At 33.0% G+C, this 71,904-nt stretch overlaps 8 protein-coding genes across 8 annotated transcripts in view; 1 reads left to right on the top strand and 7 right to left on the bottom strand.

Moving 5' to 3' along the window:
- The window catches only part of LOC107029428 (short-chain dehydrogenase TIC 32, chloroplastic), a 5,128-nt gene extending 3,484 nt beyond the window's left edge, over window positions 1-1,644 (top strand). Inside the window, exons 3-8 of the mRNA XM_015230840.2 lie at window positions 1-15; window positions 289-442; window positions 628-706; window positions 815-899; window positions 1,037-1,083; window positions 1,288-1,644. The exon at window positions 1-15 is cut by the window's left edge and continues 65 nt beyond it. Of these exons, the coding sequence (XP_015086326.1) occupies window positions 1-15; window positions 289-442; window positions 628-706; window positions 815-899; window positions 1,037-1,083; window positions 1,288-1,461 (554 nt within the window). The 3' untranslated portion in view covers window positions 1,462-1,644. The remainder of the gene's footprint in view (window positions 16-288; window positions 443-627; window positions 707-814; window positions 900-1,036; window positions 1,084-1,287) is intronic.
- A 496-nt stretch (window positions 1,645-2,140) lies between these two features.
- LOC107029241 (DNA-directed RNA polymerases II and V subunit 6B-like) lies at window positions 2,141-4,991 on the bottom strand. The gene is made up of 6 exons (XM_015230613.2): window positions 4,845-4,991; window positions 3,269-3,302; window positions 2,992-3,170; window positions 2,822-2,873; window positions 2,653-2,720; window positions 2,141-2,541 (listed from the first exon to the last, which is right to left on the bottom strand). The coding sequence occupies exons 1-6, from the start codon at window positions 4,874-4,876 to the stop codon at window positions 2,472-2,474; spliced, it is 435 nt and encodes a 144-aa protein (XP_015086099.1). The 5' UTR covers window positions 4,877-4,991; the 3' UTR covers window positions 2,141-2,471.
- A 13,926-nt stretch (window positions 4,992-18,917) lies between these two features.
- LOC107030986 (LOB domain-containing protein 24-like) lies at window positions 18,918-22,527 on the bottom strand. The gene is made up of 3 exons (XM_027911723.1): window positions 22,156-22,527; window positions 19,125-19,183; window positions 18,918-18,948 (listed from the first exon to the last, which is right to left on the bottom strand). The coding sequence occupies exons 1-3, from the start codon at window positions 22,525-22,527 to the stop codon at window positions 18,918-18,920; spliced, it is 462 nt and encodes a 153-aa protein (XP_027767524.1).
- Window positions 22,528-37,851: 15,324 nt separating this feature from the next.
- On the bottom strand, window positions 37,852-38,272 carry LOC107030824. Its single transcript, XM_015232062.2, has one exon. The coding sequence runs from the start codon at window positions 38,256-38,258 to the stop codon at window positions 37,866-37,868; it is 393 nt and encodes a 130-aa protein (XP_015087548.1). The 5' UTR covers window positions 38,259-38,272; the 3' UTR covers window positions 37,852-37,865.
- Window positions 38,273-40,155: 1,883 nt separating this feature from the next.
- LOC107030959 (UNC93-like protein 3) lies at window positions 40,156-47,538 on the bottom strand. The gene is made up of 10 exons (XM_015232173.2): window positions 47,101-47,538; window positions 46,608-46,771; window positions 44,065-44,128; window positions 43,877-43,990; window positions 43,741-43,785; window positions 43,405-43,655; window positions 43,236-43,326; window positions 40,799-40,911; window positions 40,588-40,711; window positions 40,156-40,494 (listed from the first exon to the last, which is right to left on the bottom strand). Exons 1-10 carry the CDS (start codon window positions 47,257-47,259, stop codon window positions 40,318-40,320), a joined length of 1,302 nt encoding a protein of 433 aa, XP_015087659.1. The 5' UTR covers window positions 47,260-47,538; the 3' UTR covers window positions 40,156-40,317.
- Window positions 47,539-50,955: 3,417 nt separating this feature from the next.
- On the bottom strand, window positions 50,956-58,079 carry LOC107030958 (eukaryotic translation initiation factor 3 subunit A). Its single transcript, XM_015232172.2, has 14 exons — window positions 57,943-58,079; window positions 57,131-57,192; window positions 56,367-56,848; window positions 55,633-55,848; window positions 55,178-55,546; window positions 55,024-55,053; window positions 54,579-54,806; window positions 54,311-54,472; window positions 53,495-53,716; window positions 53,213-53,416; window positions 52,932-53,138; window positions 52,700-52,780; window positions 51,978-52,179; window positions 50,956-51,745 (listed from the first exon to the last, which is right to left on the bottom strand). Exons 2-14 carry the CDS (start codon window positions 57,174-57,176, stop codon window positions 51,324-51,326), a joined length of 2,871 nt encoding a protein of 956 aa, XP_015087658.1. The 5' UTR covers window positions 57,177-57,192; window positions 57,943-58,079; the 3' UTR covers window positions 50,956-51,323.
- A 5,057-nt stretch (window positions 58,080-63,136) lies between these two features.
- LOC107031304 (pentatricopeptide repeat-containing protein At3g53700, chloroplastic) lies at window positions 63,137-66,035 on the bottom strand. The gene has a single exon (XM_015232626.2). It carries the CDS (start codon window positions 65,878-65,880, stop codon window positions 63,580-63,582), a length of 2,301 nt encoding a protein of 766 aa, XP_015088112.1. The 5' UTR covers window positions 65,881-66,035; the 3' UTR covers window positions 63,137-63,579.
- Window positions 66,036-66,900: 865 nt separating this feature from the next.
- LOC107031499 (actin-depolymerizing factor 1) lies at window positions 66,901-70,143 on the bottom strand. Its single transcript, XM_015232900.2, has 3 exons — window positions 69,991-70,143; window positions 67,432-67,697; window positions 66,901-67,339 (listed from the first exon to the last, which is right to left on the bottom strand). The coding sequence occupies exons 1-3, from the start codon at window positions 69,991-69,993 to the stop codon at window positions 67,189-67,191; spliced, it is 420 nt and encodes a 139-aa protein (XP_015088386.1). The 5' UTR covers window positions 69,994-70,143; the 3' UTR covers window positions 66,901-67,188.
- Window positions 70,144-71,904: the final 1,761 nt, after the last annotated feature.

The following is a 71,904-nucleotide window of genomic DNA, read 5'->3' as shown; positions in this document are numbered from 1 at the left end:
CGACAAATCATCTAGGTATATATATGCTCTGTCTAACTCTGTTACTTTATAGATTAGAAGTGTATGTACGTAGAGTTGAACATAGTAAAATAGTAATGTCTCGAAAAGCTTATCACACTCCTTCAGAACAATAGGGTTGTTATGCTCATTACATCAGAGGTTGAATCGATCATCAGAATATGAAAAAACTCAAAATTCTATCGAAGAGAAGCAAATGAAAGACTTTCATAAACGTTATCGTAATTCTCAAACCTCTAAAAAAAACTCATTTTTTAATGGATTTTTCAGGTCATTTCTACTTGACTAATCTTCTACTAGACAAAATGAAGGAAACATCAAAATCTAGTGGTGTTGAGGGTAGAATTGTGAACTTATCATCAGTAGCTCACATTTGCCCTTACAAAGGAGGAATAAGATTTCAAAAGATCAACAAAAAAAACAGGTATATAACCGTCCTACGTTGCTCAGACTCTACAAAAATGTTGTCGTTCCAGTATCAAAATCCACCAAAAATGACTACTTTTAAGAGGATCTGATACACACCTGCACGATTTTTGAAGAGTCAAAGCAACGCAGATACTAACCTAATATATTCACTTACTATCTATTATTTTTTTTTTGAACTAGTTATCAAAACAAACTAGCATATGCTCAATCCAAATTAGCAAACATATTACATGCCAATGAACTTTCGCGTCGTTTACAGGTAATTAACTAAACTCGATGTTTATCAGACTCTCTGTGAACTGTCTCGTCTAAAAGTTTAAATTGTTCGAGATTAGACAGTATAATTATTTCATATCATCAAATACAGGAAGAGGGAGCAAATATAACTGTCAATTCAGTGCATCCAGGACTAATTATGACTCCCCTCATGAGGCATTCTGCTCTTTTGATGAGTATGTATTAAACATTCACAATATTTTTTTTTTGGATTCCCCATTCGGATCGCGCTCTGTAGGGCCCATTAAGGGGAGGCGCTCCCAACATGATATATTACGATCTTTTTTTTAATCACTTGGATTTTGTTTGACAGGAATTTTTAGGGCTTTCACTTGTATCCTATGGAAGAATGTCCCACAGGTAAAAAATGAATTTCCTTCTTTGCAAACATTTTAACCTTTTCGTGAACTGTGACGGTCAGTGGCTGAGCCAGGATTTTCACTAATCGTATTCAAAACATTAAAAAAAAAGAGTAATACGTGAAGGTGTTAAGGGATTCAATATCTAATATATGTGAATTCATGACATTATATACAATATAATTTTCCGTTTCGAATTTTTCAGGGGGCAGCTACAACATGTTATGTTGCACTTCATCCAAGTTTAAAAGGGGTGACTGGAAAGTACTACTATGACTGCAACGAGTACAAGCCAAGCAAGCTAGCGCGAAACGAAGCTTTAGCTAAAAACCTTTGGGATTTTAGCAGCAATTTGGTGAATGCATCTCTAAAAACTTGATAGATAACAAAATGCAGTTGTTGAGAAAGAAAATATTACTACTATGTCATTCACATTTTTATGAAATTTGATAGGTTTTTGTTTGAGTTTTAAGCTTTGTTAGTTATGCTTCAAATTTGAGGGATTGTCTATCTATTAATTATTCTCTTTGTCTCAATTAATGTAATATACTTTTCTTTTTAATTCGTTCAAAAACAATTAAATGCTCCTCCATGACGTTTTATATGATAATACATGTGAGATACACTCAAACTAATTTGTATGTACGTAGGACACATGTGTGCTCAACTTTAAATAAGCTTAAATATTTAAAGGGTGTATATATTAACTGAGGACAAGATAAAATGTATTGTTTAAATAAATTAGTGACCGAGTCAGAATTTTCACTCTGGTGTGTTCTATTCTAGTAGTAGTATTTTGAATATGCACAAGCCAGCATGAACACCATAGTAATAAAGACATCTACATGAACAATTAGACTTAAAAATGGAATAAATTATGTTAAACTGTGACTAACAGTGACTCTAATTTTTGAGGGGGCAGCTACAACATGTTATGTTGCATTTCATCCAAGTTTTAAAGGGGTGACAGGAAAGTACTACTATGACTGCAATGAGCACAAGCCAAGCAAGCTAGCGCGATACGAAGCTTTAGCAAAAAAAATAAAAAACCTTTGGGATTTCAGCAACAACCTGATTAATGCATCTCTAAAGACTTGAGAAAGAAACTACTAAAACAGAAGAACTGCTTAAAAGGTGTTTAACAAACTTGTGGAGTCTTAGGACCCAACTGGCAATCATCTCCGTTGCGTTTGCAAGGCGTGCCAAACTCGGTGCCCATACTTGTACTAAAAGAAACAGCCCATACGACTAATCACTTGAGTTTTCCAAAATATATTCATAGTATTGGTAATATTAAGTCAGCAACAATTCAGCAGAGTACGACAATCAGAAACGACGGATAACATTCCTAATAAGTCTGCAGCAACAAGCAAAGAGGCACTTCCGCTATCAAGTTCCTCCGACTTGTCTCTTCCATGAATCCTCAACAATCAATTCATCAACTCCCCAATCTTCATAACTAATAGAACACAAGATGAAATTAATTTTAAGCGAGAAACGACAAGAATAGGATGAGGGAAGGAAAGAGGAAGATATAGTAACAGATGCTTAAAGACAAAGATAGTCTTGCCTTCCATCAGGCAAGTAACGGCGAATTGTGAATGGTATCTTCCTCTCTCGGAGCTCTTTCATTGCAATCTTTTAGCACAAATGAATTTCGAACAAAAAGACATCAGTCAATCTAGAAACTTCACCAAATAGACATGTTGCACAATCTGCATTTTAAAAAAAAGGCTTACCTCAAGTGGGTCAGTTTCTCCTTCCAGCTCAACCATCACAGGTGCATTCATGCTGCTCGAGAAAAAACAACTCACCAGGTCAGAGAACATATCTATTGCATCTCTTACGAGTTATCAAACTATACACTAAGGCCTTGGCAGAAGCAGAATTGAGGAAAAAGCAAAATGACCTGATCTGGAGTGCACGAGTGCCCAGGATTCTCGCACGTTCATATTTTGTCATAAACTTTGATGTTTTACGAGGTCGTTCCACAGGCTCTTGCTGCTCTGTTTTTTCCTCACCTTCACCCATCAGGGGATCTGGTATGTCGTCATTGTTGCCATTATCTTCTTCAATCTCTGCTCCTTCCTGTCAGTTAAGCACAATAATGAAAAATACTTCATCACATACTTATCCTGCATAAACATACTAATAATGAGGATTACAAATAAGAGAAATCATCTTACATCAGGTTCAGGATCCATTGGCTCGTCCACGTATCTGCACAAATGTAACAGATAAGATGCCTAATAGGTACAATATCCAATGACATTTACCAAAATCAAATGTAAATTATATTCATAAACACCAAGTGAAAAAAACACAAAAAGATAAACCAAGTCACAAACGAGTTTAACCACAAAAATAGCTACTAGGAAAGGTCAATACCCTACCCAATGCATATAGTGATCTAGGGAAAGCTTGAAACCAAAAAAGTAAAAAGCTGCTGAGTTTATACAAGCATGCACTTCAGAAAGCAATATATACACTGAGAAGGTTTGCTGCAATTTTGAAATACTCAGATGTTTAAATATATTTGAACACTCTGTCGTATTAGTAATACAAAGCATTTCATGAGCAAAAAAAGGACACTAGTAACATCAGTGCTAAATGACCTTCAAGCACAGCTGATCATCCTCTCCAATTCTTGCTTTTTTCAGGTAGCTTTTCTTTACACCTATTTAGCGAGTGGGGCATTGGTCATAGACGAAATTCGTAGAAGGGATAAAACAAGAATAAAGAAGAGAAAGAAAGAGATGCAAGGTTCTTCATGTGAAATACCTCCAATATGCAGCTAGTTAAATAACTAACTAGCTAAGGTTCACAATAATCTCTATATCAATGCAAGTGATCTACTAAAAGCAGCAAACCACACAAGTTGAACTCGACAGCGAAGCCGTTATTGAGCAACCTCAGTCTACCTAATGCTTAAAGGGTATTTCTCCACCATATTCTACAAGGTCATGCTAAGAATACTTTTCCAACTATACATAGATCATTGTCGTTAGATAGTTTGAATCGCATCATTTAAAATCTTAAAATGGTGGAGAAGTTTCAACTTGTTTATTCTGGATATGGAATATGCTCCTCACATGTGGGTCTAACTTCTTTTCTTTTGCACCATGCAAACGGAAGTACAAAAACTACACCTCAATCCCAAACAAGTTGAGGTCCGCTACATGAATCTTCACTGACCATTTTTCCAGTTTAAGCTTAACTCATGTCAACACGATTTTGTTAGTTTGTGACGATAAAACCCAAACTAGAACTTCTTCCACCCCTGTTACCATTTTGAGTTGTCTGAACTGCCTTGTTTCTCTAAAAGCTTAAACTTTCATAAAAGGGACACCTTTACTTGTTTACTTTAGGTCCTCACCACTTCAAACAGAAAAATCAACAATCATAGACTAAGAATAAGCCCGAAAGTTCTCCCATGCTTAAAGGAAACATCAAAATCTACCGAAGAGCCAAAACAATCATTCATCAAAAACAACTATTTAGCCAGATACAGTAGGAAAAACTCCCAAAAAAAAAAAAACTAACTAAAAGGCTAAAACACAAATTAGCAAAACCCTAGCCTAGACCACAAGCTAAACAACGAATCAGTAAAATCAAACAAACCACAAAATAAGTTTTTCCATAAACCCTAACCCTAAACCCTAAGTTCATACTCAATAGCAAATCAATTGATATTACACATAATAAAACCAAATAAACATCAAGTATCAACAAGATAAAGCAGTTAAGGACGGCGGCACTAACCCTCCGTCCATATCATAGTCATCGTCCGCCATTGTTGCGCCGGCGTCAAAGCTTTCTTTTCAGTTTGTGTAATACGGAGAGAACGCAGCTTTGAAACCAAATAGAACTGAAAATATTTTGCCCTTTCTGCGCCTTTAATAGCATATATTATATTGTGGGGTTATTTTTATTATTTTACACATATACTGTTATATAAAAGGGAAAATTGTATATAACAATAAACTATTAATTTAAATTAAATATTATAAATATATAATTTTAATTTAATTGTATACTATAGCAAACGGATAAAGATCCGGTCAAGTATACTTAAGTCAAGTAATGTTCAATGACCTTACAGATTTATGCCGTGTGTACTATATAGTAATTTATGGTTGAGATTTATTTAAATTATACACTCATTAATTATAATAATAAAAACAAAAAAGTTATTACCTTTTTTATTTTCCAAAAGTATCAAATAAAGCAATTATGTGTACCCAAGCCAATATTTTCAAGAAAAAAAAGTTAAGATTGATGGGAATATAACAAACTTTCTGACTTTTTACGCGACAAACTTGATCATGAGTAATTTCACACATGTTTTCTCCAAATTCTGAAGTAATCTCCAAGAATAGATCAAATTTTAAAAATATAATTGAGTTCTAAATAATAATTTAACTAAAGAACATGATATCACATTTTTTTTAAAAAAAATACTTAACTGGAGGTTTTCAAATAGTTATAAAAATATATTTATTTAGATTTTTTAAAAATGTCGGATTCTTTAAAATTAGTATAACATAAAAAATCCAATACAAGTACGAGGTTTGGCAGATAAAAAAGTTGGGAAGTCCACATATTTCCGTCAGTCTTATTTTTTTTCTTGAAAATATTAATTAGGGTACACTTAATTGTTTTATTTGATAGTATTAAAAATTAAAAATAATTGTCATTTTTGTTATTTTTATTATTAAAATGAATATATAATTTAAATGAATCTCAACCATAAATTATTATACAATACACATGGCATGAATCTATAAGGCCATTGAACATTACTTGACCTAATTATACTTGACCGGATCTTTATCCATACCAAACTATAGTTATTTTCGCCACTCTCCTTGGAGGAATCTCGCTCGCCACTCTCGTTTGGTGGCAGTCTTGCTCGCCTTTCGAGTTTTGTTTTTATATAAACACAAATGTATAAATGAGTTTGTGTTTGTATAAAGCGAGAGAAAATTGTATAAATACATATATTTTCGTTCCCCTTTCTCCCCTCTGCCAGATCTCACTTGCCACTCTCCCTAATCTCGCTCACCACCCTCGCCTCTCTCCCTTATACAAACAGAAACGAAATGTATAAATTGTGTTTCTCTTTGTATAAAGAGAGAAAAAATTGTATATACACATGCAGATACATATATTTTCTTCCTATATGCTTATAATTATACAATAAAAATACTCCTTTGCCCAGTTTCTTTTGCCTTTCTCTCTTTCTCATTTTATACAAATTGAAATTATATATAATTTCTTTCTTTCTCATTTTATACAATTTGATTCAATTGTATATTCCCTGTTCAAGTCTCTTTTGCCTTTCTCTATTTCTCATTTTATACAAATTCAAATTGTACATAATCGTCCTATATATATAATACAAATATTTCCCTGCCCAAGTTTCTTTTGCCTTTCTCTCTTTCTCGTTTTATACAAATTCAAATTGTATATAATTTCTCTCTTTCTCGTTTTATACAATTCATTTTATACAATTCGCTTAAATTGTATATGCATAGCGGATTATACATATATATGTTTGCTATGAAGCGCAATTATGTAAATTTTGTTATATCATACAAATATGAATTTTGTGTTTGTTATATGTGAAAGTTGCCCCTATATAAAATGTATCTACTCAACACATTGAAAAAACTATTATGCTTTTTCATGAATCTATTAGATAGTTAAGTATCACTTCATTGAATTTATAATCAACCTCAATAAACAATAGAACTCCATTTCTTAAATCGAGGTCGAATTTCAGGTTCCAGTTGGTTGGACCGGGATTGGGATTGGGTCCAAGGTCTCAAGTTTGTATCAGGGTTAGGCCTTGGATTCGGGGCTCTAGCCTTGGGTCGGAGTTGGGTCTTGCATCTAAAGTTAGGTTTTGGGTTGTGGCCTGGGCCTGAATCAGGATCGGTGTTTGATCTTGAACAATTTACTTGTCTAGTGGGTGAAAAATACCATCAACTATAAGAAATGATAATTTATAGTGCAAGACGATAACACAAACCCTACACAAAATATTACGTTATATGATTTAAAGAGTGTTAAACAGGCGGTGCAGAATCAAATTTAAGAGGTTAGAATCAGATAAAATAAAAATTGATTTGGGTCATGATCCGTTCAAATTTACTTTTAACCAAGCCAGACTAAGAAATGAGTAGGTTATAATGGAACTATTTTGATCCATTTAACCTAAAACAATATTGACATGCATACTAATGTAATTAATAAAAAAGAAAAATGACCAAATACGCTAACAGATGAAAAGCCAAAAGAATTAAAGACTCAAACCCAACTCGGAACTTTAAGATCTAGGACCCAAAGCCAAAATATTTGACCTCGACCTAAAAATTGAAAACCAAGACCCCGCCCCTACACGAGACCCTACATAAGATCCAGATCTAAAGCCAAATGATCCGCCTAATAATTTTGATCTACGAATTACATCTACTTTTGGGTAAGGGTGTTCACAGTTTGGATAAAAGCCGATCCAAACCAAAAAATTGAACCAAATCGATTAACTAAATAGATTTTTATTTGGGTTAGGTGTGGTTTGGTTTTTAAAAATCGATATTATATGGGTTGATTATGGTTTTGTTTGAAAAAATCAAATAAATAACCAAATCAGACTGACAAATTATATACATATATTTTATTAATATACATACATCATATATTATTTTTATAAATAATTTTAAAGATCTTATATGTGTTTTTATCAAAATTTATTTATAATTTATGAAAGAAAAAATGTCCAAGGTGAGAATATTTATCTTATTGGTTTTATGTATATGAGTGTGCCTATGAGAATTCTTTATGAGATTGAAAATATCACTTTCTCATTCTTCTAGGCCAAAATAATTACTTTTAAAGCTTTAGTAAGAGTAAATTCAATGATTGAAAGTTTTATAATATCAGCTATTCTAACTATTGTTGTCACTTTTTTCATGTTTTGAATGAGTTGTTTCTTTTATTTTTTCTATGGTTAATAACCGAATAACCAAACCAAACCGAACCAAAACCGATAAATATATACTATATTTGGTTTGGTTTGATTTTGATAATTTTAAAACCTACTAAGTTAGTTTGATTTTGGTTTTGACCAATAATCGATCCAAACCAACCCGTGAAAACCCCTACTCTTGAGTAACAAATAGAGTTGTGTTTATACGGTCCAACTACTTAAAATTTCATTTTTTAGTAGTTATTTAAGTTTAAAGTAAATAAGGAACCAGAAATATTATTCAATCGCCATAAATATGAATATACTTGATATAATTAACTTGCATCGTTACAACTCCAAAATTATACGTAGATGCTCTTGCTCACCCCATTGGTAAGAAGCAATGAGGGAAGAGATATAAACACTAATGTAGTCTGTTCAAAATGGATTTATCGAGTCAAATTTGTAAGACCTAAAAAACTTTTTAGTTAAGCCCTGAGTTATTCTTGATTTGTCTATAAGATCGTATCAGGTGATATTTCAATTATGATTAGGTGTTAAGGTCAATTGTTTAGTGTGACAATAAACTTGAAGATGAATTAAGGTTACAAGAAACCTCTAGCACAAAGTTGAATTGAAAACTTCCTTATTGATTAAGTTTTGAGATAAGATTATACTTATGTCAACTTCAAATAATCATATCTCACGACATATAAGGAATTAGGTAGCTCATTATCTATCAAAATAAAAGTCAGTCATTTTCATTGCCATCAAGTTTTCCTCAATCCAAATTCTGAGTAAAAAGTTATGACTGATTTACTAGAGACATTGTAACCTAGCAGTAGCTCAGCGATGTCTCCGCAATACAGAGTGAATACATACCTCACTGTCCGCTAGAATAAAATTCTGACTTACAACTCTTTTTTTAAATTATTTTTTAAAGGTATTTTTGTCCTATAAACCTTCAGGTAGTCATATAATTCACCCTAAACGTGTAGAAAATGAGTTTTCACAATCAAACCTCTCATGCACTCCTAAATTTTCTACGCGTAAGAACTTCAAGAAACATTAAGACTATGGTTCATCTTCTAAAATTTACTGTTAAGATTCTTCAAAATTTTTGTTTTTTCAGGTATGTAAGGCTATCATAATGTTGAACTAGTTCGTCCTCACGCCTTATATCTACTTTTTATCAGTAAGGGAGTAATCTAAAGTTCTATCCTTAGTTTTGAATATTCTTAAGATGAGTTTGGAATTGAGTTTCGAGTTCTTAAATTTCTGATTTTTAGTTTCCATTCCTTATTATTGAGTTGTATTATATTGTGCATTGAGATTGTTCAGTTGATTATTCATGTCTATTTTTCAGCATGAACTCTATCTCTGAGTATTCATTGAATTCTTGTTAAGGATATTTCAGATAAACATAATCATTTTAAATTTATTTATCTGAGAAAGCAAAGAGGAATTTTGAGAAAGTTTAAAACATGATTTGAATAAGAGGAACTAAGTATTCCCAAAGGTATCACCTTTTACGGTGAGAAAAGAGAAACCTTATTTTCTAAATGAGAACTTTAGAGCCTTACCTATTTTAAGAGGATATTTGAGCAAGTGCCTCAAATATAGAGAAATACTACTTTTTGTAGATTTGAGCGTAAGTGTATATTGTTAGGAGTAGTATGAGAACGAGTTCAAACAACTTAACATTCTCATAAATCATGTCGCCAACATTTGTATAAACTTTTTTAGATGAATTCTTATTGCTTAGTGGATTCACTTAGTTGAGAGGTTCTATACTTCGGCAATATATATGACAGTTCTGACAATGTGAGTAAGACGTATTATCACTTAGCTCATAATAATAGTTGTCGATTAGAGAATCTCCCAAATAAAGTTAAAAGTGTATTTTAATCGTATCACTTAATATGTTGAGTTCATAGATGAGTAAGCATTTTCACTTTGGCTATATAAGATACTTATAAATTTAATGTACTAATGTCATTCAACCAACATCTTTTAATGATGTATATACATTCACTTAAAATCCTCAACAAAATTTCGTTCAGATCATTTCATCCGCTCATTAACTTTTGTGTAACAACCCTAAAAATGGATATGCTAAGTAATGCTTAATGTGTTTAGAATTCCTACGATTAGACCGGGTTCACACGGAATTGATGCGCGTAGAACCAGACCTCTGAACCCTTGTGACATTCAAGCCAACTAACTTGGGGAGTTATTTGAGCTAGGAAAGGTTGGGTCCAGCCAGGTAGGGCTTCCGAATATGAATATTCACTCGGATGAGTCTTTACCGGACTTAAAAAGGGGAAATCTTAAGTTTGGAGGGTCTAAGAATAAAATGGTCTTTTTCCAGGATAAGAGTAGTATCGTAATTATCCTAAATATGTAATTAATTATTTAATTAATAAGGTGGAGGGGTATTTTGGGGAGAGAGGGCCGAAATTGCCTTTTAGCAAAATCTTGCTTCACTCGAGTTCGAACCTAGGTAGGAGCAATGATTTAAATTGTTTTATTTAAATTGGTAGATTAATTTAATGAATTAATATTTATTAACTGATTTAAGAAAAATTAAAGTCAGATTTTTAAAGGTTTGAAAGAGTCCTAGTTGACTAAGTCTAAACTACTCCACCTAATCCTAAACTACCTTTCACGTTTTAACTCTGTCTCTCTCTCTCACATCAATATCTCTCTTTTATTTTCACGTTCTCTCTGCCTAAACACAAGAACTGATTAGCAACCAAAAGTTCTTCACACCTGAATAACTTTCACGATAAAAACATATACAAAACATAACAAAAAACGTTAGGAAAAATGGAGGGTTTTTTTTCCGTCGAGTTGGTGTTGAAGCTTTAGGACTTGGACGTGATTTTGGAGAGGGTCTTTGGACAGCAAGTTTAAGGTTTGAACGTCAAAATAAGGTATGAGTGTTCTTAATTCTGGTCCCTTTCCCAAGAGACCCTTAGGACTCAGATGAATCTATTCCGAAAACTAGGGTTATTCCCCGTTGCATGTCCCTGTCATTAGCTCCCATCAATTTGCAGGATGTGTATGTTTTCTGGTAGAAATTGAGGATGTAATGTGTTTTTGTGATGATTACGTTCATGTATGTATGTATGTTCGGATTTATGTGAATATTAAGCATGCTGTCCGAAACTATGTGATTATGTGTGTGCAATGTGTAGCCATGACATATACTCTTGGTTGAAGTTCGAAAATGACATGTTATGGTTGTATTCTTACGTGCACAAACTTGTATAAATCGTGATGTTCATATGAAGTATAATGCGACTGATTTGAAAGGAAATTATTAGCTAAATGAATTCATGAAAATGCACCTAAAGATGTACTAAATGATCCATGAATTACCCTAAAAAACTAACATGTAAACGTTGATGAAAATGAGCTGAAAAACATACATAATTTCCAGCATCTTGTTGATGAGTTTCGGCCAACCTAAGTTGTGTATCATGCTATGTAAAATGAATTAAAAATAAGTGAGGTCATTGAGAATCGAACCTGTGACCTCACCATGTTAAAAATCTTAGAAATAAAGTGATAGAAAAAGATGTGGCATGTGGGATTCGAACCCGTGTGCCTTGACCAAAACATGGAAAAGATAATGAAAAATAAAAATGAGAGGTGTGGGTTTCGAACCCACAACCTCTCGGTCAGACTTAAGGAAGAATTAAAAGAAAAATAAAAGTTAAGGCATGAGGAAATCGAACCCACAACATCTCGGCTGAATAAAGGAAATTAAGTAGAAAAATAAAGTAGGGCTGTGGGGGTTCGATCCCACACCCTCTCGGTCAAAAAAAAATGGTTTAAGGAAAAAGAGAACAAAAGAAAATGAGGTTGACGGAGTTCGATCCCACATCCTCTTGGTCCCAAACGAACGAAAAATAAAGAAATCAAGGGAAAATGAAGAGAAGGCGTTGGGGCTCGATCTTGGGTCCCCAAGCCGAGTGGATCAAACTAAAATAAATAAAAATGTAAGTGTTATCCAAGGGATTCGAAATCGGATTCCCTCGCCCAAATTCCGTATTAATACATAAGTCATACGTGAATAAATGTTCAAAAGAATACTGCCTACATAGATCGAAATCGATGATCTTGGCATACGTACAAGATGCATAAGTCTTGTACCACAAAATCTTAGAAAGATACGGATCACTTAAACGAACTATGAATGAAGCCTCGTGGCTTGTATGTATAGTCCCATAAGTCTAGCATACGTTTAAAAGTAAGTGAACCTAAGATGTATGTAATGAAAGGATGTAACCCTAGAAGGGTTAAGTAAGAGTGTGAAACACACTAAATGGCCAAGTGCATTGGCATATGATGAAATGAACATTCACGAAAAAAAGGGTGAGTAATTATGAAAAACAAATGGGCTAAAGTTAATGAATGTGGTGACAACATGATAAGAGGCTAATGTGAATGTTCCCAAAACATACTCACCTATGAGAGTGTAAATTTAATGAAAAGACCAGTATCTACGAACACTCTAATGAAAGTATTGAGATTAATGTATACTTAATACTGATGATGATATGAGAAATCATCTAATGAGCTATGACGTATGAGTTGAATGTAATGAAACTTTATACTGAGCACCAATAAGCTAGTTATGGGCGGTGATGCCTTATTTCGGGAAGGGCGGACGTTTACGTAACTCTCATGAGATGAGATGTCCGGCATGCCGGGTATGAGTCTCCTTATATCTCCTAGTCTTTGAACCTATACTACCAATATAGGGATCTAGCAGGGTTCAATTCCCTATATACGCTAGCATGTTTTGTTTACATCCTAGGTATGACTAGTGGTTGCACTACTATTATGAATGAAATAAATGGTGTACATACGAATGAATGAAGCAGACTCTGTGTTTGCTAAAAGAAGGCTCCATAGTTGAGGTCCCATATGTTGAGCCCTCATTTTGGAAAGTCTTAATATCAAGTCCATGATTCCAAGGTCTCATGGCATATGATCGAATGATATGAAATATGTTATGTGTTATATGTATTATGTTATGTGCTGTGTGCAATATGATACGTATGATAATGCATGTTACTCTCATGGCATGACTTTCCTAATCAAAATTTGGCAAGTCCACTGACTTGACTTTCCATAAACCATGTTGTTAGAAAAAGTTTTTCTTATTCATGCATGTCCTTGGTGTGTGCTTGCATATATTCATACTTAGTACAAGTGTGTACGAATCCCATACAATATCTAATTTTAGGTGCAGGCAATGGTAGACGTTAAAGCTTACAGTACGACTTTGCAGCTATCCGGATGTGGAGCTTTCATCCGGATTTTGTAGGCCCTCATGCTTTCGAGGATGTATGCTATTATTTTCTAGCTTAGATGTAGGCTTTAGCTAGTGGAGCATGTTCCACTAGTATTTCATTTCCACTTTCATTTCAGACTTTGTATTGGTGTCGTTTTGGCAAAAATACGTTTAATGCAATTATGAACTATTTCTTTCATTTGATGATCTTAATACTAGATGGTTGATTGTGAACGTTTATGAGTTTAAGTAGAATGACTTACATGAATGTTAAGTAACAAAAAGTTTAAATTTTCCACTAAAATTAACCTAGATGACGTAACAATGACGTATGTAGGCTTGTCTGCAACCTCTGAGAGGTCAACGACGCCGGTCTCGTCCGGGGTCTAGATTCCGATCGTGACATTTTGAGTGGGACCTTGGTGCTTCCAGAGTACTCCAATTTTTTAAGTTATTAGTATTAGTCTTTGAGAAGTCATGAGTCTTGTCCCGATACTCATATTTATACAATAGAAGATTCATAGATAAACAATTTTGAAGAGTCTCAGAGGTTATCTTTAAAACTTATGTTTCATACTCAATATATTCATAGAGTTTTGAAATTTTGATACAATATGATTTAGCATTTCTTTCAATTTAGCGTTTCAAGACCAATAATGATTCTCGAGTTTCGTCCATGTCCAGGATATACACTCAGATCGTGACAAAATTCAAGGAAGATGAATCTATAAAATGATATAAAGCCCGTTTGATTGCACAATGGTACACACAAGTGGAAGACATAGAATATGAAGAGTCTAGTTGTATGCACTACTACCATAAAATTTGTCCTAACTATTGCACTTCCATTAAATTAGAAATTAAGGCAATTGGATATAAAATATGTCTTCCACCATCATATTTTAAAATAAATTTTCCAATATCTATTTATTCAGGTTTTGAATAGTTAAAGAGCCTATTTGTGCATTGACAATGTTAAAGATAATAGTATTCAGTTGAAATCAAGTTAATGGTCATATATTATGACTTATGCCTTTAACAAATATATTTTTTACAAATATTTACAATTCTATGGCCAAACACCTGCTTTTTGTTAAACTTAAAAAAGTCATTATGGGAAAAGATATTTTTAGTGACCTAGATATCTCCATTGCTATGATTGATGCATAATATATGTACAATTATTATCAAACAAGTCATTAAATGATGATCCATATTTATGAAAGTCGCAAGAACGTATATGATATTCTTATGTTTTTCATATAAGCATTATAAACTCAAAGACTTGATTTAATAATGTTGATAATCTGTTCTAAAATAGTGCGCCAATAGCTTAACATATACGTGCAAAGCACGTGATGAGAAACTAATAAAAGAAAAACAAAATATACTGTAATGTTCAATACTTAGACATGAGCGTCAATAAAATTTATAAGATATAGTTTTACGTCACCATAACTAACTTTTTTAAAATCATAATCTTCAGCAATTATGATCCTCATCTCATCTTCATTGTAAATTCATGTGCTTCCTAAGTCTCATCATTATCATTGGAATCAACCCTACAATAAAAACAAAATACAAATGTTAGGCAAAATAATAATATAAATTTTTTACTAGCTTTTAAAATAAATAAAAAGTTCATAGAAATAGATATTGAGTTTCCTTCAAGAATTTTTTTCAAAATTGTCTTACAAGTACTTTTATTAAAAATTGAAACATTTATATACGACATGACCTGGCCTTTTTGACATCTTGAAGGTTTTGTATGCCGCTTGTAGAGATTTCTTCATTTTTCTGCACAAAATGAAATAATTGCATAATCAACATATTAATCTTTTACCAAAGAATTGATTCTTCTATGTCAAATATTTAATTTAATTCTTTTATGTATAAAAATACATAAATTTATATATGACTTTGTATATGTGAATGTATGCATTTATGAGATTGCTGCATTGTATTGTAGGCGAAGAAAAAAATGTGATATATTGATAAGTAAGTATTTAACTTAACGAGATAAAATCGTTTGTACTTGCCATAAAAATTCTCCTTAATTATCAAACTCATGGGGGGGAAAAATTCCATATCATATACTAAAAAGTGAACTTCTCCAAATGTGGAAAGTTACTGAACCATTCCCCCTAAAGATCTAGGATCAGATTACTACATAGCAAAATTCACAAAAGAGGAAAATCTGAGAGAGTACTCAGCGAGGGCCCTTGGTTTATAAATGGGAACTTTCTCACAGTTCAAAGATGGCCCCCAAATTTTGTAGCCTCGGATGCGGCGGAGGAGAAATCAACAATTTGGATTAGACTACCTCAACTTCCCCCTGAGTTCTATGGTGCTATAATACTAAAAAAATTTGGATATTCCATTGGGAAACTACTAGAGATTGATGCATGCACAATCGCCATCTTGCGAGGGAGATATGCTCGACTATGCGTAGAAGTTTCACTTAACAAGCCAGTTAAATCACACATAAATATGGGGAATTATAAACAACAAATCAAATATGAAGGAAATGATCAACTCTGCCACGGGTGTAGAAGATTTGGGAACCCACAAAGATGTTGTTCACCAATCTCGGCTAAGGAAATTAACAAAAAAATTCAACTACTATCTAGTAATGAATTGAAGACGGTAGCTTTGAAAAACTACAAACATAGGAAAGGAACCTATCTTAGAGAAAGGCAAGGATAATGATCATAGAAATAATCATTTGAAATTGCAAACAAGTATGCTTTCTTTTCCAATAATTATGAAGGTACAAGCGAAAGGATTGCTAGCAAAATTAATATTCTCCCTCAATTATACAACCTAGAGGATTTCTACAGTAACAATAAATTCAACTCCTTAGCAAATAAGAGATCCAACCCTTCAGAGAGAATTGAACTCAAACATACCCCTCCCCTCCTTCGATAATTCCAAAGTTGAATTTCTCTTTTGGAGCTATTCTTACTAGAAATAGTAACAAACCCTCAAGAGTAAAAAGTATTTCCTAAGCTATTCCCACTAGAAATAGTGACATCTTTCATACAAAAAAGTCAGCCAATGAAATTATATGCATGAAACACTTGGAGAAAGCCTCTTGCCAAGTGTTGAATGAAAATATGATGCAAATCCTTAGACCTAATTCTACTAGCAATATTAATAGCCCCACCAATCCATTTTAGATTACTTCAAAATCTACAGATATCCAATCATTACCCTGTATTTTTCAACCAATCACTCTTAGTCCCTCTCATATTAATATAAAATCCCCTCAATACAGTCCAAAATAAAATGGTGAAAATTCCACTGGACAGTAATGGTGTTACTATTACTGATCATAAGGAGATCTAGTCTCACACTCTAAATTATTTTCGGCAAATTTACACTACTCACTATACAAACTCTAAAACACCCTGCCCTACTTTTTAAACTTCCTCTCATAAACTAGATCTGTCCAGTCTAGATAGACCCCTCAAAGATCTTGAAACCTATAATGCGATCAGCTCTTTCAAACCCTTCAAGTCCCCTGACCTGGATGGCCTCCACCTGTTTTTCTACCAGAATTTTAACAATATAGTGGGGGATTCAATTAGACGCTTTTGTCATAGACCAATAGCCAAGCATTTTTGGGAAAGTTATCACATACACTTTGTCATAGACTTTAATACTAATGATAATTGTCTGCTGAAGATCAAGCACAAAAATCCTTCAATGCAAAATCCTTTATTCAAATGGGAAATTTTCTTCCCCTTTGCAATCTGCTACATTTGGACCAATCATGACCACTATGTGTTTGACAAATCCAAGCACCCTACAAATATCCAAAATCTAGAGCACAAAGTTATTCAATTCACTTTATTCTCTAACTCCCTATTTCATCCTTTTAGGGCTAGCCTCACGATGCACATCTAATGGCATCCTCCCGCTGAAGGTTTCTTGAAGCTTAACATTGACGACTCCTATAATAGAGCTACAAATATTGGGGGCATAGGAGGGATTTTGAGATATGAAAAGGGCATATGGGTGATAGGTTTCTAAGAAAAAGTTCATCACCATCAACCAAACTTTCATGGAGCTCATGGCCCTTTTCCACAACCGTAACCTTGTCAACGATCGCCAAATTTACAAATCTAGAAATTGAAACAGACTCCTCTGAGGTAAGAAAGTTAATCAAACACAAAATTGTTTAAGTTTATAACAATCTCCTTCAAAATGCATGTCATCACTGAAGAATTTGGGGAATTCGCTGATTCGCCACAGTTTTCGAGGAGGGAATAAACTCACACATCTATTGGCAACACAAGAAAGGTTTCAAGAAGGATAAGATGATGGTACTCTTTTGCTTTACTCACCCTAGTAGGTGTTNACAGAATTCAGCATATCTTTGAGAAAATCGATGCTGAAAAGTCGAATGACTTTATCAAATTCATCAACTTTGTTGGAAGGAAAAAACGGAGCAAATGGACAATTCTCATCACATCTTTTGTTTTGGTACTTACATGCTGCACATTTACCCCTCGCATCTGCATCATTCATCTTTGTCACAAATATTGAGAACTCCTAAGCAATTACTTAACAAAGAGAAGTTTTCCTTATATTTGTCTCTCTTAACACGAATTTGAAGAATATTGAGTTGACTAATAAGATTGTATAAGAAATAATTTGATTTGAATAATAATAATTTAATAGACTTGACTGTTTTTATTTAAAAGTAAGTGATATATTTTAGTTTTTTGGAAAGAAATCCTTCATGCTAGTAAATATATTCACATTTGGCTTACTAGATATCACGCCTCGAGCCTACACCCTGGATGTAGCTGGCGCTCGAGAACCGTTTTTGATCCTCAATTGAATTCTTGGTTTGACTGACTACGTAGTGGAATAATCATTCACGCGGTAACACTACCAAAAAAAGGCTAATTGGCAGAGGTTTATTTTTGGCGTTTTTAAAATAATCCACTATAAATCATTTTGTAACGCTTATTTTAACCCATGCGATATAATTTATTTTTTTATTGTTTTATTAAGGAGGCGTGTGATAACCTCCACAAATTGCACCAATTTGTGAGGTTTGTGATAACCTCTGCAAATTACAATAAATTGTGATGCTTTGTAAATATAGAAAATACTTCAGAAAACAAAGTAATCATGGAAAGTAGAAATACAACTGATTATCTGCATTGCATGTTTAATTAGCATGAGAAGAGTAAAATAAATTTTAATTGAATTGCGGTATCAAAGTACATACAATTTAGATATTTAGGTTTATTCTTTCAAGAGAATGAAATAATAGTTGAAAATGTATATATATATATGCACACACTAATATTGATGATCTTTTTTAAAATAGTGCGCCAATAGCTTAACATATACGTGCAAAGCACGTGATGAGAAACTAATAAAAGAAAAACAAAATATACTGTAATGTTCAATACTTAGACATGAGCGTCAATAAAATTTATAAGATATAGTTTTACGTCACCATAACTAACTTTTTTAAAATCATAATCTTCAGCAATTATGATCCTCATCTCATCTTCATTGTAAATTCATGTGCTTCCTAAGTCTCATCATTATCATTGGAATCAACCCTACAATAAAAACAAAATACAAATGTTAGGCAAAATAATAATATAAATTTTTTACTAGCTTTTAAAATAAATAAAAAGTTCATAGAAATAGATATTGAGTTTCCTTCAAGAATTTTTTTCAAAATTGTCTTACAAGTACTTTTATTAAAAATTGAAACATTTATATACGACATGACCTGGCCTTTTTGACATCTTGAAGGCTTTGTTTGCCGCTTGTAGAGATTTCTTCATTTTTCTGCACAAAATGAAATAATTGCATAATCAACATATTAATCTTTTACCAAAGAATTTATTCTTCTATGTCAAATATTTAATTTAATTCTTTTATGTATAAAAATACATAAATTTATATATGACTTTGCATATGTGAATGTGTGCATTTATGAGATTGCTGCATTGTATTGTAGGCGAAGAAAAATTGTGATATAGTGATATGTAAGTATTTAACTTAACGAGATAAAATCGTTTGTACTTGCCATAAAAATTCTCCTTAATTATCAAACTCATGGGGGAAAAATTCCATATCATATACTAAAAAGTGAACTTCTCCAAATGTGGAAAGTTACTGAACCATTCCCCCTAAAGATCTAGGATCAGATTACTACATAGCAAAATTCACAAAAGAGGAAAATCTGAGAGAGTACTCAGCGAGGGCCCTTGGTTTATAAATGGGAACTTTCTCACAGTTCAAAGATGGCCCCCAAATTTTGTAGCCTCGGATGCGGCGGAGGAGAAATCAACAATTTGGATTAGACTACCTCAACTTCCCCCTGAGTTCTATGGTGCTATAATACTAAAAAAATTTGGATATTCCATTGGGAAACTACTAGAGATTGATGCATGCACAATCGCCATCTTGCGAGGGAGATATGCTCGACTATGCGTAGAAGTTTCACTTAACAAGCCAGTTAAATCACACATAAATATGGGGAATTATAAACAACAAATCAAATATGAAGGAAATGATCAACTCTGCCACGGGTGTAGAAGATTTGGGAACCCACAAAGATGTTGTTCACCAATCTCGGCTAAGGAAATTAACAACAAAATTCAACTACTATCTAGTAATAAATTGAAGACGGTAGCTTTGAAAAACTACCAACATAGGAAAGGAACCTATCTTAGAGAAAGGCAAGGATAATGATCATAGAAATAATCATTTGAAATTGCAAACAAGTATGCTTTCTTTTCCAATAATTATGAAGGTACAAGCGAAAGGATTGCTAGCAAAATTAATATTCTCCCTCAATTATACAACCTAGAGGATTTCTACAGTAACAATAAATTCAACTCCTTAGCAAATAAGAGATCCAACCCTTCAGAGAGAATTGAACTCAAACATACCCCTCCCCTCCTTCGATAATTCCAAAGTTGAATTTCTCTTTTGGAGCTATTCCCACTAGAAATAGTAACAAACCCTCAAGAGTAAAAAGTATTTCCTAAGCTATTCCCACTAGAAATAGTGACATCTTTCATACAAAAAAGTCAGCCAATGAAATTATATGCATGAAACACTTGGAGAAAGCTTCTTGCCAAGTGTTGAATGAAAATATGATACAAATCCTTAGACCGAATTCTACTAGCAATATTAATAGCCCCACCAATCCATTTTAAATTACTTCAAAATCTACAGATATCCAATCATTACCCGGTATTTTTCAACCAACCACTCTTAGTCCCTCTCCTATTAATATAAAATCCCCTCAATACAGTCCAAAATAGAAGGGTGATAATTCCATTGGACAGTAATGGTGTTACTATTACTGATCATAAAGAGATCTAGTCTCACACTCTAAATTATTTTCGGCAAATTTACACTACTCACCATACAAACTCTAAAACACCCTGCACTACTTTTTAAACTTCCTCTCATAAACTAGGTCTGTCCAGTCTAGATAGACCCCTCAAAGATCTTGATACCTATAATGCGATCAACTCTTTCAAACCCTTCAAGTCCCCTGACCTGGATGGCCTCCACCTGTTTTTCTACCAGAATTTTAACAATATAATGGGGGATTCAATTAGACGATTTTGTCATAGACCAATAGCCAAGCATTTTTGGGAAAGTTATCACATACACTTTGTCATAGACTTTAATACTAATGATAATTGTCTGCTGAAGATCAAGCACAAAAATCCTTCAATGCAAAATCCTTTATTCAAATGGGAAATTTTCTTCCCCTATGCAATCTGGTACATTTGGACCAATCATGACCACTATGTGTTTAACAAATCCAAGCACCCTACAAATATCCAAAATCTAGAGCACAAAGTTATTCAATTCACTTTATTCTCTAACTCCCTATTCCATTCTTTTAGGGCTAGCCTCACGATGCACATCTAATGGCATCCTCCCGCTGAAGGTTTCTTGAAGCTTAACATTGACGACTCCTATAATAGAGCTACAAATATTGGGGGCATAGGAGGGATTTTGAGATATGAAAAGGGCATATGGGTGATAGGTTTCTAAGAAAAAGTTCATCACCATCAACCAAACTTTCATGGAGCTCATGGCCCTTTTCCACAACCGTAACCTTGTCAACGATCGCCAAATTTACAAATCTAGAAATTGAAACAGACTCCTCTGAGGTAAGAAAGTTAATCAAACACAAAATTGTTTAAGTTTATAACAATCTCCTTCAAAATGCATGTCATCACTGAAGAATTTGGGGAATTCGCTGATTCGCCACAGTTTTCGAGGAGGGAATAAACTCACACATCTATTGGCAACACAAGAAAGGTTTCAAGAAGGATAAGATGATGGTACTCTTTTGCTTTACCCACCCTAGTAGGTGTTAATAACTATTAACTATGATAGAGGTGGACAATCATAAAAAAGAAGTCCCTCTTAGTACTAGTACCAACTTAGCTGCTATGAGAAATATATGTATTAAAAATGCAATGCTTAGTAATTTGGCTATGACCACTGTAATGCTTACTTATGTGCCTAGGACCAATGTAATGGCTTTCTAGTATTAAATAAATATATATGTTGTTCCAAAAAAAATGTGAGAACACATATCATTCAATCATGATTAGACAAACTAATTAATAAACCTAAAGACAAAAGATCTCAATTGGTAAGTCAAAGAGCAAGTGATGTATAATATACTTTAATTGAAAATTTAGTTTGAATACAATAGGACGAAAGCATCGAAAAAATAAAAATTATAAAGAATACCAAATTAAAATTGAAGAAAAACATACCTTGTTCAAGGATGATCTTCCACCCAATTCTTTGTAAAAAGCAATTGTTTTTTGTATTAAATCAAGCTCCTTTTGAGTTTTTTCAATTTCTAGATTCAATTTTTCTGTAACGGCAATGCTCCCGTACACAGGATTTTCAGACCTAATCTTAGCCTCTAAAATTAGGGTTTCAACCATTTTTGCCTTTTCCTCGTTAGCAGTGACAGAATTCAGCATATCTTTGAGAAAATCGATGCTGAAAAGTCGAATGACTTTATCAAATTCATCAACTTTGTTGGAAGGAAAAAACGGAGCAAATGGACAATTCTCATCACATCTTTTGTTTTGGTACTTACATGCTGCACATTTACCCCTCGCATCTGCATCATTCATCTTTGTCACAAATATTGAGAACTCCTAAGCAATTACTTAACAAAGAGAAGTTTTCCTTATATTTGTCTCTCTTAACACGAATTTGAGGAATATTGAGTTGACTAATAAGATTGTATAAGAAATAATTTGATTTGAATAATAATAATTTAATAGACTTGACTGTTTTTATTTAAAAGTAAGTGATATATTTTAGTTTTTTGGAAAGAAATCCTTCATGCTAGTAAATATATTCACATTTGGCTGACTAGATATCACACCTCGAGCCTACACCCTGGATGTAGCTGGCGCTCGAGAACCGTTTTTGATCCTCAATTGAATTCTTGGTTTGACTGACTACGTAGTGGAATAATCATTCACGCGGTAACACTACCAAAAAAAGGCTAATTGGCAGAGGTTTATTTGTGGCGTTTTTAAAATAATCCACTATAAATCATTTCGTTACGCTTATTTTAACCCATGCGGTATAATTTATTTTTTTATTGTTTTATTATGGAAGCGTGTGATAACCTCCACAAATTGCACCAATTTGTGAGGTTTGTGATAACCTCTGCAAATTACAATAAATTGTGAAGCTTTGTAAATATCGAAAACATTTCAGAAAACAAAGTAATCATGGAAAGTAGAAATACAACTGATTATCTGCATTGCATGTTTAATTAGCATGAGAAGAGTAAAATAAATTGTAATTGACTTGCGGTATCAAAGTACATACAATTTAGATATTTAGGTTTATTCTTTCAAGAGAATGAAATAATAGTTGAAAATGTATATATATATATGCACACACTAAAGTAAAAGGTAAATTTATATATGACAATTATATGATAATAAGCAATAGGCCGGTAAAGTTTAATATACTTCCATGAGATGAATATTTCAAAGAAGTGGATGTTGGATGTGTAGTCATACAAGATTAGGTAAGATTAAAAAATAACAACCTTCTTCATTAGGTACTAGTAGCACGTTTTGACTTTAAAATGAGAAATCATTTGAGATGATTAGGTATCGTTTATTTTTAATAAGATAAAGATGTCAAAATCTGTGCATTTAAATTTTAATATTTGACTTTAGATACAAGTTTTAAATATTCGGAAGTTCTATTAAGACCCATTGACCATATAGTTAAGATTATTTTTACATATGAATGTAGAAAATTATCTTTATCTAAAAAATAATGAATATAAACTTATCAAAATGTGAAATTTATCTAAAAATATATAAACAAAATATTATTTTGTTATAAGAATATATGGTGTTGTTGTGATGAAAGAAAATATAAAACAATAATAGTAAACACAAATCACTATAATTAAATTATTATATTACCTTTTTTAAATTTGTTTGATGTGAAATATCACTTGTTAAAGTTTTAACTTTAAGTTATCAAACATAGTTACTAATTGTGTCAATTTGTCATGAATTAAGATTTATGTTATTTTGTAACTTGATTATTTTAAATGTAGAGTATGTTATAAATGACAGAACTCAAGTTTTTTAATGAAGAAAGGGAGTTGGTTGGATGGTAAGCACCCCTCACTTCCAACTCAAAGGTTGCGAGTTTGAGTCACCAAGGGAGCAAAAGGAGTAGAAGTTGGGTTGCAAGTTCGAGTCACCAAGGGAGCAAAAGGGGTGGGAGCTCCTAGGGAGGGTAAAAATGAAAAGATAAAGACCTTTTCAAAAAAATTAAATAAGATATTGAGACTATATTAATTGTGAGTTATAAACCCTTGTAGAGTGTATTTATTAAAGTTCTAAAATCATATTTAAGGGGTAAGGAATTACCACAAATTGCAAAATCATTTTGTGGCGGATGTAATGAAGGTTCTATTAAACTGTCACAATTATGCTCGTGACATAGGTAATTGTGACAGTTTCTAAAACCGCCTCAACTAATTTTGTGTGGGTCAAAAACTCCCGCAAATCGATTAAAACCCCTCCATAAAAATGACCCCCCTTTTTTGTAGTGTAATGGGCTTAAAATATGATTTTTAATATTTAAACTCAAATTAAATACTCAACTCAAATTGTAGTTGTAAAATACTCAATGACATAAGAATAAAAGTTTGCAAAGACATCTCAAGGAAAAGTAAATTGTGAATGACTCCTTAACTCATTCTATCTATGAAGCCTCTAATGTTTAAGATATGTGCCGGGACAAGACTCATGACGCCTTAAAAATACCAAACTTAAAGTAATGTGAAGTCATCTAGAATACAAGAAGCTCACCAAAAGCTACCCGGAGTGTAGAGTGATCGTAACAAAGCGCATGTTGATAATTATGAACACTCGTTTCATCATCATAAAAAGATGAAGGTCAAATGACATCAATATAATTAAATTTACGAGTATGTAATATAGCCAAAGTTAAATAACTAATGTGATAAAACTATACTTAATTTGAATGTAAAGAAATATAGGAGTTAAATCATTTTAAGCTTTACAAAATACGTACTAATTTATGAACTGAACATAATAAGTGATATATAAAAATACACATTAACTCTATTGGAAGATTCTCTAACTAACAATCATCACTATGAGCTACGTGATGATAGAATGTGTTGTCCACATTGTTAGAACCGTCCTACATTATGTTGGGATATAAAACATCTCAACTAAGTTGATCTACTAAGTTTTACCCGAAGACACTAAAGATTCATCTAAAAAGTATGATCATGTACCAGTTGGCAAGACATGGTTTATGGTGGCTATGAGTTTTCTGAACTTTGCCCTATATCGGTTCTCAATACTACTTCTAATAATATATGCTCTTGCCCAAATGTATAAAAACAATTCTGTCTCTGATTGGAGATAATTGCTCAAATTATCCTCTTAAAATAGGTAACTACTTTGAAATATCTCTTAACATCATTGCTCATTAGAAAACAAGATTTCTCTTTGTTCTGTGTAAAACTACATTTTAGATTGGGATAATTACTCAAAAAGGGTCTCTTAACAAGATTTCATTGTATATCTGTTAGTATAAAGGGTATATACATTCTAACTTTTAGGCGGTAGGGGCATTAATGTCCCAAAAGTATGATGGAAGGTATTTGCATACCATTTACCATTGTTCGGGGGGTATATTTGTCTTTTTCTCCTATTTATAGTTCTATGGTCAAACACAAGCTTTTTGTTAAGCTTGAAAAAGTAATTATGTGATTCAAATAGTGATTTTAAATTTGGTGGCACCTGACAAGATATTGATAGTGCCATAGATATCTCCCTTGCTATGATTGATGCATAATATATGCACAATCATCATCAAACAAGTCATTTTTTGATGATCCATATTGATAACAGTCACTAAGAACATATATGTTATTCTTATGTTATTCATATATAAACATTATAAATTCAAAGACTTGATTTAATAATATTGACGATCTTTTTTAAAATAGTGGGCCAATAGCTTAACATATGCGTGCAAAGCACGTGATGAGAAACTAATTAAAGAAAAACAAAATATACTGTAATGTTCAATACTTAGACATGAGCGTCAATAAAATTTATAAGATATAGTTTTACGTCACCATAACTAACTTTTTTAAAATCGTAATCTTCAGCAATTATGATCCTCATCTCATCTTCATTGTAAATTCATGTGCTTCCTAAGTCTCATCATTATCATTGGAATCAACCCTACAATAAAAACAAAATACAAATGTTAGGCAAAATAATAATATAAATTTTTTACTAGCTTTTAAAATAAATAAAAACTTCATAGAAATAGATATTGAGTTTCCTTCAAGAATTTTTTTCAAAATTGTCTTAAAAGTACTTTTATTAAAAATTGAAACATTTATATACGACATGACCTGGCCTTTTTGACATCTTGAAGGCTTTGTATGCCGCTTGTAGAGATTTCTTCATTTTTCTGCACAAAATGAAATAATTGCATAATCAACATATTAATCTTTTACAAAAGAATTGATTCTTCTATGTCAAATATTTAATTTAATTCTTTTATGTGTAAAAATACATAAATTTATGTATGACTTTGTATATATGAATGTGTGCATTTTTGGGATTGGTGCTTTGTATTGTAGGCTAATAAAATTTGTGATATAGTGATAAGTAAGTACTTAACGAGATTAAATTGCATATATTCGCCATGAAAATTCTCCTTAATTATCAAACTCATGGGGAAAAAAATTCCATATCATATACTAAAAAGTAAACTTCTCCAAATGTGGAAAGTTACTGAACCATTCCCCCTAAAAGATCTAGGATCAGATTACTACATGGCAAGATTCACAAAAGAGGAAAATCTAAGCTTAGTACTCAGCAAGGGCCCTTGGTTTATAAATGGGAACTTTCTCACAGTTCAAAGATGGCCCCCAAATTTTGTAGCCTCAGAGGCGGCGGAGGAGAAATCAACAATTTGGATCAGACTACCTCAACTTCCCTAAGTTCTATGGTGCTATAATACTAAAAAAGATTAGATATTTCATTGGGAAACTACTAAAAATCGATGCATGCACAGGCGCCACCTTGCTAGGGAGATATGCTGGACTTTGCAAAGAAGTTCCACTTAACAAGCCAGTTAAATCACACATAAATATCGGGAACTATAAACAACAAATCAAATATGAAGGAACCAATCTTGTCTAAGGAAATTAACAACAAAAGTCAACTACAATATAGTAACGAATTGAAGACGGTAGCTTTTGAAAAGCTACCAACATAGGGAAGGAACCTATCTTAGAGAAAGGCAAGGATAATGATCGTAGAAATAATCATTTGAAACTGCAGACAAGTATGCTTTCTTTTCCCAATAATTATGAAGGTACAAGCAAAAGGATTGCTAGTAAAATTAATATTCTCCCTCAATTAAATAACCTAGAGGATTTCTACTGTAACAATAAATTTCAACTCCTTAGCAAATACAAGATCCGACCCTTTAGAGACAACTGAACCCACTGTAACATACCCCTCCCCTCCTTCGATAATTCCAAAGATGAATTTCTCTTTTGGGGCTATCAGAGATAGACACGTGGCCCCCATAGAAAACCAAGTAACAAACCCTCAAGCAATAAATAATACTTCCCAAGTTATCCCCACTAGAAATAGTAACATATGTCATACAAAAAAGTAAGCCAATGAAATTATATGAATGAAACACTTGGAGAAAGCCTCTTTCCAAGTTTTTAATGAAAATATGATGCAAATCCATAAACCGAATTCTACTAGCCATATTAATAGCCCCACCAATCCACTTCATATTCAATCAAAATCTACAGATATTCAATCATTACCCCGTATTTTTCAACCAACCACTCTTAGCCCTCTCCTATTAATATAAAATCCCCTCAATACAGTCCAAAAGAAAAGGTTGAAAATTCCATTGCATGAAAAAAATAGACTCTCACCACTTAATCAGAAAGACCCAACAGAAACGAGCATGAACAACAATCAGATACCAAATCCTCCAGTAGCATATATCACACAAGAAATAACACTGGCTCAACCTCCCCACTCATGGATAGAGGTAAATTTGCACGGACAAGCAGCCTATTTCACAATGGACATAGACAGAAGGGAAGTGATGATTGTCCTTCAGAATCCCAACTTTATAGCACAACTAGTCACAGAAGAGATGATGCTTGCAACGGATAGTAATATGAATCATGTTTGACTAATCAATATTCAAAGCCCCATTTCCTCTGCGGTGGCTTCGAATTCCACTCCTTGCAACAGATATGGGACATGTCGTCTCACTCCAACCCTATGATAAACCCACAAAGAAGACAAGATCTACCATTCTTTACACCACACCACTGGAGAATATTGGGGGGACCGGATTTTTTTCCATGGATACCACAAATGACGATACTGCAACAGCAACAACAAGAACTATTTCGTGTAGTGAACTTTCATCAACAAGTTCCCCAAGAGCATGAGTGGGTGGTAACAAGGGGAAGAAATGGATGAGGACCGTACATTCACAAAAGTGACAAGCCTATGAGAAGTAGCCCTTATGTTCTTTCCGAAAGCGGAAGACAAGAATTTCATCTTCAACTGGCAACCAACACCGACCAAATGCTCAGTGGACATTCGCCCACCAATAAACTGAGCAACAGCGAAATTCGCCCACCAACACTAAAAGAGATTCCTCATCCGGAAGATGTGAACAAGATACGAAAACAAAACACTCCCATGATGACTAGGCCTAATAGTTTGTTATTTGGAATATTAGAGGAGCCTCTAATATGTTGCTATAAGAAATCTTAAAGATTTAATTAACACTTATAACCCTTCTATTCTTGATTTTTGGGATATTATGATGGAATATCAGCCAGACTTAAAGACATGATTAGGTTTGATGGTATACTCGAACAACCTGCAATTGGAAGGTCTAGAGGAATTGATGATCTCTTTTAGCATGAAAATTCAGTGACAGTCACTCGCTACAGGCAATCAGATCAGGAAATACATGTCATGGTCAAGGTAAACACCAATAATACCCCTAGTCTTTTCAGTATTATTTACGCTACTTCTAACTCGACCCACAGGTCTCTCCAATGGAAAAATCTCCGTGCTCTCAAAAATCATTACTCCGCTCCCTGGGTAATGTGTGAGGATCTTAACCAAGTTATGAGTCAAAACAAAAAATTGGAAGGTCAACCTATAAACTATACCTGAGCCAATATTTTCTCAACATGCATGAACTATTGTGATCGAATAGACTTGTGTTTTAGAGGTTCCAAATATACTTGGTCGAATCATCGTAGGAAATATGACCTTACCTTGAAAAACTAGATCGGGGTTTACCAAAAAAGCCATTGATCTCTCTTTACCATAACGTAACCATCAACCACCTTCCTAGGACTTTCTCTAACAACAATCCTCTCCTAATCAATCTTTGATAATAATAGGAATAGTGTTGCCCCTAAACTTTTCAGAATTAGAGCAATTTTGGACCTCGCATCAAGATTTTAAGAGCATAGATGTTAGATGTTATAATAATGTGGACCTCATTGCTAATAATCACCAATTTACTAAGGATATCACTGAGTGGAGCAATATTACATTTAGTGACGTAAAAAAAAAGGATCATCCAAGCTAGACTTAATGGTAACCAAAACTCCTCGCATTTTCCTACCAGTACTTTCCTCTTAAATCTAAAACAAGATCTCATAAGATAATTTAATAGCATTCTTAGGATTGAGGATGATTACTAGAAAATGAGATCTAGAATAAACTGGATCAATAAGGGTGATGCCAATTATAGTTTTTTCATATGTCCGTTATTAATAGAAAAAGAAAAAACAAAGTAGTTAGTTTATTGGACAATAATGATGTTACAATTACTGATCATAAGATTATCTTGTCTCACACTCTAAATTATTTTCAGCAAATTTACACTACTCGACATACAAACTCTAAAACACCCTACGCTACTATATAAACTTCTTTTCATAAACTAGATATGTCCAATCTAAATAGAAACTTGAAAACCATAATGCAATTAGCTCTTTCCAACCCTTCAAGTCCCCGGTCCTGGATGGCCTCCACCTGTTTTTCTACCAGAATTTTAACAACATAGTAGGGGATTCTATTAGACGCTTTTGTCATCAAGCTTTTGCAAGTTGGTTCCTTCTTCATGAAAGAAATGAGACTTATCTTTACCTCATTCCCAAAGTTAAGAATGCAAATAACTTGAACTTTTTTAAACCATTTCTCCCCAATGTGATCAACCTCTTCCAAGACAGCTTCATTGAATAAAAAAGACTTTCAGACAATGCAATCCTTAATAACTTCTCTTTTCCCATCTCGACGAGTATTGTTGATCGCAACTATCAAATTCCTTTAGATAGTCATTCTGGATCAAATTCCCTATATGGTCCCTAAACTACAAGACCTCTTTACCTAAACCTCCCTCCGAAAAATGTTTCAATCTTCCGATCCCAACATTTACAACTTCCAATGAATTTGGGATGTAAAGTCCCTCAATAAAATTAAATACTTCCTGTGACAATGCTTCCATAATTGGTTTTCCTCAAAATTGTATCTCCAAACCATTAACGTTAGTAATGATAAATTATGCCCTATTTGTAGTTTAAATCTTGAATCCCTGAACCGCGTTCTCATAGCCCTATAGCCAAGCATTTTTGGGAAAGTTATCACATACACTTTGACACAGACTTTAATACTAATGATAATTGTCTACTGAAGATCAAGAATAAAAATCCTTCAATGCAAAATCCTTTAGTCAAATGGGAAATTTTCTTCCCCTTTGCAATCTGCTACATTTGGACCAATCGTGACCAAAATGTGTTTAACAACTCCAAGCACCCTATAAACATCCACAATCTAAAGCACAAAGTTCTTCAGTTCACTCTCTCCTCTAACTCCCTATTCCATCCTCTTAGGGCTAGCCTTACGATGCACATCTAATGGCATCCTTCCGCTGAAGGTTTCTTGAAGCTTAACATTTACGACTCCTATAATAGAGCTACAAATATTGGGGGCATAGGATAGATTTTGAGATATGAAAAGGGCATATGGGCGATAGGTTTCTAAGAAAAAGTTCATCACCATCAATCAAACTTTCATGGAGCTCATGGCCCTTTTCCACAGCCTTAACCTTGTCAACGATCGCCAAATTACAAATCTAGAAATTGAAACAGACTCCTCTGAGGTAAGAAAGTTAATAAAACACAAAAATGTTCAAGTTTATAACAATCTCCTTCAAAATGCAAGTCATCACTGAAGAATTTGGGGAATTCGCTGATCCGCCACAGTTTTCGGGGAGGGAATAAACTCACACATCTATTGGCAGCACAAGGAAGGTTTCAGGAAGGATAAGATGAAGGTACTCTTTTGCTTTACCCACCCTAGTAGGTGTTAATAATTATTAACTATGATAGAGGTGGACAATCATAGAAAAGAAATCCCTCTTAGTACTAGTACCAACTTAGCTGCTATGAGAAATATATGTATTAGAAATGCAATGCTTAGTAATTTGGCTATGACCACTGTAATGCTTACTTATGTGCCTAGGACCAATGTAATGGCTTTCTAGTATTAAATAAATATATATATATTGTTCCAAAAAGAAAAGTGAGAACACAAATCATTCAATCATGATTAGAAAAACTAATTAGTAAACCTAAAGACAAAACATCTCAATTGGTAAGTAAAGAGCAAGTGATGTATAATATACTTTAATTGATAATTTCGAAAAATTATTTTGAATACAATAGGACAAAAGCATCGAAAAATAAAAATTATAAAGAATATCAAATTAAAATTGAAGAAAAACATACCTTGTTCAAGGATGATCTTCCACCCAATTCTTTGTAAAAAGCAATTGTTTTTTGTATTAAATCAAGCTCCTTTTGAGTGTTTTCAATTTCTAGACTCAATTTTTCTGTAACGGCAATGCTCCCGTACACAGGATTTTCAGACCTAATATTAGCCTCTAAAATTAGGGTTTCAACCATTTTTGCCTTTTCCTCATTAGTAGTANATCTTCCACCCAATTCTTTGTAAAAAGCAATTGTTTTTTGTATTAAATCAAGCTCCTTTTGAGTTTTTTCAATTTCTAGATTCAATTTTTCTGTAACGGCAATGCTCCCGTACACAGGATTTTCAGACCTAATCTTAGCCTCTAAAATTAGGGTTTCAACCATTTTTGCCTTTTCCTCGTTAGCAGTGACAGAATTCAGCATATCTTTGAGAAAATCGATGCTGAAAAGTCGAATGACTTTATCAAATTCATCAACTTTGTTGGAAGGAAAAAACGGAGCAAATGGACAATTCTCATCACATCTTTTGTTTTGGTACTTACATGCTGCACATTTACCCCTCGCATCTGCATCATTCATCTTTGTCACAAATATTGAGAACTCCTAAATAATTACTTAACAGAAAGAAGTTTTCCTTATAATTGTCTCTCTTAACACGAATTTATAGAATATTGAGTTGACTAATCAGATTGTATAAGAAATAATTTGATTTTAATAATAATAAGTTAATAGACTTGACTGTTTTTATTTAAAAGTAAGTGATGTATTTTAGTTTTTTGGAAAGAAATCCTTCATGCTAGTAAATATATTCACATTTGGCTGACTAGATATCACACCTCGAGCCTACACCCTGGATGTGGCTGGCACTCGAGAAATGTAACTGACCCTCAATTGAATTCTTGGTTTGACTGACTACTTAGTGGAATAATCATTCACGCGGTAACACTACCAATAAAAGGCTAATTGGCAGAGGTTTATTTGTGGGGTTTTTAAAATAATCCACTATAAATCATTTTGTAACGCTTATTTTAACCCATGCGATATAATTTATTTTGTGATTGTTTTATCATGGAGGCGTGTGATAACCTCCATAAATTGCACCAAATTTTGAGGTTTTGTCAACACCGCAATTTATTATAATTTGTAGCGGATTTACTGTGGAGGTTTGTGATAACCTCTGCAAATTACAATAAATTGTGAAGCTTTGTAAATGCCACAATTCATTATAATTTGTTACACTTGTGGGAGGCCCAAATTTTTTATCAAGAATAAATTATGTGTAAATTTTATATAGAAAAATTGATGATTTATGATAAAAAGTATATATATTTAAAAAATATTTACCATCTTCAGTATCTTTTGTACTTTGTTCAAAATAAGAATTAATAGTGAAAACTGAAAAGTGTTGAACAAAGTGAATTACAATTTTCTTTAATTTCGTTTTTAAATTTAGTTTTAAGCACTACGACAAGCATATTCAAATGGAGTATACCAAGTCATCAACTTCTTGCATCAAATTCTATTGTTCTAACTATCAACTTCTTGCATCAAATTCTATGGTTCTAACTCTTATCTTTGTTTAGTATTTGCCAACTCATTATTTATATAATTATGTTAACAATTCATATAATAATTGTCCAACTAAAAGGATGTTTTTCAATGTTGGTTTATAAAATCTTACCTATAAATAATAGCTAAAAAAACAATATTAAAATATTAATAATTTTCATTTAAATAGTGTAAGAAAATAAATTTGAATAAATACTTATATGAAGTTTGTTTAAATTTTAGGCTCCGATTTAAAATTTCGCTTTAGGCCTCCAATCACGTTGAACCGCCCCTAACACTTTTTAAGCCCTTAATTAGGTGTAAAACATCGTGGTTTAGGCTTAAAATAGGGGTTAAACGATGTAGTTTAAGTACCAACTACATACGAAAAGACAAAAATGATCTCAACTTTTAAAACTATCAAGGTGCCTTAAAAGGAAGCTAGGTTTCACGGACTGTTTACGACTTCACGATATGTGAAACACTTCAAAGGTTGTATAGCTGGCCGTGAAGCTACACTTGCCTGATAGGGTTTCTCTATAACTAGCATAACTTTTTACTTCAAACTTGAAATGAGTTAAACTTGGTGGTGTCAAAAAGAAGATTCAAAGAACTTTAATTTAATAGGTCATGGGCCAAGAATGCTTAATTTTGATTCCGTCAAGAATGCTTAAAAAATTTCATAATAAAAAATAAAAAATTAATTCAATAACAATTCATAAAAGATAAAAGTTTATAGATCATTGAATAAAATACTAGCGTAAGTTGCAGATAAAGTGATGACAGAAGGAAAAAAACCACAAAAAGTAGGGACGAACCAAAATATTACCATGGTTGTGATCAGTTGTTTAAGAATTAAACAATTGAAATAGTTCTTCTTTTAACATGTTGAATAGAGGAAAAAGCTATAAGAAATGATAGTTTCGTTTCATTATTTTTAAAATGAAGATCTAAAGTAGACTTTCAAAAAATCAACGTAGTCCACAGAATTATGGATGAAACTTGTTACGAAGAAGAAAATACAATAGCATGTATGATTTGCCTAGTTTTCATATATACCTCCTAAAGAGATGCAACCAAAGTGATACAATAATTAGAAAGGACACGCGAGTTAAAGAAACAGATTTATCGATAAAAATAAAATAAGGTTAAAGAACCTAAAAGTAACAAGAAAAATATAAAAATAATTTTTTGAACTTTAAGATATTTTACTTTTTATCATATTAAATGTCACATCATAGAAAAAAGGTCAAAAAAATTGTGAGTAAACAAATGAATGGATCGGACCTATTCTAAAGGAAGAACAAAACTGTTTGTTTTTATTTTATTTACAATAAGCTAATTTAATTTCAAGATAAATTGCATTATTTGTATTCAAGATAATTACACTATTTCAAATTTAAGAAGAGAGTTCAATTGAATAAAATTGTACTACCTATATTTTATTTTTATTTTTTTGTATATATATGTAATAATTTATCAAATTTTCTATATAAAAATGAAGAAAACTTTTAACATAGTGTTTTTTAATTCCCTAATTAGAATTTCTAGCTTCGTTTCAAAACATAAATCATTATACATGATATCAAAAAATTGCTAATTTTCCACTAAGACCTTCATCAGAATTTGAGTCATCGATGTGAAACCTATAACACCCAACTTCCATCGAAAATTCCAACGAACAAATACATAAATATCGTAATCAAAAAAAAAACAAGAAATTGAAAATTAGTGATCAACTTTATAAACAGAGTTAATTTCTTAGATGATTGCTAAATTGATACTTATTATCTCTGAACGTCCACTTTCTTTAGTAAAAACATTGAAATAAAAAAATATAACTTTCTGAAATAATAACTGAGTAATATTATTTATAATAAAATGTAACAAAATTAAATCCCAAACTAACTGAGCAATTCTCATAATTTAAATTACTAGTGTTTAACTTACGAATTATATATACATAGATAGATTGAAATAAATACGTGAGGTTGATTCATAGTGTATATAGTACCCAAGTTAATGTCTCATTCAATATTTGATTGGTTAATTAATCACATAGAAAGAATATAATCTATCATTTGTCATATATATAATAAGGTCAAAATCATAGTAAAATTATATATACTCCATAATTATATTGTTCCTCATCTAGTCTAGCTAAAATAAGAAATAATTGTTTAGATCTGTCATGTTCACATAGTACATAGACTTGCTACGTAATCATACAATAAGTTTTATTAGTAAAACATAAATAAATATGATCATCAAAATAATAAATTTAAATTAATTATTAAAATAAAAAAAGAGTAAAAAAATATATATATGTTTGAGGAGGATTAAATATACTCATATGGATTCTATTTTTTTTTAAAAAATAATAATAATAAATTAAAATAAAATTATCTTTTTTCATTGCTGTTAGAGGAAAAGAGTATATGTGAGTCATTTGTATATTAGTGGGGATATATATGAGTCACATTCATAACGAGGGTATATCAGCTCCAAAATGACAAAGTTGAGGGGTATATTAAATTCTTTTCCTATATTATATTTATTTAAATTTTTTGTATCATAAAATATATTAAAAGTATACACATTTTCACATTAAAGGGTTGAGATTTTTTCAAAAGTTGTGACTTTTTCAAAAGTTTGCGATTTTTCAAAAAGTTGTGACTTCTTTGATGAGTTGTAAACTTTCAAAGATTTGTGACTTTTCAGGAGGGTTGCGATTATTATAAAAGGTTGCAACTTTTGTTAAGATCTGTGACTTTTCTAAAGAATTTTGACTTTTTCGATGAGTTGTGACTTTCTAAAGAGTTATGACTTTTCTGAAGAGTTGTCTTTTCTAATAAACACAATAAGCACATGTCCATACTATCTTTCTTAACTATAAATAGATTACTTTCTAACATTTTAAAACTACGAATTTCTAAGTTTTCTATTTTTCCTTCTTAAAACACTCAATTAAGTACATATTTTATATTTATTTATATTATAATATAAATATATTAAAAGATTCACACTAAATGATTGTAACTTTTCAAAAGGATGATGACTTTTCCGAAGAGTTAACTTTTTGCGAAAGAATTTTTATTTTTTCAAAGAGTTGTGATTTTTTCGAAGGATTGTGATTTTTAAGAGGTGTTAGGCCTTATGTCCCCCTCTCTAGTAATTATTATAGTATTAATAAGCAAGACACGTTATGAAAAAAAAAAGACTGTCTCAAAGAGTTTTGATTTTTTAAAGAATTATTGTCACAATAAGAATTTGTTCGTACAAATAGAGATATTTTCTCACATTTTTAAATCACAAATTTTCAAAGTTTTCTATTCTTCTTCTTCTCAACACCCAATTTATTACATATTCTATATTTCATATCATATTATAGATAAGTACTACTAATATCAAAAGGCTTAGCCCAAATCCTACAAAATATTTCATTTTACATTTATTTATATTATAAAATATATTAAAAGCAAACACCTTTTCACGAAGAACAAATATATTGAATGTCTTATGTTAATCAAAAAATGAATGGATCGGACCTATTCTAAAGGAAGAACAAATTTGTTTGTTTTTATTTTATTTTATTTACAATAAGCTACAACATTTAATTTCAAGATAAATTGCATTATTTGAATTCAAGATAAATTACACTATTTCAAATTCAAGAAGAGTGTTCAATTGAATTAAATTGCACTACCTATGTTAATTTTATTTTTCGTATATCTATAATAATTTATCAAATTTTATGTATATAAACGAATAGCCTTTTTCAAATTCCCTAATTAAAATTTCTTCCAATACATAAATCTTATATAAAAGAAACTACTAATTTTTCACAAACACCTTCATCAGAATTTGACTCATCAATTATCGAAACCTATAATACCCAACTTCCATCGAAAATTCCAATGACTTAAACACATAAATATCGTCATCCAAAAAAAACAAGAAATTAAAAGAACTAGAGAACCTTCATCAGAATTTGACTCATCAATTATCGACATCTATAATACCCAACTTCCATCGAAAAATTCCAATGACTTAAACACATAAATATCGTCATCCAAAGAAAACAAGAAATTAAAAGAACTAGAGAACCTTCATCAGAATTTGACTCATCAATTATCGAAACCTATAATATCCAACTTCCATCGAAAATTCCAATGACTTAAACACATTAATATCATCATCCAAAGAAAACAAGAAATTAAAGAACTAGAGAAATTTGACTCATCAATTATTGAAAACTATAATACCCAACTTCCATCGAAAATTCCTATGACTTAAACACATAAATATCGTCATCCAAAGAAAACAAGAAACTAAAAGAACTAGAGATCGACTACATAAATAAAGTTAATTTATCATATAATCGATAAACTAATACTTATTATCTCAGAACATCACTTTCTTTAGGTAAAAAAGTTAAAATAAAAAGATAACTTTCTGAGATAATAATTGAGTACTATTTTTATAATAAAATGTACCAAAATCAAATCTTACACACAAAAAATAAACAAGAAAAAGTCAAAATTGATTATTATGTTGATCATCAACTTCCCATAAAGCTAAAGCTTTAACAACATAAGCAGATAGAGCCACAATAGTAGCAGCAAAGATAGGAGGAACAATTAAATCCATTTGAGATCTTTTAAAAACTTGAGAAGGAAAACAAAAAACCTCTAATGGAAGATCCAATGGTATTCTTACATATCCTTTTTCGTTACGATTATGATCATGATGACAAGCTTGAGAGAAGGAAGAAGAAGGTGTTATCGCGGTAACAAAGGCTAATTCTGGAGAAAATGATGCCAACGCTACGATTATTGTCAGAATAGTTGTCCATGTTGCTGCATAGAATAGTAATGGTAGCCTTAGTGACACTCTTTCAACAATTGAGTTCAAGAAAGTGAAGTTCATGTTGTTGTTTTTATGTAAGAGAAGAAAGAAAGAATGAATGAATATAATGGGGTTTTTATTTACTTGTTTATTAATTGGTCAAATCAAATATTGGTATAATAATAATAATTTTATTATTATTATAATAATAATAAGGATATTTTGTTGGTTGGTGGTGTTATGGGAAAGATAGACCTAACCCTTAACTACCTTTGGAAATGATATAATGCACAACATGGTTTCAACTTTCTAACTAGTTTAGTTGTTAGAGTTTTAACTTCTTGTTTGTTTGTTTTTTTTCGGGTGGAGAGTGGGGGATGAGATTCGATACTTCACGAGACAAGGGGTTTCGAACCAACTGAGCAACTCTCATAACTCAAATTAATAAGGTTTAACTTACGAGTAATATATTGATCGTGTAAATTTTTTTGTTATTGTTGTGTTATTACGTTATTTTTTTTTGAATATAATACATATTATTATCTCTAATACGAATGATAGATCGTTATTTATTCTATCTTAATGAATTTATTTTCTCAAAGGATTAAAAAAACGAGTATGGATATTCTGCGATAATGATTTGGAAGATTCAATACTAAAAGTCGTTGAGTTGAGAAGTATAAGGTATATATAAGGTTCAAGTACGAATGGAGATAAAAAAAAAATACATTTTTTTCGGTAAATCTCAAATTTTCGTAAATAAAGTTATCTGATATCTATTAGGAAAAATTTTATTTTTCACCATTTAAATGAATTTTTGTGGTAATAATGGATGGATTATTGGTTGACTAATTCCTCCATATATATATATATATATATATATATATATATATATATATATATAACAAGATGAAGTTAAAAAAGGAGAGGGTTGCAACTATAAAAAACTACTATTTTTGCTGGACAGCGTGGACATGGCATTATATTATTTTAATTTATTTGGTATGGGTTTGGTGAGAAAAAATATGATAATTATTTCATAATTTTAATATAAATATGATTTAAAAAATATTAAGTGCTCAACATGACTGTAATATATTGCACTTTGACCATCAATTTAGGTGTTTTTTTTTTCCTTCATTATATAGCACAGAAAAAATGAGAATATAACGAAAAAAAAAAGATAAAGAAAATAATGATAATGAAATAATGACAGTGACAATAATAATTATGATGATAATGATAATCATAATGACTATGATAACAATGGCACTTCCATTAACTCAATGTGATTAAAGGTTGGATGGAAATTGATGGCACTCTTCTTTGTTTTTTTTTTTTGTCATAATTAACTTGATCGGGACTTGGATATACGCACATAGATACTTAAATTTGTATAACATTGAATAAATAATACATCCCACATGTCATAATACACATAGAGTCACGTAAAATATGTGTCTACTTGATCAACTTTAAATCCGTAAAACACATTTAGGTATTATGAAGATGACCGTTAACTTGATTTCAGAGGACAACTATGTCCTCCAACTTTGAGTGTGTACAAACAGACACTTAAACTTGTATAAGATTGAACAAATAGACACAGATGCCCTACGTGGCATAATGCACGTAGGATGTCATGCAGGACACAAAATTGTCATGTAGAATTAATGTATTTATTTGTTCAACTTTTTACGAGTTTTGATGTCTGCTTGTGGACACCCAAAGTGAAAAAAATCGATAGTTGCTACCTGACGTCAAGTTAAAGGTCATGCTTATATATTATGCCTTCCTCCCTCTATAATTGAGAAAGTTGCAAAACATAATACAAAACTCGATAGATGCTACATACCGCTCCTATATTATTCTTCATTTAGATAATCAAGTTTCTATCTAAACTCCGTGCTAAGTCAAAACTCAGATAAACAAATTGCAACAAAGGGAGTATAATTCAACTGAAACTGAGGAAAGAACATAGCAGAGAAAAGATAATGTGAAATGGATTTCTTAAGAACTCAATGAACAGAAAACACTGCATGGGGCAAGTTCAAATCTAAATACAAGGATGTATTATAAACACAGCAGAACTAGACGATAGCATAGCCGATACAACACCGTTGGCATCGCCTTAGGCAGGTCAATACGAGAATGCTCTTTCTACTTTAAGAGTTAAGAAAAGAAAACCAAGAGCGGAGAAGCAAAGGGCAACGAACATAATCACTATCATTGTCTGCAACGAGATGTAGGGGGCGAGGAAAAAGACTATGGCAATTGCAAAGCTCTGCCAAAGCTTAAGTTGGGCAAATGCTCCTTCCTGTTTAAGCACCAAATGATTAGATGTTTAGTGTAAAGAAAACGATCATCCAACGAAAGACAAAAATGTAGGGAAAAGTTGGAAAATTAGTACCAGATCATCCTTGAAGAGTATCCCGAGCAATGCACTTAGCTGGGTATTCAAGACTCCATCACCTATGCCCCACAAGGCTGCAACGAGAAGTGGATATAGTATGCCAAGAGCTCCAACAGTCACACTACAATAGAGAAAAAAACGATAAGATTTCAAGTACCAGTGTCAACTTCTTCCAAAAAGTAACAAAGGAACATTACACGAAGCAAACCTGTGAGCCAGTAGAATCCATACCAATACAGCACCCTGAACTAAAGCTCCACCCGAGACAATCATCGAAATAGATGAGAGACCAAAGGTGAAATGCCCAGCCACTAGAGAGCACTGAGACAATGACCAGCCAATGATACAATAGAATAATTATCACAGTGTTATATCAGATAAATTCAAATTATGCCTGGGTACTACTATCAAATCTAACAAACCCACAGTTCTCTAGAGAATGTGAATACAGAGTTACATATTTTGAAGTAAATTTGAGAAAGCTTACTGTAATAAGTAATGTCTAAGATTTGCATAAACCTATTTGAATATACAGTTTAAACTAATGCGATTTCTTCATAAGTTTATGAGAGAACATGTTTACAGTTATGTAGGATGCTTTCATAAGGGAAGGAACAGAATGGATATGTCGTGCGATCATATTCATTTTAAAGTTTCTTACTAATTCTCCAAATAAGTTGTCATTGAACTGTTATAATAATATTTGAAGATTTTCAATGTTTACGAACAATAGCAAACGCTCTTTGAGTCTTCTTTTAATATTCACTGTGTTCACGTGAATAATTGATTATCCTTCAGTCACGCTGAAAAAACTAATACTATATAGGGAATAATTATAACAAGTAAATAGTTGCACTAAAGTAAAAGCTCTATGTCATTCACATCAGTGTTTACTCTCAATACAAAGTAACTCAAGAACAGTATTCTAGTTAAAATTCTATCAAACATAATAGATACTCATTGCACTTTGATGACAACATAATTTGCCACCAAAGCACTATACAGTAGTTATATATTTCCCAGACACAAAATCTTTGTATCTCAATGACTTAAATGCACCTAAAATACAGCTACAGTAGAATGTTTGCAATGACTATTTAATGGATGATCTGTTACTTGGGTTAGTTCTCAATTCAATACCACTACGCTTCTATCCCTCAAGATTACCAATTACTCTCTCAGACCAAAGTACATTCATTACTACGACTACCTTAGTATAAATAAAAATGCAACAAAAAATTATAATTAAAGGCGTATGATAGACTAGAAACACAGCAAAAGAGAATGTGACAAATTTACTGCTCTAGTTTCCTCGTAGAAGACTGAAGAACGTACCACAATGGTGGCAAACATGTCAATAGCATGCCATCCAGTACCATAAAGAGTAAAAGCAGTTTGCTCAAAGAAACACAGTCAAACTATAAAACGAGTCAACCTATGACTCGTTATGGGGCTGCCTTTAAGGGCAAAAAGAAAGGGCAGTAGCATTTGGCAGGGGGTTGTTAATAGTTGCAAGAATAAGCTCACTCCATGGAAAAAGCAATACCTATCTTTTGGGAGCTGGCTGATTCTTACTAACAGTACCTTGGATGGGATTCCTACGTAGACTATTTCTTAATTCAGTATGACTACAACAGTTGAAAGGAAATTAGACTCTATAAGGAAAACTTCCAATGGACTGGGAACTCAAACTGAAAAAAAGATTCATCTGATCAAGAGGCAAACAGTTATTAAAGAAAAGAAGCATGGTGGACTGCGGCCGCGGGTAAGGAATCTGAAAATGCATGATAAAATACTTTTTTAATGGCTCTAGAGATATAGTAAGGGAAGTGATAAGATTTGACAGCAAGTTTTGGATGCTATATATGGTGCAAAGTTAGGGTGGAAACGAAATCCTTCACAATTGAAAAGCTGTGGGGAAATCTGGAAGATGATTAGTGATTGATGGGATGAATTTCTACCGGTCACTAGATTAGAGGTGGGAAATGGTAGGAGGATTAGATTTTGGATGGACATTTGGTGTGGAAATGAGAGCTTCAAAAGCAGGTTTCCGGTCTTGTTCAACTGTGCTTTGAATAAAGAGGGTTATCTTGTAGACTTTAATTTAGCAACTGAATGGAGTGTTACTTTTAGAAGAAATTTAAATGATTGGGAAATAGACAGTGTTGCCAACTACTACAACAATTGAATTCATGTTCAATAGAACAAGTCATAGCAGACAGGTTAGTTTTGGTTAACAGTAAGGATTAGGTATTCTCGGTCAATAACTGCTACGGAATGTTGTTACAACAGTTTAGTGCCTCACTGGCCTGGAAGATGATTTGGAAAACCAAATCACTGTGAAAGCAGCTTCTTTTGGTTGGCTAGCAGCTAGGGATGCTTGTCAAACACAGAATAAATTAAGGAGAGATTTTTCCCTGTGCAGCAAATGCTATTTCTGCAATTCATAGGAAGAAACTATTGAACATCTTTTCTTGCATTGCAAATATTCAAGACAATGCAGGGAAATTTTCTTTAGCATAATGGGCATATCTTTGGTGTTACCAGAGAAAATTAGTAGCTTGTTGGTATTCTTTAAATAAAATCCTTACTTAAAAAAAAAATGAAGCGATTGAATTAGTCTATTACTGATTTTGCATACTTACAAGTGCATCAAAAACCCCATATACGGCCATTGCACCACCAACACCACTCTCTCCCATCGTAGGCTGAACGATATACTTTGTGAATTCAGCCCTGAAACACATTGTAAATCAAAATACAGCACAAGAAGCTCCAAACTCTACTATAATGAACTATTAGAAGCACCATTACCATACAAATGCTTGTTGTAAACCTGAATATGCAATAAGAGGGATGATCAAAAGCATTCTTATGTCTTGTAAAAGGGTAATGATAGACTTGAGCAAAGTTGCCACAGAAGAAACGGAACTAGCGGAGGAGTCTTGCTGTCTCGCCTCCTCTTTACCAGCTCTCTTACTTAAGAAGCACATCAAAACGGCACCAAGGGTTATAGTACAAACAAAAACCAAGAAAAGTACAGTTGTTCCACTAGTGCTTCCTCCCTATAGCATCAGAAAACTAGCAAATCTTAGTGAAAGACAAAAAAGATCTTGAACATTTGTGCATTTAATCTCAGTAGATGTTTACCTCTTCGTCTCTCATCAAAGCAAGAGTGATAAGATTTCCGACAAGCTGCAGGATGACGAAAGTTATGTGCATGGAAATATCATCTGAGTAGAAATATATATTAAGAAGCTTTACTTGCAAAGTGCATAAAAGGTACCTGATGACTTGCAAACATTCCCCAGAATACACCATTGAATTTACCAATTATAACGGCTTCATTTAAGATATGATCATTTGCATGACTGCGTGCTGCGGAAGTAAGATATGTTCCCTAACCACAAATGACAAAATTAAGGTTAATGCTGAAGCCGGAAACAAAGTTCAACTCCTAAAAGAAAGTCATACCTGCCCAACCCATATTATGGAGGCAGCAAAACCAAGGTATAAAGAAGCTGGGACCATGGTATACCTACAAGATAGTTTAATCAGTTGCTGACAATTGAAATTCATGAACATCCTAAACAAACATGTATCAAGAAAAAAACACCCAACACCTTACAAAGTGTTAGCATTAAGAAAGAAAGCATAATCCATAAAAGATGGGTAGTATTAAAGGAAAACAGGAAACTTGTGTAAATGGACTAAATTTATATCTATGTTTGATGCAGGAAAGATAAGTACGTGCCAATTAACTGAAACACAATTTTAAACATAATTAATTTCAAATATTTATTCTTTAAAATCTCAAAGGAATCAGGCAAGAATTAAACTCATATTGTAAAATCAAGATGAGAGAACTTCTGAAAATGTTTTGATCATTTATGAAGTATTTAAAGGTCATTGACTAATTTCCTTTGCATTAGGCCCATTACGAGTCCAAAATAAGATATATATAGGCTATAGCTCATTTATATCTTTTCAAATAAAGTATAACTTAAGTCATATCCTAGAAAATCAAGAGAACACGCGTCTCATGGTAAAAATACAGGAATATGCATGAAAAGAGAAGAATTTACGGAAAGTAAAATCTATACTGGAAGTGCTACCAGACTAATGTACCATTAAGTCCCAGATGTAAGCATATGATTCCCCTAGCACCTTCACCGCCCTCGGAAATTAGTATTTTCCAAAGTACCAAGCTCCTAAAGTAAATTTATGAGAAATGAAGAAATGCAAGAGTAATTGTAGGATGCCATGTCTATTATCCTGAAACATTCATTTTCAGAACATGACTTAGTCGCTGCTTCTATGTCTCGAATAGAAGAAATAGTTGTCTAACAGCACATCGAATCATGTTAAATGTTGTCACTTTTGGACCACATGAACCAAGCATATCTTTCGTCTGGTACAAAAGGAAAGAAAAGAAGGCTCTATGCCTGATCGAACTAAACTTGAAGGAAAAGAAGTCAGAGTAACTTTCCCCTAGGAAATTAAATCTCAGAGCTATCAACGGAAAAACTTTAGTCATACAACACTGAGTTCTAAAATCAAGATAGAATTGTTCAAGAAATCTCAAAGATGCAATACAGATACTACCCATTTAAATTATATTGACTTTAGTTCCTTTTCTTTTTTGATAAGGAACATTGACTTCAGTTGTTATGGAACAACCAAACAGCTCCCAACTTGGTTTTGATGACTTCTTCAAGTGAAAGGTAAGGAGGAACAGCAGAGTTATCCAGAGCCAACTAAAAGTCATCATAGTCTTCCAGGGCTACAAACATCTATCGAGCATCATACCCAACTCAATAAACTCTTTACAGACCATTTGTTGCAGCCACAACAGAAAACAAGGAATATTTGAATAAGCCACTAAATAAGTCCAGCCACAGCGATGGAGAAGATTCAAGCTTTAACTACACTATAATGCATTAGGACTACTATCAAGTAGAGACATCTGTAGTCTGATATTAATGGACTGCTTTGTAAAGACAAGCATTTACAATAACTGACTAGAGACAAGAGGACATCGCCATCTCTGATAGAGCAAGCAGACCTTGCTACTGTTAACTGTTTTAGGGGCTTCAGTTATCATATTCAGTTAACCTATGAGCAAAACATATTCATCCTCAAGCATTTCTTCATTTTCTTCCACAGTCCGACTCTATGTTTCTATGGTATTGCAGTTTGTCTTTCTGGCATTACCTAGGAGAGGAGAATTCTGATGTTAATAAGCAATTGTCCTTCCTTGACAAGTATGTGCATAAAGATTGATGGAAAGTTTGCCCTGATAATGCTGTTACTAATTCTATTAACATCAAAAGGACGACTATAACATACGTTTGGCTGGCTTCTATGGTCTTGCAGTTTGTCTTTCTGGCATAACCTAAGTTTCATAAAGTGGTTGCTAAACCAGCAATGTTGTATGGGCAGAGTATTGGACGGTCAAGAACCTGCACATTCAGAAGATGAAAAAGATTAGGAATGCAGATATTCTGGACAAGGTGGGAGTGGGCCCCAAGGTAGACAAGATGGGAGAGGTGAGACTGAGATGGTTCGGGTATGTGAAGAGAAGATTTCAAATGCCCCGGTGAGGAAGTGCGAGAGGTAGGCAATATGGGTCTTAGGAGAGGTAGAGGTAGGTCGAAGTAGTACTGGGGAGAGGTGATTAGACAGGACATGACTGAGGAGAGGTAGAGGTAGCTCTGTAATTACTTCAATAAACATCTTTGTGGCTAACGCCACAACCTCACAAGGAGAAATATGAAATCTGATAGATCTCTATATTTATTTGAATGGAGTACAAGATTCATATTTCCATTCACATTAAGGATAAATAAGCACACAAACATTGTTAAACACGAATCCAATTACAAAAGAACTATAATCACAACTTAATACATAAAATTCGATCATTACCAGCTCAATAGCCTAATCCTAATCCTTCCTATTGGTCAAAGATTCAATCTTGGAAAAGTAAGATGCACTAATCATAAGAGAAACCATACCAATTAGGCATCAAATTGGCAGCTACAAACAACCAATAGCCAGTAGTGCCAAGGATCAAAGCATTCTTCGACCCAAGCTGCCGAACCACCAATGAAGCAAATATCGAGCAGAACATAAATGATAAATACAATATCCCCAGTGAAATGGTCCCTAAGTTTCCTTCCTGAAACACAAAAAGAAAACCTCAAACTCAGTATCACTTCAACGTCTAAGCTCGCATTTGGCCATACATTTTGAAAATTTGATCTTTAAACTCTGATCACTTTTGGGGGCTTTCACTCACAAAATTTCAAACTTTTTCCAAGTAAAATACACTTCTAAACACAACTTCAAATTCAAAAAATCACAACAAAAACTCAAATTTCAAAATCTATAGCCAAATGAGAGCTTATAAATCACCAAAAAACAAACAGAACTCTATCCAAAATCACAATTTTACACTAAACAACCCCATTAACTTCATTAAAAATAGATAGTACACAAAAACCTTACTGTATTAATAGTGCTTTCAAGATTCTGAGCAGCCCCATAAGCCAAAAAAATCAACAAAAAAGCAGAGCTCAGAATATAAACATCCCTTTCATGATTCACAATTGAGTTCTCATTTTTCGAAATTTCAACAACAAGGGGTGCTTCCTCATCCACAGCCATTAACAAACCAAAAATTACAACAAAATACCCAAACCCCACCAATAAATTTATGTACACAAGTGTATATATACAACAAAAAAAAATCTTTTTTTTGTCAAAAGAAAGAGAAATTGAGTGACACCATTTGCCGGCAAAAGGAACTATAAAGAAAACAACATATAGATAAAGCTTAAGCTACTGAAGAAAACTGATGAATATGACAATAACAAAACTTCAGCGGCCATAGATTAATGTTTATTGACAAAAAATTTAGTATATTTTTTTTCAATTTTGGGACAAATCAAGATTCTTTTTTTTTTATTTCATAGAAACAGACAAAAAGATTTGATTTTTATTTTAAAGTAAAGAAACTTTTTTAGGAATATAAAAAATAAGCACATGAACCATGATTACAGATTCAACCCAAGTGGTCAGTGGTCACCATAAACTTTTTTATCGTGTTAATTAAACACTCTAACTTATAAAATAATTGTTTAAATATTTTTTAAATTTATGTATTATATCAGCCTAAAATATATATATATACTAGACATATAATAGGAATAAATTGAAGTGTTTAGTTATTTACTTGAATTTCAGTTAAAAGTGTATAGATGTAAATTCTCAAAATTAATATTTTATCTGTTGAGACCAAATTTAAGTATGTAATATTGTACTTCATGTCTTAATTTATGTGACACTTTTCGTACATTAAGAATCAAACAATTTAAGTTTAATCAAAAATTTACGTGTGAAATATTCAATTTTTTTTAAATTTCTTTTTATTATTACACAAATATATCTCATGTTTAATATCGTAATTTAAAGGTTTTATGATCACACACAAATACAATAATATGTCTAAGATGGTAAATTTTAAAAGTATTACAAGGTCTTTTTTTTTTCTTTATTATATTTTTTGTCAAGTAGCGAAAATGCACCTACTTAGCGATAGGTTCATTTAAATTTAATATTTTCTCTATAAAACGTAAATTTATATATAAATGTTTATTAAAAATAAAGAACAGATTCAAACCCATATAAAATACAATAGATACAATTTAAAAATTATAAAAAATGAACTTATAAAAATTCAAGGGAAAAGGCTCAAATATGCCATTGAACTTTCGGAAAAAGTTCATTTATGTCATCAGTTAAAAGTTTAGCTCATTTATGTCATTATCGTTAAAGAAAAAGATTATTCATACCATTATTTTTTAACAATGGTTTTGCAAAATCATTTTTGACACGTGGCCAATTATAATTCGGCCATGTCATCAATTTTAAAAAAAAAATCAGCATTCTGAATGAAAATTGAATTATTTTTTTTATTTTTTATTTTTTAATTAAAAAAATTGATAACGTGACCGAATTATAATTTGCCACATGTCAAAAATGGTTTTGCAAAACTACTGTTAAAAAATAATGGCATGAATGAGTCTTTTCTTTAACGGTAATAACATAAATGAGCCAAACTTTTAATTGATGTCATAAATGAACCTTTTCTAAAAGTTCAATGGCATATTTGAGCCTTAATTCTCTGTCAAATTAAAGTATGAAAAACTGAAAGAGAAAAAGTACTGCACTAGATGTTGGATAAAATTGTACAGGCACTTAATCAAATAATAATTTATTGTCTTTACACATATTACGAACAAATAATCCGAAATTTCGAATCACCAAAAATTCAAAGGATTATAAGATGATTGTCAGGCTTCATATATCAGATTCAATTTGTGAAGCCAAATCTTGTAGTCATCCCAAGCCTTGATATCACAAAGATTATCTACAACAACTAGTTACCTCTTTAGTCACTTCAGAAACATAACAATTGTTCATCATTGAACACTTTTCTAGCAAGAGTAGTCTTGCCAAGTCCAGACATGCCAACAATTGAAATCACATCGCGCTCTGTCGTCCCTCTGGTAAGTCCATCGATGACATTGTCTACATCATCGTGGAACGTTTGAGCATTAGTTCGTGACAATTCACAGCTGAAAACCAGTCGAACATCAGACACTGTTTCAAATGTTACTGTTCTTGATCTGTCATTGACCTTTAAGTGGTTCTACAACATCAGACATCTCAACCACACTACACCAGATGTTTTCGGTCCTCAACCAAAAATGACTGAATAGCATACTCCGCCTTATAGGCTGCTTGCATAACAAGTGCCTTCTTTCGACACTGTAGTGATCAAACATTTAGTTCATTTCCAAGAGAACGACAGTCGTCTGGTGCATTAAGGAGAGCTTGCAGAAAACACTATACTATGTGCCAAAAAATGTGTTGATAGGAGAGATTGCAGAAACACTACTCTATACTTCTTTAACATAGAGAGATTGAAAATCTGATTCTGCATTTTGCACCAGAGTTTCTACATACATCAACGCGTTTTTTGCATTGATGTCCTCTATGTGTCGACAAGCTGAACACACAAGGAAAGTCCTGAGAAGCCTTAAATCTGCTTTAAGGGTCCGGATTTGATCCTTCGTTGAAAAAGTACTTGAATCTTCATGACTGTCTAAACAATCCAGACATTTCAAGAGATTATCAACAACACTATACAACAAAAATGAAAAAAATCTGCCAACCAACTGTGACTAGTATTCAGTAAAAACACAAGAAGAAGAACCAATGCATACATAAATATTGACTGAGATCAAACACTCAAAAAGTTCAGAACTCATTAAGTTCAAATCTTAGAATCCGCCTTTGTCAGTACACACTACTAATGTTTATGCACTAATCTAAGCTGTGTAGACTCTTCACTTTCATGTCGCACCTATGTTGGATTCTTGACATTTTTGAAGAGTCCGAGCAACATAGTACTAATATACAACAATTGAAGTTAAGATTACCAGATGATTTCAAGTATGTTTGAAGATGATCAAGTAAACCAAACAAATATTCTTCTTTTTTGTTTTTTTTGGCTGCTAAGTTTCAATTACAGACTTAAAACACTGTGATCAACAACTTAAAACTAATCAATGAAAAATGACGAATGTGAGAGTGAAAAAGGTACAACCAAATGGAACTGAATTTGCAGAATATATGGTCCAAAAATAGACTCAATTGAGGAAAACTGAGAGAGAAATTAGTTATCAATATGATTTTTGGGACTTCCAGTCGTAAAACTTCAATTTTTTCTCAAGTAAATTGTATGTCTCCTCCAAACACAACTTCAAATACTTAAATTTTCAAGTTTCAGCTTTCAACGTTAAAATCTATAGACAAATGAGAGCCTAGACAATTTTCTTTCATATCCACCACTCAGGGACCTAAATCAAATGTTGAGCTTAGGATCGAAACAAACAGATGTCATGCAATCAAATGGCACGTACCAAAGCTAATAATAAAGCAAATTTTTTTAGCTTCACTGTACTACTCCTTCCGTTTCAATATATTTAACTCGATACAAAGTTCAAGAAAAAATATCAAAAGACGAATTATTCATAAATGTGACTTTTTTTTCAAAAAAGACTAAACAAGGCAAGAGAATGCAAGTTCTTATCAATTGAACAGATTCACATAAGAAATATTGAACTTTATATTGCACAAGTAATTTGTCAATTGTGGCATGTTGTTATACTACTCATCTAACAATACACTTCAAAATAAAAAGAACCGTTTGGTTCTTCAACATCTGGTCCATAAGTGGAAACAAAACACTTCACCTTGAAATGTATAATTTTCAATACTATCACAAAAATGTAATTGCCAAAGAATAAATCTATATGAAAGGATGAAGAAAACATGAAACCAGCAGGGAGTAAAGTAGGCAAAGTCTTATACTTTAGGAAAATAGGAAGTTGGAACACAACAGCAACTGTAGTAGTTATTTGCTACGACAAAAAGTATATCGAGATCAAATCGCCTGACGAAAATTTCAACCCTCTCCATGCAGTCGGAAATGTCCTAGCCAAGAATTGCTACTCTTGAGCTCATAATACCCAACATTAATCAATCTCTGGTACATACTAAGGTAAAAAGCAACAAATTGAATTTCTTGAACCAAAATGCCGAGGATGCAAGACTTGATTGAGTATAAGCCACTGCACGACTCATCAGTTACTAACCCTCATTCACCGCCTAGAAGATGACCAACTGGTCCTCGAGCCACTACTACCAAATGATGTGGGTCTTCGTTCATCGCGCCATGATGGTCTATCATCTGACTTGCTTCCAGTGCCCCACCTGTCAGTATCAGGAGGTGGAGCCTGGCCTGCAGCATCAACGTTACCTCGCAAGTGCCTAGGAACGTATTTCCCAGCAGCAGGTGCAGCAGCTGCTGCTGCAGGAACGGGAGCAGCTCCTCCAAGTTCAGTTGGACGCCCCAAGGCTTGAGGCTCAGAAGGCCTTGGCAGTACAGCAGGCCTGCGCAAGATCTCTTCTTTTTCCCGTCTTTCTTTCTCTTCAAGCTCTATCAGTCGCAGCCTCTGCTTTTCAGCAATCTCATCTAGCTTGGCTTGTCGCTCAGCTTCCTCTTTCTTCCGTCTCTCTGCCTCTGCAATATTTTCAGAAAGTCCATAGGATGCCAAATTAATCTCGAGTAGCTATGAAACCTCAAGTGCAAAATACAACTTGACTACTATAATGCAGAGTTGTAGATGTCACGTCACACCAACTGAACCATGAACTCTTAGGTTGGATACACCTTGATAACTGCCTACCTTCCTTCCCTAGCCTAAAAGAATTAAATGCATAAAATGTGGGTGGGGCATAAAATGGTGAAGTACCTTCACGTTTGCGGGCTTCCTCCTCTTCCTGTAACCTCTTTTGACGCTCCTCCTCAGTTCGCAGAAAGAATAACATTTTCCTCTTAGCTTCCCTCTCCTGCTTCCTTGATTGAATTATCTGGCTGATCCTTTCTCGTCTCTCCTGCTTCAATCTATTGAGTTCAGCTTCCCGGCTACTAACAACTCTTTCTTGCAAAATCCTCTGCATAATTAGAAACATATCAGCGGATCTGTTTTGTTAAGAGACCAAGTCCAATCTTCAAGCAAGCCCGTGGCTTCACAAATTTCAACTAGTGGGAAAGTAGCGTCCATTAGCATTTCTAATGTTAGGTCTAGCTACCTAAAAAGATGCAAGGATAGACCGGACATGATTGTGTTAATGCTAGCTATTTTAGCATTCATCATAGGATAAACTGCTGCAAAGGATTCTGAGCTTCCATTCTTTTTCTTTTAAGTACAAGGACATCATACAAAAACTTAGAGAGAAGGCAGAATAAAAGAAAAACCAACTGTTTCTATTTCCAAACAGTTCAAATCCTGAAGTACCCTGCACTAAGTTCAGAAGCTTCCAACTTAGTCCTACACCAATTCCATTTAGACCAAACAAAGTTGCATAGTTATCAAAAGCACTAATCCAATTCCACAACCATAAATTCAATTATATTATCCATAGCCTTTATCTAGCAGTTCATAAATTCATAAAAGACAGGATATAAAGTGACCTTGTTCTCCAACATGCGTCCCAGTCTCTTTTTCTCTTCCAAGTCTCCAGCATGGCGTTGCCTGCTCAATTCAACCTCTTGCTGAAAACGTATGTTACAATGCAAATTCGTCAGCAATATTTCTACCAAAAAGTTAAGAAAGAAAAAGAATATAATGTATCAATTTTCCATTTTAAAGAGAAAAGTGAATTGTTATTGCGGTTTGGTCAAAAAGCATGATGTATCTTCAAACCTGCTGCTCGCGTTCATGAAGAGCTGCCTCTTCAGCTAAACGCTGTTTATATGCAGCTTCAATAAGAGGTGCGGCTTCTTCTCTCTTAGCTCTTTCCAAATGATCCATAGTTTTGGCATATTTCTGCAACTTTTTCTCCCTTTCTTGCCTCTCCCTCAGTTGCTCATTCAGTGCCAATTCCATGATCACCTGTTTAGTCATCTTTTCCTGAAATCAAATTAAAGCCAGGTAAGATTTCCCAATTGAAGGTTTGGGGATAGGATTACAAATTATGCACTTACTCCCTCTAGAATAGGCTTCTTCTTCCTCTTGCTGCGTTTTTCAGCTTCTTGCAGCATAGCTTGTGCCTCTTCAAGTTCTCGGTCTTCTATTTCCTTCAAAATTCTCTGGCTCCTCCTTTGCTCATACTCGGCAGCAATGCGCTTTTGCTCAGCATCTTCCGTCATCTTTTGAAGCTCTCGCCTCTTCGACTCTTCCACTCGTTCCTTAATAAGGAGTCATAAAAGTTCATACAAGAGAACAACAATAACAAGCATTTCATAATGCAACAAGAAGTTCAATACCATTTCTAAGAGTAAACGCTCTTGCTCCTCTTTGCGTTTTTCAATAATGGACTTCCTTGCAAGAAGTCTCTTGTGCTCCTTCTCCACTATCTCCGCTAAATTAGACAAGGCATCCCCGAGCTTGGCTGCCTTCTTTGCTGGGGGATAGATCATTGTTCTTGCCTTGCTAAGGGATTCAGCAAAAAGAGACAGATGATCCCGGAGTCCTTCAGCCTCAATACTCTAGAAACAAAATCAAAAGCAAATGATATGTGTTAGACTAGCACACATGAGATTAATCCGTTCAAAATGTCTAAGAGAAAAATTTGAAAAAATTCTCCTGCCTCAGTTCATCACATATTATACCACAGAGGTACAATGCTGAACTTACAAATCCACAAGAGTCGAGACTTTTAAACCATCCCCATGGCCCATAATCCCATAACATAGAATCCGCCAGAAATAGCAATCCAGTCGAACTCTTAGATCTCAGAAACAGACCACAGCTCTTCAGAGTTCACAAGCTCAGTCAGCCTGATTCATTCTAGTGATGTAACTACAAATCTTATTATGCCAACCACACACATTTAGATAGCCCAAAATTTAACTGTTCCAAACATTTAATTTTAGATGACAGGCGACACACAGTCAGATGTCATAAGCAAGCTATGTCCATGCTATTACTTAAACAGTGAGAAGAACAATGTTTCTGCAGAGCTGATTGATAGGGCTGACAAAATCCCTGACAAAGACAAGAAAAGGAATATCTAGGTGTGCCCTACCGACAAACAAACAAAAACAGTAGATGAATTTTAATTCCAAGCAACACAATTATACCTGTTTGCCAAAGAAGACAGCACCCTTCATGTGATCGACTTTGATGGCAAGAAAATTACGCCTAACCGCATCAACTGATATTTTCTCAATAGCGGTGAAGTCGAAGAATGGGATCATCTTAGATATGTTATCAATCTGGATTGTCTGATACACCTGAGAGACCTGCAACAAGAAAAGAGTTCTCATTTAATTGAAAGATGGACTTCCGCCTAAATAATGAGCATGTCTGATCTGCTCTTTATCAAAAGGTATAAAACAGTGTGCACACCTGCTGGAGCAACCTCAGAGTAGCAAGCTTTTCTAAGGCAGGAACATACTGAGACAGTTGTACTTCAGGAACCGAAGAAACTGAAGACAGCTTACCGCCAAGTTTTGATATTTTATTCAATATGGGCTGCACCTTCAGTGCCAGATCCAAAGGAAGAAACTCATTTTCTAACAGATGATAAAGATCTTTCACTTCTTGAGTGACACAGGACATCACACCTTTGGACACCTACAGAAGGAGAAACAATTAAGAAAAAGCAAAAGGAACCGTCACACAATTAAAAAATCAAGAGACTGAAACAATTACAAAAACAGTATAATGCACTTATTTGTGCCTCAAAAATTTGATTGGTTCATTGAAATTAAAATAGACAAAAGGAATTTAATTGAAAAAATTGAACGATCAATACGCTAAATTCAAAAAAAGAACATATAACATTACTCACCAACTCTGAGAGAAGTGATGATCGAGAAAGCTGAAAAGGAGAAACAGCAAGAGAACTGAAGCTGATTAGACGAAGTAAGACATTATAAATAAAGAACTAAATAACATCTTCATAAAAAAAAGGAACTAAATAACATAATCAGGAATGAAATTACCGCCACTCTGTTTTCGGCTTTGGGTTCAACTTCAAAACCAATTAGATTGGCCACCCTCAAACTCCTCTCCTTCTCATTTTCAAGCTCAAGATGAGATGCACCATAAGACTGATCATAAGGAGGCACTGAAAGTGCAGCTAGGACAACAGAAGATGCTATTAACTGCAAATCCTTCTGGCTTAAATTTTTATTAAAACCCTTCTGAAGAGAGAAAAGCTTGAGCCAGGCATAAGCATGATAAAGATGATTTGATGACATCCAAAATATCTCAGTAAGCTTTCCATAGTAAACACCCATTAATGAAGCCTTGGGAGTTTTTTTAACCATGCACATCAACCCATATATGTCCTCAATGGAACGAAAAGCTTCCTGCATCAAAGAAAAATTAGAACATATGAAATTCACTCTCTTGGGACAAAAAGATATGCTTACAATCTATCAGAAAAAGTAATAACCTGCCATAAACTCAGTTCAGTAGCAACTTTCAGCTGTTCAAATCTAGTGTCTAGATACAATTGCAGACTTTCTGGAAGAGACAGATCAGGACGGTCCCTCTGATCTCTATACTTGTTGAGATTTGCCAAATGATTCCTGATGATTTCACAAAGACGGCGAAATTCTGTTGTACGCTTGTATTGCTTACAGAACTGAAAGGCTCGGTGTGCTGTCATCTGAGCAAATTAGGTTTGAAAATTAATTAACCTATCTTTCAGCGGAAAAAAGATGTGCCAATTAAAGATGGAGAGAGTAAAGAATTTCCAATCCCCCATGCAGAAAGCTTAAATAGCATGCAGGACAAATTTGGTTCTAAGGCACAAAAAACTTTTACAACAGGATGATATATAAACTTTCATATCAATAAATAATAAACTTGTTCTGACAAAACTGATATCTGTACTAAACAAAGTACATAGACAGATACCCTGCAAACTGAGAGAGACTCCTGCTAAGTTTATGAATAAGAAGTAAAAAAGGACTGATTTCTGATTTACTAATCAGAAGCATAATAACTTTCCAGGCAAGCAAATAGAAAGAACAGAAAAAATGGATAATCAATCTGCTTACTCAATTACAGTCTAAAACAAGTTCTGAAAACAGAAAATTCGGGAAACTAAATTCCTCACCTCAGAACATAAAAGCAGTCTAATTATTCAACCACATAACTAAAAGTAGGGTAATGGAAACTTACTGCATACAGAGCCTCCAATCTTGAGTTGTTACGCAAGATCTCCAGAACAGTTCTATATGTCTCCCACAAGAACTTAAACCAGGGAGTAACAAGCTCCCGATCAGATCGATCTTTTCCTTTCTCCCCACTAACATAACTCAACATAAGATCTTCAGGCCTTTTATCAGCCTCCAAGTCTTCCACATCCAGAGCTTCCTCAAGAGCTTGTGCCTGATTGCGAGCTAGTTCAGCTCGCTCAGTAGCTAAATGCATGAAGTGCTTTATTACCTCCTCTAAGGAGTTAATGTTCACTTGTTGACAGACGATACGATATTGAATTAGGCCATCCTTGGCAAACCTTCCCCTTCTCATGTCAACACATAGCTCTACATACTTAAACATTATCCTTTCAAGAGTCTTTTGCCATGCTCTATACCTCCTTGAAGTAATAAGATCATGAAGTGCTTGAAGGGCTTCTTGCTTTTGTCCAACAGTGATCAACTCTGCATCAAAACATTAAACTCATCAGCATGCCAAGATTTAAAATTTTGCTATAAAAACAACTGGAGTTTCAAAATTTTCACTCTTCAATAATACTAAGAATCATCTAGACTACCCTCACCCTGTGAACATATAACCTCCTCCTAAAATCTCAGACCCATCACTTGAGACAAAATTAGCAAGTGCACAGAACCCATAATACTAGTACACAACGCAAAGTACAACTTTGAGTAGTTCCGTAAAAGATATTTGCTAAAACAGATGAAGATAGTAACTCCACTAACCTTCAGCACGCTTCAAAGCATTCTCCGGTTTGGCAAAAGTCGCCATTTCGATGATCTTTCACCTGCAAAGGAACAGTTGGATGAGACAAATGGCAGAGATGTCCATCAACACAGGCAAAACCATATATGCTAAATCCATATACTCAGTAGTAGTGTTTTTAGGACAACATACAACAAAACCCAATCAATAGTTCAAACAGGTCAAAACTCTAGATTCATTTCCTCCCCACTCCACTCCACCCCCATCCCTAAGAAACCAAATATCATACCAGAATAATGTTTTCTTTATTCACCAATCTTATAACCAAGAAATCTCTAAACTAGGTGCCCACCTATTACACCTTTCTCCTCTTAAACACCAAGTCTTCTTTCAAACCCGCAAGTGCACCTAACCCACACAACACAAATTACCCTCTCACCACTCGACCCAAAACCCAGAAAAGGTTTCTTAATCATCTTTCATCACCTGGGCACAAATCTAACAAAACCCCATCAATCAATTAAATCAACTAAGCTCTACCCCAAACCAGTAAAGTCACACATATCAATCCTCTACACCCACTCCGCTCTAATTCACCCATACCCAAATAGTTACAATCAATAAAAACCGAAAAAAATCTCAACTTTCATTCTTTCCATGTAAAGAAAAAGAACCCCACATCATAAATCGCAAGATTCAAGTACGTAAACACATCTATAAATCCAAATGGGCATTCCACACATATATGCATTCAAATCTACTCATACCAGATTGAAAACAGTACTAAAAATTTGCAAATTAAGAAAAGAAAATGGTTTGATGTGATAATTACCAGTGGATTTTGGATGCTTTGTGGGTGCCGCAATCTCCTTCTCTCTCTATTGTTTGCCCTAAAAACTTGATATGATGTGAGAAATAGCTAAGTGAGAGCAAAATATGATGTGTTTACAAGGGTTCAATGAAACTGGTCCTTTTATTTTATGGAAACGCTACTTTTACCCCCAAACTTTTGTGAATGTGGATTTTTAATTTTGATTTTTAAAAAATGTGCAATCTTAATAAAAATGATTACATTATATAACTCTACTCTTTTCCGAATTATAAAAATTCTCTAAAATTAAAGGATTTCAGATATATAAACTGACACGTGGATACATAAGTCATAATACATTGTAATTAAGGAAATCCGGGTATACATAGCTCACGGATATATTCGAGAGAGGATAGGAATGTATGCGAGAGAAAATTTTTGTAACTTTTTAAATGATAGAAAGTTTTTGAAATTATGGTAAAATAATATGTGTATTTAGGCAATTGTGATTTATATTTTGTGTTATACCTATTTTCTTCCGCAACGATGTTTATATAATATTATGTAACATTATATATTTACTCTACACAGTGTATAAGCTTGTATAAAAAAATATATAATAGTTGTAGAAAGAGATATTTATACACACATATTTACATTGTTATAAATTTTCTATAAAATATATGCATTATACAAATTATATGCTAATTTGTATTTTTCCAGATGAATCAGGGTAATTTTTTATGTTTTAATTTATTTATTTGATTTTAATTGATAGAAAGTAATAATTACGTTTGAATTTTTTTATCATAAATTAAAGATACGTAAAACGTAATTAAATATTTTTTATTATTGTCATTTGTCATCATTAAAATGGCACATTAAAAATTGAAATTCTGAATTGTTGCCAAAAAAACATTTTTTGGTCAAAAAAATCATTGTTTTTATGGGATAAAAATGGTCACTCTCCTTTCTACTTTAGCCATTAATTGTTGGAAAAATAACTTAAATACACAACTATAAGTTTTATATTCTCTAATTTTTCCTTCTTTTTTTTTTAAATATTACATAATTCCCTTTTTTTTAATTTTAGTGTAAGTTTATAGATACATTACATTCTCTCTCCTATAATACACAATTACCCATTTTAATGCCTATTTTTTCTCCATTAAAACATTCAACCTTTTAAATCAGTTTTTGGATTTTGAATTTTCTCCATTTAAACACTCAACCTTTTAAATCAGTTTTTTGATTTTGAATTATTAATTTTAATTAATTTTAAATAAAAGACCCAATTTTGAAATTTTGAATTTCAAAATTCAAAAATTTTGAAATTTCAAAAATCAGACAACTTCTCTTAACTTCTCCCGTTTTGTTCTTACTCCATCAAGTTTCAGTTCTTTTTTTTCCATAATCATCTTCCTTCTCTTAAAGATTACTTACTCCGCCATTGCAACTTCAACGTAAACCCACATACTTAACAACTCCCAAAAATAAAAACCCTAAACCCCCAAGTTCAGTTACCGAAGAAACAAATTCCAATCAGAGGAAAGATTAAACGAACAACCAAAAAGCAGATGAATTTGGTAATCTTCTTGTTCTTGGAGGCAAGCAGATGAAAATGAACGGTCACCTTACAAAAGGTTCAAATGATGTATATATATATATATGTGTGTGTGTGTGATATTCACTTTCATAAATCAGTAAGGTATTAGTTGTTTAGTTGATGTACTGATACATGTTTTGAAAATTGTTATAATGTATCATTCACTAAGTTTAATAAATGTGTCATCCACTGTACTTGATGATACATATAAAATTGTTTAGTCGATGTTTCTAATACATGTATTAGATATGTATCACATGTTATAATGTTTTAGTTAATTCACTGATACATGTAGTAGACATGTATCACATGTTTTTCATGTAGTATGAATTTCTGAAAACTGAAACCATGTATCAGTAAGTTATTAGTTGTTTTATTTAGTATTTATATTTCAATATCGTTATAATTTGCTGTTTTATTTTCAAATTGCAGCCACTAAAGTACAAGATTAAAAGGATACCAACACATGGTTTGCTGTCAATTTTAACAACAATTTTCTAAAGGACTTTGAAAAATATATAGGGGAGAATGTTATCCAAATGTTTAATGATCTGTTACCTTATACATAGGGGAGAATGTTATCCAATTACGTGCTGATTTTATGGTGATTAATGATCTGTTACCTTAAATTAAGCTGTTTTAGTAACAACATTAATTGTACCGTTTTTTCCCCATTTTTTTCTCAACAGTTTAAACTTATCATGTATCATTTACCATGTATCATTAGAGTCTAAAGTATCACGGAACAACAAATTTAAGGAATTTTTTGTAAATACTAATTTTGTTGGGACAAAATGTAATTATTGAATTACACTATGGGATTCCTTAAATTTTTACTTAATTGTTTGTCCCTTCTTCTTTGATGATCAATCCCAATCATTAAAGTTTCAAAGCTTAATTTTAAAAAATTATCTGCACTGTAAATATAAATCGTTTTGAGTAAATTATATATCAAAAGATTGAAAATATTAAAAAGATTTCATATTTAAAATTTGATATTGTTTAGAAAAGATATTGAGTTAGTCAGAATCAAATAGAAAAAAATAAAACTATTTGCAGTAAAATCGTTTTTGCTTTGAGAATCACCTCCTTTGTCATAATCAATCTTCCATTTAACTATTTTTAATCCCTTCCCTTCTTCTTCAATTAGCCTAACAAACTATTAGAAAAAATTATTTTGATAAATGGTTAATGTATACTTCTTGTATAGTTAACGTATATTTAACTTTTTATCATTATGTATAATCAATGTATATTCTCAATAAGCTAAAGGCTACTCTTGAATCTATCATTATGTATAGTTGATATATAGTCAATGTATACTTTCAATGACTTTTGGCTATTTTTATAATAAAAACATAATCATATTTGCCGTAAACTAATTACTTTATTGTATGTATTTGAAACTATCCCTATTTTTAATTACCAATTTATTAGTGTATCAAATACAAGATATTTGCAAGGTTGATGAAATGAAAACTTATATGTATCATAATGTATAGTTAGTGTGTAGCTAGTGTATACTTCCAATAACTTTGGACTATTTTTATGTAAATAAAAACATGATTATATTGGTTCTAACTAATTAATGGTATATATTTGAAACTATCCCTTTTTTAATTACTAATTATTAATGTATCAAACACAAAATATTTGCAAGGTTGATACAATGAAAACTTACAAGATTTGTAAGAGGGCAACATCAAATTTTAAGTTGAGACGTGAATTACAACAATAGCATACCTAGTATAATCTCACAAATGAAGTTTCAGGAAGGTGGTTTCGTATGCAACCTTAACCAATTTATGAAGTTAGAGAGGCTTCCGATAGAACTCGATACAAATACATATCAAAATTAAGTATGAAGAAAATATAGTAAATGAAAATAGTCTTTTTGAAGTATATTTTTTATTTGAAAAGCTTTGACAAAGAAGTGCACCAAAAGCTCAAATTTTAGAACTTTTTGGTCTCTTTACTCAAAGACTTAGGCATCATTATAAAGAGAATATACCCAACTAGGCCACTACATAGTCAATATATAAACTTTATGCTTGATGGAGCACTATTTAACTGCTTTTTAGATTCTCAAAGAGGCAACAAAGTTTCTCTTTTTACATCGACGATCAGCTTGAACGCACCTCGACTAATTGCACCAGGCCGTTTTGTCTAGCGTCCAAGCAACAAATCATAGGTAAATCCTGCTTACCAAGTCTGAAGTAGATGAACTTACACCAAGTCTTGCAACTAAAATTGAAAATGATACATTTAAACACATGTCTGAACCACAACAAGATATAGAGGTTCTTAAACAAGTTAAAACAATGAATGCCCAAGCTAGCTAAACAAAAACTCACTCTAAGTTTCTAATGCCAGATTTCCGTCGAATCATCAATGAAGAAACATCAAACATGCTTTGAATAAAATTAGAATCCAATTGAAATTAAAGATGAGGAGGCAAGGAGCAGTTATGTGAATGAACAATGTCACTACTTCGAATTGGAACATATTACTGGTTCAAACATCTAATGTGTGTCTCTGATCCCATGTTCATGCATTTGGATGATATTGAAGGGCAGGACATACATTCTCTGATATAACTAACATTGTGAAAGCAGCTGGTGGCCACAGAACTAAGCCAGGGACGAGATTTGAACTCGGAAGACTTTCATATTCCCAACCATATCTCTGAAAAGAAGTCTACTTCAGAGGTTACTATCATACATCGATGAAACAACATCACTTGCATACATTTCCCTATAGGTATTTAACCACATTCCTGAGCAGCCAAGAGCAATATGATTCCTATACCAAGATAATGCACCCTATTGATGCCTCGTACAAGTCGTCAAAGGCTTCATAAAGCTCATGTTGGTGAAAAACTGAAGTAAATTTTGAGAAAGAGGAAAACTATTTACCAGCTTGAACAACTGAAGTGAAGCAAAATGTGGTCAGCATGATCCGAGGACTCATGCAAGACTGACTTTGGCCTTTAGGTAAACTTAGCCACTTGGAGCTAAAGACTTATCCAACTTGTCTAAGAAAACAAGCTTGTACAATGCATCTTAATGAATCTGCAACCAATACAATGATTACAGGACTTGAAGTTAATATGATCGAAATAAACGAACCAACAAAAATCAGAAGAAACAAGACATACCTTCTGAGTTAGGGTTCAATGCGTTCATCCAAGCTAACTTTCATTGAACTGAAATTCATGAAGACAGAAAACATGCTTGCCATCATGCAGATTTTTTCCCAAGCTACCTAACTTTACCCTCGTCCTTAGTTAAACTGAAGGTAGGGAATGAGAAGTTGAGAACCGGGAGGTTGATTGATTATGTCCTCTAGTATGCGTTCATAGTTTGTGCACGATATTTTCAGGTCAAGTGGATTCATACAAGAAACTTATATTAACTAGGATGATTTTACTATGTTAAATTTTCAGTTAATTTACCAGCTAACAGCAACTTCTACCCCTATATCAAGTTCTTCTTTATAACAATGATTTTGGCATTTCTTGTATTGGAATTTTCATGTATTATAAGAAAAGAGAAATGAGGCTTATTGGAGTGAGCTGACAGTGCTGAAAAGGAAAATGGTGTGCACAGATAAATGTAACTGAATACATTAGTCTCACAGATCAAAGGGTGGATGAACAACAACTTAATTGAGAGACAGCTTCAGAAACTTTAGAGAAGCAAATAACATATACACGGTCTGTATCCTGCTGATCAAGAAAAACCACTACTTCTGACATTAACTTAGTAAGATGGCTTTGATACAGTTAGAATTCTGTGTTGCATGTATTGAAGAGCAGAAATCAGCGACAATATATGAATACATTACTTAAGCCTTCTAGAGAACTGTATTAAGATGGGAAATGTCCACAGTGTTTAAGTTGTAACTCATTGAAGAGGTTATTTCGGAGATGGGCCAAAAAATGAAACCATTATCAAACTGAGTGGACAAAATTAGACACCGATTACTATCATAGCAAGCAACTGATACAGTTTGATTCCTACTTTGTGGAACCTCTATTTTGGATGATTTCTTTAGCCCCAGTATGTCCTTTTTGGGTACCTGCTATCTAGGACACTGCCAAGAGTAGCCAGTGCATCTTGGAATTTCCGGATTTTCAAGAAACCTTTAATCATAGTAACCTCACTGTCTGAGAAGTTTGCTTTCTTCATGATCATGCCAACAAGCTTAACTAGCGTGTCCTCCCTCGACAAAGAATACAGTCCTTCAGCCAGATTGTAGAACGAGGAAAATTCAGGTATGTGTCCTTTTTCCATCATCTCAACAGAAAAATCAACAGCTTCTTGAATCGGTCCCCCACCAGAAGAAAGACCACGAAAAACAATCTTATAAGATAAAGCATCAGGAGGACTAGCTGTTTCCTGCATTTCTCTGAAGAGTCTTACGGCTTCATTGGTTTTCCTCCGTCTGAAGATTGCTTGAATTACAGGATTATAGGCTTGAGGGGTCAAAATCATTCCTTTCATTTGAATACTCCTGAGGAGCTTGCTTGCAATCTCAACCCTACCTGCTTTACATAGTCCCTGTATTAAGGTCCCATACGTAACGATGTCTGGTTCACAGCCATTTGATGTCATGGTTTGCACAATGTCTGCAGCCTTTTTTATATCACCTGCTCTGCAGAAATGAGCAAGAATGGAATTGTACGTGAATTTGTCAGGCTTTAGTCCTTCCAGTATCATCTGATCCATAAGCTGAGCAGCATCTTCTACTCTCTTACTCTTACAAAGACCATCAATCAGAGTGTTATATGTGACCAGGTTTCTAGAAACCCCTTGTAGTTCCATCTGGTCGAAAATCTCTTCTGCTTCTTCAATTTTCTTGTCTTTGCAGAAGCCATCTATCAGAGTGTTGTATGTTATCACACTTCTTGCACAGCCACTCGATTCCATATCTTTGAGTAGGTTCAAAGCTTCACCTATTCTCCTTTTGGCACAGAGACAATCAATTAGGATATTATAGGTGAACTCGTCTGGCTGGCAACCTTTGTCCTTCATTTCTTCAAACATTTCCATTGCAACATTAAAATTGCCGGTAAAGCAGAGACCTTGTATGAGAGAATTGAAAGTGCAAACATCAGGTAAGAACCCTTTGCTCGTAAGAACACGAGCAAACTCGGTAGCTTCTTGGACTTGGTTCTCCTTACACAAAGCACTAATGATGGTGTTATAAGTGACTGTATTTGGTGTACAGTCCCTTACAAGCATCTGATTGAGAAGTTCCATAGCCTCTTGGACTTCACCAACTTCACAAAGCCCAGAAATCAAAATATTATAAGTATATACATCAGGATCAAACCCATCCTGCAACATTAAATCCAAAATATCCAAGGCTTGGACAGCATGTCCTGCTTTGCACAAACCGTTTATCAAAGTGTTGAACGTAAATTGGTCCGGAGAAAACCTTCGACTACACATATCTTGCACAAAGTTCAGAGCTTCATCAATCCTTCCTTCTTTACAGTACCCATGAATCAAAAGATTAACAGTAATATTACTTGCAAGACATTTAGCTGACACCATTTGATCCCTAATTCTCAATGCACCATCTAAATTCCCTTCCTCAATATAACCTTGCATTATCGTCGTAAAAGTCCTTTCATCCGGTACCAAACCGTGCATAGGCATTTCCTCCATCATCAAAATAGCAGGCCTAATCTGATGCGTCTTACACAAAGCTTTTATCAATATATTAGAAGTCGATACATCCGCTTTTACACCTTCATCCAACATTCTACTATGCACATTTTCAACAAATTTCAACTTATTCCCATCAACAAGAACATTCAACAACAAATTATAACTAAAAGTACCAGGCTTTACACCAAACTCATTCCACATCATATCAAGAACCTTAATAGCTTCATTATACAACTCAAATTTAGCATAACTTTCAATAAAGATAAAGAAAGTACCTTCAACTAATTCAACCTTCAATCTCTTCATATCATCCAATACCCCCTTCATTAAATCAAAAGATCTCACATTTCCAAGCTTCCTTAGAATCTCCTCGTATATAGACAAAGTGGGTGTGAAATGGGGTTGCTTAGAAGCCCATTTAAAGAGATGAAAAGCTGAAGTTTCATCATTTTCTCGACGAAGGGTGTCGAGAAATTGCTTTGGTGTGAAATCTTGCAAAAGTTCTTTTGCTTTAGAAGGTAAAACAGTTGAAGAAACATGTTCATGGCGAGATGAAAATGGGAGAGATATGGGTTTAGGAGGACGAAATGGAGGAGGAAATGAAAAGGGGTTTGGTGAATTTTGAGATTGAGTCCATGGATGACATTTGAGGAAAGAAGAGAAAGAGAAAGCCATTGAAGCAATTCAACAAACAGGTAGTATGCGGTGACACTAATTCAAGAAAAGCTCAGTGAAGAAGAGCAGAGGCTTTAACAACCAAAGATGCTAAGTGGATAAAAGTAACTCTTTCTCTTAACAAGGATTATAAAAGGTTAGTTGATAAGATCTGTTTAAAATTGATCTGAGTGTTACTTTACATTTAATCCTATGTACCAATAGAATATTACGTGTTTTTTAAGTACCAATAGAATATTATGTGTTCTTTATAATTGAATCTTGCAAAAAGAAAACGTATTTTTTCTCTTAAATTTCTCTCTCATTCGTGGAAGAAAGAAAGCGGGTTGTTTAAATGAGTTGTATAAGCGAGCTAGAGTGGGGGTGGGGGAGAGATATTGTCGGCGGAGGAGATCGAGGAGAGGCCGATTAGAGAGAAAATATTTGATTGGTTTTGGAACTTCAATTGGAATGTTTAGATGTAAAGATTATTAATCAATCTTAATTTTAAGAAATGTGTGTACGTACCTATTAGTATCTTCATTAATATACGGTATAAATTATTATTAGTGGATAAAATATGTAAATATTTGAAAGTATATGTATGATTAGTATATATGGTAGTGATGTATAATCCCGTTTAGATCGAATACTTTATACATACTATCGTTTTAATTTGACATGGTGTGAACAACAACATACTCGTGTAAGCCTAAGTTTTTCATTAGTAGTCGCGGCATGATGTGAACAACAACATACTCGTGTACTTATTTCTATCTTTGTGAGGTAAAGAGGTTATTTTTGATAAACGCTCGAGAAAGAAAAATGTGACCAAGATTCTTCACTCCCCTTGTATCATTATGTTGAGAAAAAAAGATCAAATCTTTGAAGAAAAAACACTATACATGTTCATGAGCTTCTCTTGACAACTACTTTCAAACTACAGTTGAATCAAAATATACAAACTTGCTAATTAGAACAGCAATTAGCTTTGTTTGTAATTCCAAAACAAGAATCACAAAGTAAAGTGTCAAAAGAAGATTTAGGAAAACAATCTAAAATGTACCTTATCCCTCAGAAATGGATACATATTAGTTTATAGAAGCAAACTACTAGTTGAAAACTTGGAACAAAAAAAGGTAACAAATTACATCATATATCAAACACCATAGAACTTGTTCATTAGAAAGTACATATACTGTAGAGCACTTGGCAATCAATATACCAAGTATCTGTCACACTGTAAATATTTCCTTAAAAGTAAAAAAGATGATTGCATTAGGAGTTTTCACTTCTTATAAGGTCCATCTGATACCTATCAGTCGATATCTAGTTGGCGCGGCTCTTAATAACATCAAGTCCCATTTCGGTTGGGTCGGTTGCTTGCAACTCAACCTGAATTCCATCAAGCTCTCTCTTGAATCTTTCCTTTGTACTGGCATAGATCATCTTGCTTCTCACCCTTGATGTGTCAGGGGACCTTGAAGCAAAGAAAACGGAAAAAACACGTTGAGACCAAAGGAATACATAACAATATTGTTTAAAATGCTTAATGAACATTGAGAATAGTACCATGCAATGAAAAAGATCCTGCTTTTCTGGCAATTCTCTGCAGTGACGAAATCAAAATCGTAGACAGCATATCGACATTCATTATCAGGAAGACACGCAGTGAAATCCTCGTAACCTTGAGCTGGCTCACCAACCTTTTCAACCACAACCTGCTTTTGTTTCTCCTCTATCTTGAAAACAATAAAGCGGTGCGTTCTTTTTGCTTTCAGCTCCAAGAACCTTAACTTGCAGTCATCATGCACAGCCATCCCGGACGCTGCATTAGCCTATACAATAACCAAAATCCTCTGTTTGTGTTAGAACTTGTTCAATGTTTAATCAATCACAAGATTTCGAAGCAAAACGGTTCATTACTTCTCATCGAATTACATCAAAAGAGACCATCACAATAAATATCCATTGTTCTCCAATTATCAATCAAGAGACACGAGCAACAACACTAAATGTGTACTAGGTTTCATTCACAGAAATCAATGCCGTCACATTGGTTTGCAGCACCAGAGTTTATCCTTGTCGTAACATAGCTTACTAAGCTGTCCTAAACGAACTCTGAACGCAAACAAGAGTAACTCCTGCATTCAGAGTAGTGACTGGAAGGGGGACGGTTGGAGAGTCAAGTTTCAAGTTAATCTTGGCAGCGGATGAGCACAAGTAGGTAAACAGCTCATACAACATTTGTTTTCTCTGTCACCTCACCTACTGAAGTATCAAATAGGACGCAAACTGATGGTTACATAGGAAGACTGCATCATGAGTTTTAACATTTTTTACTCTAAAGAGATGGACCTTGGGTCTAACTCAACACCAAAAACTCCCACACACTCAAAACTGGACATCTGGTGAACAATATAAGATTTCCTTATCAGTGACACATCTCATTAGTATAGAACTATCTATCAATGTCAAAACAGTGGTGGCAGCAGATTACTCTTCCAGAAACAATTGTCAATTATCATCAGCTAGAAATTTGAAAAAAGGAAGGATCTTTGATTGGTCCATTTGATTTAATTTGGGTCCATTCTTATTCATATATTCCTTTAATATACACAGCAGCCAAGTAATAGAAAAACAAAATCCAAATGCAAAAAGAAATCCTAAATCATTTTTTTTCTTAACTTTCTTACTCAGCAGATCAAGAAAAAATTGTCAAACACATTAAATCGATGGAATACCAACTAATTTTAAATACTAAATCTGAGCAGAACCCAGATAAAATTAAACCAAAATTTTCAATTATAACAACTGCATGTACTAATCAAATACTCAGATCAACCCATAAGTTCACAAGATTTCAACTTGAAGTAACCCCAAAGATTTCATAAAGATCAGCTTCTTTAGCCAATACCCGTATTTAACTCATCACATCAATCATAGATCAAAAACTAAACAATTTACAAAATCATCTACTAACACTCCAAAAAAAAAAAAAGCAAACCAGGAAGATCAACAATGAAATTTCCATAAAGATCACTTATTTAGCCAACACCCGTATAAATTATCTAATCAGATCAATCACACAGATCAAAAACTTAACCCATTTACCAAATCATTCTACTATAAACAAACAGACATACACCAAGAAAAACAAAAGTAAAACAAGACATCAACAGTGAAAATTTCAATAAAGATCACTTTTTTAGCCAACTCACATGTAAATTATCTAATCAGATCAATCATAGATCAAAAGCTAAATTCATTTACAAAACAAACACACACACACACACACACACCAAGAAAAACAAAAGTAAAACCAGAAGAATTCAACACTGAAATTTCCATAGAGATCAGTTTTTATCCAATACCCATATAGATAATCTCATCATATCAATCACAATCACAAATAAACAACTAAACCCATTCACAAAATGCTTTTACTAACACACACACTAAGAAAAACAAAACAAAACAAGAAGAAATCAACAGTGTAAGTTCCATAAAGATCACTTTTTTAGCCAACACTCATATAGATTATCTAATCAGATCAATCAAACACTAAACCCACTCACAAAATCTCTCTACTAACACACACTAGGAAAAACAAAGCAAAACAAGAAGAAACCAACAGTGATATTCCCATAAAGATCAGTTTCTTAGCCAACATCCATATAGATTATCCAATCAGATCAAGCAAACACTAAACTCATTCACAAAATCTCTCTACTAATACACACACACAACAGGAAAAACAAAGCAAAACAAGAAGACACCCAACAGTGAAATTCCCATAAAAAGATCAGTTTTTTAGCCAATACCCATATAGATTATCCAATCAGATCAAGCAAACACTAAACCCATTCGCAAAATCTCTCTACTAACACACACACACACAACAGGAAAAACAAAGCAAAACAAGAAGACAACCAACAGTGAAATTCCCATAAAGATCACTTTTTTAACCAAAACCCACATAGATTAACTAATCAGATCAATCAAAAACTAAACCCATTCACAAAATCTCCATACTAAAACACACACACATCAAGAATTAACAAAACAAGAAGTAATCAAAAGTGAATTTAAAATGCAAAGAAAAGCAAAAGGGGTTGAAAATTAACTCACCATTTTGATTGTATTTGAAAATTCAAAGAGATTTCAAGAAGGGCTTCAAGGCTCAATAAGAAAGAGATGTTTTTATGTGAATCTTAAAGACTAGAGGAGCTCTTCTCCTTAATAAAGGTGGCTTCTCAATGGAAGGGAATTTTTATTGTGTGGTTATCATACACACTAATTATTGTGTGAGTGACTTGACTTGGCGCCGCGTATTTTTCAATTAAGCCGTCGGCTTAAGCCTTAAGCTTTAAGCTGCTGACCGACGACGATATTTTTATGGCGTAGCGAGTAATCAGTCGAATATCTTTCGTCCAAAAATTATAATATGAATATAAATAGTTATACGAAATAATGCGGTCATTTTGTTTTTGATGCGTATATAAATAGTTATACGAAATAATTCAGTCATTTTATTTTTGATACGTATATATTATGTCTTGAATATTTTTTAAAATTTGTTTTAACTTTAATTTATTACTATTGTATTACTAGTGGAATTAAAGTGCACTTGTTGTTGTTATTATTGTCGTACGCAAATGACAGAAATCACATACTTTTAATGCAAAATTATCATTTGTCCTTATAAGTTTATAAATATAAAAATTTCTCAAACGGATACAATAATATGAGCGCTCATACTGATGCGCGAGATATATTAATCGTTAAGTAAGATACATTACATTTTATACATGATACACTAATCTGATGTACATTTTATACATGAACACTAATTTAATGCGCGAAATATATTACTTTGATACACGAGATACATTACTTTGATGCGTTGATACATTAATCTGATGCGTGAAAATGAGAAATTTTAGAAATTTGTAAAACTAATAGGAGATAACAGTAATAAGAGAACTTAAAGATGGAATTTATGTCATTTATCTTTTCTAACTCAATATTCATATTCAGTCTGAAATTTCGATAAAAATTTAAATCACATTATGTAAAATCGGTTAAAAGAAAGAAACACTTTTTTATTAATAACTTACTTTCATTCTCATTACTTTGATAGTGGTTAATTTACTATTAACACTATCATTATAAGTTGTTTGAGTTATTGTATTATTATTATTTTTTTGTTATTTATTTATTTTATTTGTATAGAGTATTATATATTAATTTACAATATGGCTTTGCTTGAAAAAGCAAGCTGAGCTAAAAGGAATATATTCCCTTTTTACTATATTTAAAAACTTAATTATATGATTACTTTTGTTATATTATTTTATTTTATAAAAAAAAATGTCAATTTGAGTAACAGATTGGAAAGTAAAATGCCACAAAGAGATGGGTCCATATAGAATATTTTTTTGCATTTGTCTGCGTTAATCCCACGCTATCTGATTTATTTATTTTTATTTTTATTCTCATTAATTTATTATGTCCACAAAATTTTATGGAAAAAGAATTAAATAGTAGTAGTGCAACTCAAGAAAAGTGGATGAATTTAATACGGACCGTGATTGGATGGTTGAGATTTGAGATGACGTGATTCTTGATCAGAAATCATGGTTCGAACTTTTGAAAATGAAAAGAATCAGAATGATTTTTTAAAAAATAGATCGTATAAATGCATAAATTTAAATTTAATCGAAGCTTAATATAAATATCAAACAAAAAAAAGGTAGGTGAAACAGTAGTAGTGCAACTCAAGAGAAGACATTATATTTGTTTTCTTTAGAAAATAAGGTAACATTTGGTTGGGAGTACTTTGAAAAATAAATCTCATCTATAAAAATATAACATTATTATGATTTGATTTCATTTATCACTAAGAACTTAATATTATTCACAACTAGTTAATATATCCGCGCTTCGCGCGGACCTCATTAGATTTATGAATAATTTTTTTTGTTTAAATATTTTGAGTCAAATATTATTATCATTGAACCCAATAACTTATATTTTTCAACT

Source organism: Solanum pennellii, chromosome 9 (genome assembly GCF_001406875.1).
Source record: "Solanum pennellii chromosome 9, SPENNV200".
In the NCBI taxonomy this organism is placed as follows: Eukaryota; Viridiplantae; Streptophyta; class Magnoliopsida; order Solanales; family Solanaceae; genus Solanum; species Solanum pennellii.
This window is presented reverse-complemented; position numbering and strand designations above follow the sequence as displayed.

What these genes read in the sequence shown, in the direction of transcription:
- LOC107029241 (XM_015230613.2), bottom strand. Translation starts at nt 4,876, where the DNA reads ATGGCGGACGATGACTATGATATGGACGGAGG. An exon ending in GACTATGATATGGACGGAGG is followed by an intron (nt 3,303 to 4,844) that starts GTTAGTGCCGCC and finishes ACATTTGTGCAG; the next exon opens with ATACGTGGACGAGCCAATGG. An exon ending in GAGAAACTGACCCACTTGAG is followed by an intron (nt 2,721 to 2,821) that starts GTAAGCCTTTTT and finishes TTGTGCTAAAAG; the next exon opens with ATTGCAATGAAAGAGCTCCG.
- LOC107030986 (XM_027911723.1), bottom strand. Translation starts at nt 22,527, where the DNA reads ATGAATGATGCAGATGCGAGGGGTAAATGTGCAGCATGTAAGTACCAA. An exon ending in GAAGATCATCCTTGAACAAG is followed by an intron (nt 19,184 to 22,155) that starts GTATGTTTTTCT and finishes CATTTTGTGCAG; the next exon opens with AAAAATGAAGAAATCTCTAC. An exon ending in CAAGATGTCAAAAAGGCCAG is followed by an intron (nt 18,949 to 19,124) that starts GTCATGTCGTAT and finishes TTTTTATTGTAG; the next exon opens with GGTTGATTCCAATGATAATG.
- LOC107030824 (XM_015232062.2), bottom strand. Translation starts at nt 38,258, where the DNA reads ATGAACTTCACTTTCTTGAACTCAATTGTTGAAAGAGTGTCACTAAGG.
- LOC107030959 (XM_015232173.2), bottom strand. Translation starts at nt 47,259, where the DNA reads ATGGCTGTGGATGAGGAAGCACCCCTTGTTGTTGAAATTTCGAAAAAT. An exon ending in ATGGGGTTTTTGATGCACTT is followed by an intron (nt 40,912 to 43,235) that starts GTAAGTATGCAA and finishes TCATTGTCTCAG; the next exon opens with TGCTCTCTAGTGGCTGGGCA. An exon ending in TACTCTTCAAGGATGATCTG is followed by an intron (nt 40,495 to 40,587) that starts GTACTAATTTTC and finishes GTGCTTAAACAG; the next exon opens with GAAGGAGCATTTGCCCAACT.
- LOC107030958 (XM_015232172.2), bottom strand. Translation starts at nt 57,176, where the DNA reads ATGGCGACTTTTGCCAAACCGGAGAATGCTTTGAAGCGTGCTGAAG. An exon ending in GATTGGAGGCTCTGTATGCA is followed by an intron (nt 55,849 to 56,366) that starts GTAAGTTTCCAT and finishes TAATTTGCTCAG; the next exon opens with ATGACAGCACACCGAGCCTT. An exon ending in GACGCATGTTGGAGAACAAG is followed by an intron (nt 52,180 to 52,699) that starts GTCACTTTATAT and finishes CTAATTATGCAG; the next exon opens with AGGATTTTGCAAGAAAGAGT.
- LOC107031304 (XM_015232626.2), bottom strand. Translation starts at nt 65,880, where the DNA reads ATGGCTTTCTCTTTCTCTTCTTTCCTCAAATGTCATCCATGGACTCAA.
- LOC107031499 (XM_015232900.2), bottom strand. An exon ending in AGGATCTTTTTCATTGCATG is followed by an intron (nt 67,340 to 67,431) that starts GTACTATTCTCA and finishes CTTTGCTTCAAG; the next exon opens with GTCCCCTGACACATCAAGGG.